Source organism: Rhinolophus sinicus, chromosome 4 (genome assembly GCF_057876585.1).
Source record: "Rhinolophus sinicus isolate RSI-liver-muscle chromosome 4, RSI-T2T, whole genome shotgun sequence".
Lineage (NCBI taxonomy): Eukaryota > Metazoa > Chordata > Mammalia > Chiroptera > Rhinolophidae > Rhinolophus > Rhinolophus sinicus.
Window position 1 is genome coordinate 75,119,200 of NC_142504.1, and position 72,089 is coordinate 75,191,288.

The 72,089-nt window shown below is 38.9% G+C and overlaps 1 protein-coding gene and 1 pseudogene across 3 annotated transcripts; one reads left to right on the forward strand and one right to left on the reverse strand.

Moving 5' to 3' along the window:
• Positions 1–9,915: 9,915 nt before the first annotated feature.
• Positions 9,916–26,625, forward strand: LOC148758406 (large ribosomal subunit protein uL6 pseudogene; annotated as a pseudogene).
• Positions 26,626–51,664: 25,039 nt separating this feature from the next.
• ADCYAP1 (adenylate cyclase activating polypeptide 1) lies at positions 51,665–58,881 on the reverse strand. Of its 3 annotated transcripts, none has more exons than XM_019710359.2 (5): positions 58,742–58,881; positions 58,240–58,350; positions 55,988–56,119; positions 55,430–55,528; positions 51,665–54,360 (listed from the first exon to the last, which is right to left on the reverse strand). In XM_019710359.2, exons 2-5 carry the CDS (start codon positions 58,347–58,349, stop codon positions 54,171–54,173), a joined length of 531 nt encoding a protein of 176 aa, XP_019565918.1. In that variant the 5' UTR covers position 58,350; positions 58,742–58,881; the 3' UTR covers positions 51,665–54,170. The 3 variants fall into 3 exon arrangements, with proteins under 3 accessions (XP_019565918.1, XP_019565919.1, XP_074196359.1); XM_019710360.2 differs by having other exon boundaries at positions 58,728–58,860; XM_074340258.2 differs by lacking the exon at positions 58,742–58,881 and having other exon boundaries at positions 58,240–58,481.
• Positions 58,882–72,089: the final 13,208 nt, after the last annotated feature.

Genomic DNA, 72,089 nt, shown 5'->3' on the forward strand with positions numbered 1-72,089 from the left:
AAATTGATTAACGGGGAGTGATTAATTATTTGGGCTCACTTACTTAAGGGTTGTAGAATGTAGACAAGGTCAGACAACCTTCAGGGCAAAAGTGGCTTATCCAGGCATCTGTAGGGAATCCAGCCCTTTTCCTTCTGGAGGAATGAGAGACAGTCCTCTCCTACAGCTGGGTATTCTGCCTGACAGCCTGGAATGAGAATTCTCAGTATTCTTTAGAAAGGATCCCCAAAGCTAGATGTAAGGATAAAAGGAACCCCAGGCTTATTTTTAAGAACCAATGCTTCTGTTCCTGTAAAGAGATGACTTTGACATTAGACAAATATGTTAGTGATTTAGCCACATGCCTATTATACTTCAGATGAAAGCTTCTGTCAAGATCTAACTTCATAAAGTCCTTCTGATGTGACACTATCAATAACACAGAAAACTTGATCAACTTCCAACTCCTGTGAAAAGTTCTTTCTGAGTGAACAATAATGGCCACCATTTATTGGGTTTCAGTAAAGTCATTTATGTATATTATCTTATTTAATTCTTACAATAATCCGGTGAAGTTGGTATTTATTATTGCCCCATTTAGTAGACATGGAGTAGAGCCAGAGAAACAGGGAACTTGTCCAAGGATACAAAGCAAGTAAGCAGGTGGGCCAGGGCTGAAACTGAGGTCAGCTGACCCCAGAGCCATACTCTTAGCCACCAGACTAGAAATTGCTCCAGTCACCTGGACCTTGAAGAGAGACTAAAAGAAAACACACACTATGCTTCAGCTATTTCTGTAAAGAACTCTGGGCTGCTTCTGAGGATAGACCAGATTTTCCTGGCATATAATCTACTTCCGGGAATAAAGTAGCCTGTCAGACAGAGGGTGTTAAGGCACCACTTGGTAGTAAATTGCTACTTTTAAATACAAAATAATCCTGAAAGGAATTTGCTAGCTTTTCAAACTGTGGAATTAACAATTTAAGTGCTAGAATGCAAAGAGAGACAAATACTTGTAAATGAGAGTTCATAGAAATGTAAGGAGAAACAGGAGTGATCCTGAAAAACTGAATTATAGTCTTCCCCATTACCTTAAGCAGCAGTTCACACTTTGAACCTTCTGGAATCCAATCATCTGAGGCCAAGGATGTCACTAATATGGCTGCTGGTAACAAAGCAGTTCTCAGAGAAAGGGGTTTCTTGTGGGTGGAGCAGATTTCAAAAAGGGGCCTGTGGCATGCAGAATTCTAAGCAGCCCCAAGATGCCTGCCCCCTACTCTGAAAATATCTTTTTCAACCATATTGGAAGCAGAGGAGCCAGACAGAGAACCAAAGTTGACCTAGGAGGGGGCCACACAATCATAACCACAACGCTAGGTGTTTGTGGAAGCAGCTGACTAAATTGTTTTATTTGCATGGTGATGTGCCGGCCTTATACACCTAACTGAAGGGGCTTTCTCCTGCGCAATGGCACCTGCAGAAACCCAGGAACTGGGCCCAGTGTTAACCTTTTTACTTATACCATCAGCACTTGGGAAGCAGAGAAAGGGGTGTCTGATTTGCTGCTCCCTGCTTAAAGCAACAAAATTTGTTTCTAGTTTTATCAAGTCTACTGTTTGTTTGCTAATTCCTAGGATAAGACCTAAAATCTGATCTTTATTCTTTCTGGCTTCCAGTGCATTCTTGTAGTAATTTTTTAAAACTGACGCTGAGCTTTACAAATTTTTCCACTCTAGGTTCATGGAGTACTCCACTTATTTTACCAATTTATGTTCACAATAACTCTATCCTTATCCCTGAATTATAGGTGGGGAACTAAAACCCAGGATTATAGTTAGAATTATCGAGAGCCAGAAAGTAAATTCCTGATTGGCTGGATTACCCCAAACGGTCTCTCCTCTAAGTGGTTACATAATTCTTTAGTATGTGTATAAGTGTATGTGTACACATGTTTTACTTGATGTTTCCTCATGGGTTATTTCTAGTCTGGGTTGCCATCTCAATAGCCTCTTATTCCAGCCCCAACTCAGTAGAGTTCAAGATGTATCCAGCACAGTTGGAGCTAATTACTAAAGGGGAGCATAAGGTGTTATTTGATGAGGTAGCAATTCATATATGGTAAAATAGATTTTTGAATTAAAAACAAGACGATGGAGAAGAATATATAAATATTAGATCTACCCTCAATTGCAGAAATCCACAGATGTATTTTAAAGACATCCACACATTTATGTGTTCAATATCAGCAATACAATCCTTATTGAAGCAAGCCTATGCTTGTAGTTTAAGCTCAGCAAATATTCGGTAACTGAGGGGTTTGTGCAGTTATAGGCTTGAAAGTAACACAAAGTTATCAAGCAGACTACCTAAATTCCAGAAGGTTAAAAGACTAATTATTACATATACAAGTAACACTCATCATCTATGCATAAAGGAAAATGTCACTTATTTGTTAATTTACTAGGAAAAAATGAAATTTAGGGAGCACCACCTATGTGCCTGGAACTACAGTAAGTGCTTTGCATAAATCATTCCACTTACTCTCAATAAGAACTCTTTGATGCAAATATTGCTACTGCCATTTTGCAAATGAGGAAACTGAGATTCAGAGGGGTTAAGTGCCTTGCCCAAGAGACACAGCTACTAAGTGCCTATTCAATAATATAAAGAAAGGAGGAACCCAACAAAAATCCCACTGGAAGGAGTATTTCCTTATAGTAAAATTGCATTTCATTATGCTGGCAGAAAGCACATTTCTAGCCTACTAGACCTGAAGATAAAACAGAACTGACACCCAATTTTACTTTAGTATATAATCAAGTTAATCAAATTATATATTCAGAGTCCTGCTTGGGCTAGTCCTTTCATCTGCCCCCATCTTTTGGTGATAGTTATATTTAGGTGAAAATTCTCCATGTGAAAGTATAATTTTTGGAGCATAAAGAGATGTAAGAATTACAGAGAATCTACTATTTGATGGAAAAATTGAAATAATTATGGTAGAAGTTGTAATAATCTAATAAATGCTATTATTTAGTACACTGTTTTCAGTACTTTATATATAATAACTTATTTAATCCTTCTAACAATCCTATGAGTAAACTATGACCATCCCATTTTACAGGTGAAGAAACTTAGGTACAAAGAATTAAATAACCTGCTCAAGCTCACACTGAGCAAATGAAAGAAAACACATTCAAACTCCAGAGTCTGGGCTTTTAATCACTAAGGTCCTCCTGGCTTTCCTTCTCACCCACACTCCTGCATAGCACAAGGGCTCTTAGCCCTTTTCTCTGTTAAGTGATGACAATGAGTACAGAAAGTAAATAGTCTAGTCTATTTTGTTACTTGGGGGAAACTGTCCTACCCCCATCCACACTGCACCTTCCAACCAGACATACCTTTCCCTTTTCCATCCCAATCAAACTGATCTGTCCTCTCTCTGAGTTATAGCAGCAAAGAATACTAATGACACAAAGCATGCCACTTAGAGCAATGCATGTGCATTTTTACAGGGACCTTCAAATACTGAAGGTCCCTACAGTTGAGCCCAATGGAACAACTGTAATTATAGAATTGCAGGCACTAAGACAGGTTTGGGGAGCAACATTTAAAAACGTAGGTCTCCAGAGGAATTCATCCAATTAGGGGCATCCTGAATGATACTGAGATGTGCATACTATGTAACATATGGTATTATAAATATGTAAATATCTGGTATTATAAAATAATACCAATGAACTTTTAGGTTCAAATGAAAGTACATGCAGATTCAGAGTTAGATGGGTAAATCCAATGCATGCTAATAAAAATTTGTAGAAATACAGGACCTCCTCTGGAAACTTTTAAAATTACGATAACGTTTTATCAATATGACAAGGTTTAGGTGTAGATGATTTTGACTCTTTATTCCTGGCTCTGACACTTTCAGATGTATACTTGATTCATGCCTTAAGAACATCCAGACACACAAAGATCTAGACATTCTCATGTAAAGGAGGTGCATAGGACAGGATCAGATCCGAAGATGACAGTAAAACCTTCAACTCTATGATTCAGACATACCCACATGTGCTGAGGATGGTTTTCTTGCCCCTCTTTTTTTTTGCACAATGGATTTGAACTGTGTAAGCTACTGCTGAAGATAACTTTAGGAAGGGGCCTTGAGCTGGATATGGGGACACTTGTAATCTAATTGCATCACTGCTATTAACTAACTTTGTACAGTTAGGCAAATCACTTAATCACCTCTGGCCCTCATTTCCTTTTCCTGGTAAATGAGAGGGGTAGATGAAAGAATTTCTATGATCACTACTGGTTTGAAAATTCAATGGTTCAAAACAGACTATTGCTACATGCAACAACATGGATTAAACACAAATACAGTGCTGAGCAAAGGCATATTTGGTCTGCCAACCAAAATATGACTTTTGTGATATTGACTATTTTAAGCTGGTTATTTTTTAGAGACAAAAAACTCAGGAAAAAGTATTTGATCTTTCCCCCTGTCTAAATGAATTTGGCTAGAAGACCTGCTCCAGGAATGGGGCTATCATCACAGATAGCTATAGTTTAATATGAAGTAGTATGGGCCACACAGGGAGGAACATAGCAAGCCCCATTGGGTCAAAGTCCTCTCTGTGTCCCATTGTTAAAGACAGCCCAGCAAAGATTTCTTTACCAAACATTTGCATTTCTATCTCCATGTGACCTGCCTTCCCACCCTTCGAACTCCCAAACCATAAACACACTCCAACAACCACCCCCACCTCCTTAGTTCCAGAATAGAATATAAGCCTCAAATGTCCAATGTGTCCTCAAGTATCATATTCTTATGGCACCCCACATGAACACATATATTAAATTTGGATGTTTTCTCCTGTTAATCTGTCTCATGTTAATTTGATTATTGGCCCAACCAGAACATAGAAAGATGGGAGGAAAATGATTTTCTGACCCTTACAGAAACCAGACATAAATGAGCTCACTCTATTGATCCTATTTATATTTAAAAGAAAAAGAAAAACAGACAAAGTAATCTATCTTGTTAAAAGTCAGACAGTGTTACCTTTGCAAGAAGGTAGTGTGTGAAGGCCTCTGGGTGCTAGTAATTTCTTCATCTTGGCACTGATTAAATGAGTGTGACATATAGTGACAATTCGATGAATTGTACACTTACAATTTGTATGTATGCTATGCCTCATTAAAAAGTTGTTTTTAGGTTGATAAGAAAACTGAGGCTCAGGGTCAAGATGGCACAGTAGGTAAATAATGTGCTTACCTTTTCTCACAACCACATCAAAATTACAACTAAACTACAAAACAGCCATCATTGAGAATCATGTGAAATCTTGCTGAAACAAAGCCCTACAAATAAAGACATACAGAAGAAGTCACCTCAAGAGTAATAGGAGGGGCAGAAACATGAAATTCGTGTGACCATTAATAATGAGGAGGGATATCTCCACTGTGGAGGCCCCCCCTAAAGGAGCAAGGAGTCCCAGTGCCACATCTGGCTCCCTAGCCCAGGGTTCCAGTGCCAGGGAGAGAAGTCCCCATAATTTCTGGTTGTGAAACCCAGCAGATATTGTGATTGAGTGAGACGGAGGGTGGCTGGAGTCCCAGGTGCTCCTCTAAAAAGGACCATGCACAGACTTACTGACTGATATAATCACTGGCTCTGAGCTCCAGCACTGGGACAGTGGCTGGAGAAGTGCCAGGGACATATGGGGAGGACCTGAGTTGTCTGGTTTCAAGACAAGGGCTGGAAAAGTAGCTTTCTCCCAGAAAGAGGAACTGGTGGAAACAATTGCTTTTTCCTTGAGCCCTCCCCCTTACTGGCATGCAGACACAGGCAGTTTCCATATCTCAGTTTCCCTCAAGCTGGCTGACACCATTCATTTGCCATGTCCTGGTGATTCTGAGACCCCACCCCACCCAACTTTTGGTCATATAAAAGCCGCTTCCAGTGGCTTTCTTGTACACACCACCTGCCTTGCTCATGATGAAGATTTTCCTAGGTTTGGGGAAACCAAACAAGCAGCATCTGGCTTGAACATGTCCCATACTTCTGGCTAAGCAGAAGCAGCCCTAAGCCTGGCATTAGTAGCAGCCGGCCTTGGTTTACAGCTTGACTTCTTGAGGCACTACCAAGCACAGTGTGGGTGGCAGCCATCTGTGGATTGCTTTGTGGCTCCTGCTGGGTCACTTGGGTGGGGCACTGGCTGCAACTGAACTTGACCAGCAGCAGGCCCCCTCCCAGGTGGCCCTGAGGCTGGTGCACCCAGTGGCCACTTTGAAACAACCTGGAGCATCACCCAGCCACCTCCAAGGATGACACACCCAAGGGGCAGATTGGACAGGCACCAATCTGAGGCAGATCCTGCTCTGTAGGGTCAGCCCCTGCACCACAGCTCCTCCATTGTAGTCATGGCCAGTCCTCACAACCAGTGAGCCTGAGGGTCAATCCCTCCCACTGACATACAAACAGGCTCAACTACAAGAGGAGGGCACACACAACCCACACAAGGGACACACCTGGAATGAACAGTTCAGATGACCAGGAAGACTATGCCACTGAGCCCCACAGCACACCTACTACATAAGGCCACTCTACTACAACTGGGAGGCATAGCAGCTCTACCTAATACATAGAAACAAACACAGGGAGGCAGCCAAAATGGGGAGACAAATAAGCATGTTCCAAATAAAAGAACAGAACAAAGCCCCAGAAAAAGAATTAAACAAAATGGAAACCAGTAAACTACCAGACACAGAGTTCCAAACACTGGTTATAAGGATGCTCACTGATCTCGGGGAGAACGTCAGCAAAGAGATAGGAAACATAAAAAAAAAAAACAATCAGAAATAAAGACTACAATAATGGAAATGAACAATACATTACAATGAATCAACAGTAGATTAGATGAAGCAGAGGATCAAATCAGCGATTTACAAGATAAGATACAAAAAAACCCCAATCAGAACAGGAAAAAAAAATTCCATAAAAAATGAGGAGAGTTTAAAGGGTCTCAGGGACAACATCAAGCATACCAACATTCGCAACATAGCGATACCAGAAGGAGAACAGAGACCAAGGAATTGAAAACCCATTTGAAGAAATAATGACTGAAAACTTCCCTAACCTAGTGAAGGTAATAGATATACAAGCCCAAGAAGCACAGAGAGTCCCAAATAAGATGAACCCAAGGAGGCCCACACCAAGACACAATATAATTAAAATGACAAAGGTTGAAAACAAAGAGAGAATCTTAAAAGCAGCAAGAGAAAGGCAGTTAGTTACCTATAAGGAAGCTCCCAAAAAACTATCAGCTGATTTCTCAACAGAAACTTTACAGGCCAGAAGGGATTGGCACGAAATATTGAAAGTGACTAAAAGCAAGGACCTACCCAGCAAAGCTATCATTTACAATCAAAGGACAGATAAAGAGCTTCCCAGGCAAAAAAAAAAAAAAAAAAAAAAAAAAAAAGCTGAAGGAGTTTCCCACCACCAAACCAGTATTACAAGGAATCTTAGAGGCAATTCTTTAAGACAAAAAAAAAAAAAGATAAGTAACATGAATAACAAAATGGCAATAACTACATGTCTATCAACAATTATTTTAAATGTCAATGGATTAAATGCTCCAATCAAAAGATAGAAGGGCTGAATAGACAAGAAAACAGACCCTTACATATGCTGCCTACAAGAGACTCATTTCAGATCAAAAGACACACACAGACTGAAAGTAAAGGGATGGAGATATTTCATGAAAATGGAAATGAGAAGAAAAGCTGGATTAGCAACCTTATACCAGACAAAATACACTTTAAAACAAAGACTATAACAAGAGACAAAGAAGGACCCAGTAATCCCACTTCTGGGTAATTATCCGAGGAAACCCAAAATGCTACTTCGAGGAGACTTGTGCATCCACATGTTCACTGCAGCATTGTTTACAATGGCCAAGATGTGGAGGCAGCCTGGGTGTCCACTGACGGATGAATGGTTAGTAGGTGGTACATATATACAATGGACTATGGCTTGGCCATGGATGTGAATGGGTTCTTGCCATCTGTGGCAGCATAGATGGTCCTGAAAAGTATTGTGCTGAGTGGAGTATTCAAACAAAGAAAGACAGATGTAATGTGATTTTTGCTTATATGTGAAATCTAAAGAACAAAATAAACAAACAAGCCAAACAAAACCAAACTCATAAATACACAGAACATTTTGATGGTTGCCAAATGGGAAGGGGGTTGAGAATGGGTGAAAAAAGAGAAGGGATTAAGAAGTACAAATTGGTTGTTACATAGTAATCATGGGGATGTAGGATATAGTGTAAGGAATATAGTCAAGGATATTGTAATAACTATGTATGGTGTCAGATGGGTTCTAGATATATTGAGGGGATAGATGGGAGGGTGTTGGGGGACAGGGTGAAAAAGGTGTAGGCATTAAGAAGTACAAATTGGTGGTTACAAAATAGTCACGGGGATATAAAGTTAAGTATAAGGAATATAGTCAATAATATGGTAATAACTATGCATAGTGTCAGGTGGGTACCAGACTAGTCAGGAGGATCACTTCCTAAATTATATAAATGCCTAACCACTATGCTCTACACCTGAAATTAATATAAAATATTGAATGTCAACTGTAATCGAAAAATTTAAAAGGGAGGACAAAGGTGAAGGAGAATAAGAGGTTCAAATTTCCAGGTATAAAACAAGTAATTCATGGAAATGTAATGTAAAGCATGAGGAATACAGTCAATAATATTGTGATAGCATAGTACATTGTCAGATGGTTGCTAGACTTATAGTGATCCCTTCTTTATGTATATAACTGTTGAATGACTATTGTGTACACCTGAAACTAATATAATATTGTATGTTAGCTATATTTAAATAAAAATACTAAAAATAAAATAAAATAAAAAAGCTGAACTCACGGAAACAAGAGTAGAATAGTAGTTGCCTGGGAGTGGAGGGTAGGGAAAATGGGGAAATACTGGTCAGAGAGTACAGGCTTTCAGCTATAAAATAAGTTCTGGAGATCTAATGTACAACATGGTGCTTATTGTAAAATGCATTATACATTTGAAAGTTGCTAAAAGAGTAGATTTTACCACAAAAATTGTTTTTACCACAAAAATTGAGGTAATTCTAAAAGAGTAGATCTTACCACAAAAATTGTTTTTACCACAAAAATTGAGGTAATTACACAAGAAGATGGATGTACTAACTAACACTATTATGGTAATCATTTCACAATATACACGTTTCAAATCATCAGGTTGTGCACCTTAAACTTACACAATGTTATATGGCAATTATATCTCAATAAAACTGGAAAATAAATAAATAAGACCACAGCAACTTATAGTCAGAAAAAGTTAAACACAAACTCTTGTCTCATTGCTTCAAACAACATATAACATTCTTCTATTTAATTCATATGCTTCCTCTACCAGGAAAAAAAAAAAGTGTTAAGGATTTAATCGCTTTAGATAACTCAGTTTGAGATAAAGTGAAAAATTTTAGTGCCCTCCTCCCACGCTTTCTCTACCGTCTCTCCCTTCATCTCCCTGATGTCATCCTGCTCTCTCCCAGAAGCCTACACTCAGGACCTTCCCAGGCCTGCTCTCCTACCACCTAAAGGGCCAGCATTCCTCACTTCCTCCCACCAAACTCTCAATGTGTCTGACTTCAGTGAGGTAATAGAAAGAAAGCAATAGAACCCAAAGTATTCATTCTCATATCAGTTTTTCAAGGTTAGTCATATTTTAAAAGTAGAGCTTATTTATCCATATAAATTCCTACTAGATGAAATATGGATTTCAGCCTGTGTGCCCAAGAAAATTAAAGAATTCCAGTACTATGGGAAAAGAGGGATATTATTGTCACTTCGTGAAGAAGGCTGTTATGCCCATAATGCAAGGAGATTTGCTGCTGGACTCCTCACAGCATCTAAAAGATGCTGTAAGGATGATGGGTGAGTCACACTCCTTGATCCCTGAGTGATTTGATCATCATGACTTGATTCCCTATTTCTAGATTGACAAGAGTGCAATAAATTATAGGTATATATCATGCAGATAATATTTCAAATGTCATACCAAAATGCTGCCTGGAAACTGATATTCAAATAAATGGTGAAACAATTCTAACTTAGCTAGAAATACAGCTGTGATCTCTAAATGAGAGTCTGTTACTCACAGTCTTCCTAGCTCTACATACTTATTCTTTTTAAGACCTCTTCTTGCTTTCCATTTCCACCGCTTCATATATACATATATAACCGCAAAGTGAAAACAAAGCAGGAACTATATTTATGATCATCAGTGGTCTGGTGCCTGTTAATAGAGGTCTAAACCTTGATGATCCAATCTCTGGCACAGTGTGGGACTACAATGTCCAACCAATTTTTATTAGGCTTCTATTAAGTGTCAGTCATTGAGATCCACTCAGAATTACTGCTGTATCTGTATCTCAGTTCTTTCATCCCAGGAGGGATATGCTGGCATTGACCTAAATGCTTTTGATCAGGCCCTTTGACCCCGGTATCATACAGCCTGGTCATAGAACAAATAGGAAAGTCAACACATGTCTATATGTTTAGAACATGAATCCAGAATATAAGATAAGTAAAGATGGGCAGGATTTAGTATTCACAAAGAAGAACCATTTTTAAGAGAAATGTTTCTAAATTCCATAATTCACATTTTTAAGCAAGTGGAAATCAAGTAGTGGTATTGGAAAAACAAGAGCATATTACGAATCAAGATGCCTGATCTCTGCACGGTAGACCTGAAGCTGAACAATAATGAATGCCAACTGCGATTTTATACATATATATATATATATATATATATATATATATATATATATATATATGTATATGTGTATATATATGTGTGTGTGTGTGTGTATGTGTATAAATATGTATGTATATGGTTACAGGAAGCGGAGTACAGCATTAGGAATAGAGACAGTGGAAATGTAATGGCTGTGTGCGATGTCAGAGGGATAGTGGATGACGGGAGGGGGGTTCACACAGTGTGAGGGATATAAATGATAAACGTCTAAGTATTGCTTTGTCTTGTGCACCTGAAACTAATAAATTTTTTTTTTTAAAAGAAAGAAAGAAATGTTTTCTAGCCAAATACTCACCCCCATTGTCTCCAGAAAACTCCCAGACTTTTCCCTCTGAACCTGGATCTCCAAATTACTGCCTTATGTCAATTGTTTACAAAATTCAGCTCCATTCATTCTTTATTTAATTATTAATAGTATCTAGAGTGCCCAGTACAATACCTGGCAAGTATCTATTGAGCAGGCACTCAATAAATATTTGTTGCATGAAGGAATGAACTGTTGAAATCTGTGACTCATACTTTAGTTAGCAAAAATGCAAATGGTGTTTTTAATTAATTCACAACATATGGTATTGATTCTAAATGTGTTTTATTAAACTATAAGCAAGCACTGAGATACTGAGGCTACAAAGGTAATTCTGCTACCAGAATATAATTATAGTAATGCTTTACTAAACTTGTTTGTTAAACACAGACTATCAAATATGCCATAATCAGCCCTTCATTAAGTTGTACAAGAATTTTTTAAATGTTTAAGCTACCAGATTTCTCTTTCCTCAGTAGCAGTGAGGAAGTACTTCCCTTGAACCCAGGCAAGAGGGGCCTTATCCTGGATCCCCTCTATAGCTGCATTCCCCACCCCATGCCCATGGGGGAGTCCTTAGGGCCAAAGGGACATGTACACCCGGAGCCTACACCCTTTCTCCTGGACCACATTCTGAGTATCTAGGATCCCAGGGTTCACAAGTCAAACAAGCCTACTTCCAGAACCTGTACAACATAGGCTTCCAGGGTCCCTCTGCCAGAAGCTGGGCCATATTTAGAGTGCTCACCCCTCAGCCTGGGGGTGGGTGTACACAGTAGGGAAGGAGGCCCACACAAGTGCACGAAGGATAAAGCCACAGATGGGGAGAGGGGGCTGATCTCAGGCCAAGGACCAGGGTTTGCTCTCCCTATGTTACCATTTTCCAGCACAGACCACTAAGGAGACCAAGAATTCTAATTCAAAACTGCCTTCCAAAATTACTGGAAAAACATGATCAAGATATTGGTTAAATTTGGAGGGTGAAATTGTGAGTGATGTTTTTCTATGCGTTTTTTTGTTTATGTGTTTGACTTCAGTTTTCATGTCTGTAAAATGGAGATGATAATAAGACATCGCTTATCAAATTGTTACAGATTAAATGAGATAATGCATGTAAATCTTTAAGCACAGTACCTGACATAGGATAAATGCTCAATAAAATAATTTTAACCACAATTATTATTACGCACATGTAATAATTTTGCAGCTAGAAACACAGGCAATAATAAATGATATTTCAAAATCCTGTTTAAAAAAAAAAAAAGCTGATTTTCAGGTTGCCATGAAGATGTGTGTCACGATGGAAAGTAACAGCAGTTAGAGTTTAGTAGCTTGATATACAACTTTTCAGAGTTTAGAGATATGGTTTGTGGACCTCTATTTATCCTTCTGCCCCTGGATTCGCAAATGTTCGAAGTGCTTTCTTCAAATTCTTTTCTTGAACTTCAAGTATCCAAATATACTGAATACACTTAATGAAATATCACAAGTGAGAATCAGTCATTTAAACCTCTGAGATTCCCTACGTTCTCAAACTTAACAACAGAAGTATTTAGTCCAGAAGAATAGGTTCTCTTGAGGCAGCCTATGAACACCAACGAAGTTCATCTCTGGCAGTAATAATATTCACAAATAATAATAAAGTTTATTGAGCATTTAGCGTATGCTGGGTACAGCACCAAGTAATTTACATACATTATTCCTTTCAATCTTCAAAACCTTCTAGAGTAGGTACTAATATTATTTTATTTTACAGATAGGGAAACTAAGATATAGAGAAGTTCAATGATGTGTCCAAGTTTCCACAGCCAGCAAGGACAACATTTTGGGGAGGCTGGCCTCAGCAGCCAGTGGAGTACCCGCTCTCTGCCATTTACTCCACTTCCTCCAGTATCACAATCCTCTCTTAGTCTCTGCCTGCCCTCCTCCTTACACCCTCTCATCCTCACCTTTGCCCACCCAGGCCTCAGGTTTCAGACCTCCAACCTCAGGTTTCTAGCTATAATTGCTTATTTTGTTGAACATTTTGGGGGACTGATGCCTTGCAACACATACACAGACAAGGAAAGATACTCTGAAGTGAGGGTGCCCTGGAATCAGGCAGGCTATGCCCTGTGAAGGCAGGAACTGGAACTGAGTCATGGAGGTTCCCAAAGGAGTGGTGGGAAGTTGTATGGAGCTCCCTGTGCCAGGAATGTGCCGTGAGTGAATCTCTCCTGCACCTTGAAAAGGAAGCAACAGAAAAGAACAGAACTGAGAAAGTGTACAGACACGAGCACCAAGGCTGAAGCAGAAGAAAAGGGCATCCAAACTGAAGGATGGTCTCGGGCAGGGGGCACAGTTTGGGTCTGACATAAAAATTAGTAAAATTTACTTTTCTTCACCAGATTCCAAACCAAATCCACTCTTGTTTGTGTGTTTCATTCAACTAAATTTATGTTTAAAACAATAGAACTTAACCTATGTGTTCTTGAAATACAGAAGTGTGGCGGGGGGGGGGTTATAAATTTCCCCAAAATTGTTGTGTTTTGATGACCATTCATGAGCCCAAGAAAGCGGCAAAATGTTCTCAGAAGCATGTCATTGGATGAAATCATTTGGCAAGGATCTCCCTTTTTCTCTTTTCTTTCCTCCTCAAATGCACTGACTGAATATGCTTACTTTGGGGCATTATATTGAGGAGTAATCACACATCTTCCCTCTATAGAGAAAAAGAGATGAAAATATTTCATTTTCAGTCCACATTTCAGTTCAACCTCACCCTTCTTCCTGTACAAAAGCATGTAGGGCACTCAAAAACTCTTAGTTGCTCTTGTTTCTGTTACCACGACAACAGACATCTGCTCTGAATGGACAGGAAGGATGGGGAAATAAGTATGTTTCAACCTACTTGAGAAATACTTCATTGTCGATAGCACTATGCTTCCAATGTTACTGGCTAGTAAGCATATGAAGTGGTTAATGGAAGTGCCTTCAGGAAACTGATTCTTTCCAGGATCTAAGCTATGTGGCTAAGAGACAGCACATTCAATCCAATTCTTCTACCAGATAGAAGGCAGCAGGTGGGGCTCTCAGGGAGCCCTCCATGAACTCTCAACAGAAGCCAGAACACACAAGGCCTGTAGTTGTGCATGGGCTTAGACATGTACATGGCCTACCTCAGGCACAGTCACTGTCAAGCCTTGTTGGAGACAAAGCCAAGAACCCCTTGTAGAGTCTGAATCCATGGTTATAGCTCAAAGAGAAAATAACAAAGCTCCTCTCCCAGCCATTCTCACAACAATTGTATTTTATACCGGATCCCATTCGATATTTTTTAGTCCTGTTATATGCTAGATCCTCCATATAATTATTAGATCTAGTCATCTTAACATCTTTTTGAAATAGGTGCAATTATCCCCACTTTTACCACAAAAGAACAATGCTCAAAGAAGTTAAATAACATGTCCAGGTTCACATAGCCATCAAGAAAAATCTAATTTTCAAATTCACTTAAGAAAAAGGAGGAGCCCAACTGTTGCCTGCTGCAACAGTGCAGAAAGCAGGGGAATGCTGAGCTCACTCACCACTCATTGAGTCACAACCCACTAATCATTAGTGAGCCAACAGCTTGGTCTTTGCTCCCATGTAGCCTGTATACTGCGGCATTCAGACCATAGACAAGTAAAAATATATATAATTACAAATCACAATAAGCGTTGTTAAGGAAATGATGCCCTAAAAAGAATTGTATCCTCATCCTTATGAAACAGTCTGCCCTCTGGAACCCTCTCCTTACAAAGCAAAGACAGAGCCTTCATCCACAGGCCTGAGATGAGGTGCTCAGTTTTGCACAGTGACTGAGAACATGAACTTGCTCTCTCTTCCCTGACAGGGGTTTTTCCAAATTGAACTTTGAGAGGAGCTGAGCCCTTGCAAAGTTGAAGGGGTGGAGTGCACACTGCATACTGTTAGGCTGCTAAGTCCAGGAACTTTGTTTCCAGCAGGCTCCATACATATCAGGTTGGGTGGTGATGGTGGTGGTGGCTTTTCCCTTTGTGTGCTGGGGGAATGGAGAATGGCTGATCTGAGAACAGACTCCTGAAAACCCCTTCCTCCCTCCTCCTTGCCATATTGTCTTCAACATCAGGAGGGCCACCTCTGCCTTGACAAATGCCAGAAACCTAGGTTCCCACCTTCTTGAAAGGGATCCATCCCCTTTGGCTAAGATCAATGTCACAACTTGGAAGGAAATGGGGATGGGGTGGGCCCAGCTCTGCTACAACCTAATTGTGTGACTTGGGACAAGCATCTTAAAATTCTACTGAATGGGACAAGATATTTGCCAATGATACATCTGATAAGGGGTTAATATCCAAAATTTATTTTTTAAAAAACTCATACAACTCAACACCAATAAAACAAACAACTCAATTAAAAAATGGGCAGAGGACATGAAGACATTTCTCTAAAGAGGATATACAGATGGCCAACAGACATATGAAAAGATGTTCAACGTCAATAATCATTAGAGAAATGCAAATAAAAACCACAATGAGATACCACTTCACGCCTGTCTGAATGGCTATCATTAATAAATCAACAAACAAGTGCTGGCGAGGATGTAGAGAAAAGGTAACACTCATGTACTGTTGATGGGATTGCAAATCAGTGCAGCCACTGTGGAAAATAGTATGGAGGTTCCTCAAAAAATTAAAAATAGAACAACCTTATGATCCAGCAATTCCACTCCTGGGTATTTATCCAAATATATCCAAAACACTAATTTAAAAAAATATATGTGCCCCTATGTTTATTACAGCAGTATTCACAATAGCCAAGATATGGAAACAACCAAAATGTCCATTGATAGATGATTGGATAAGGAAACTGGGGTGCATTTGTACAATGGAGTATTACTTGGCTGTAAAAAAAGAATGAAATCTTACCATTTGCAACAACATGGATGGACTTAGAGGGTATTATGCTAAGTGAAATAAGTTAGACTGAGAAAGACAAATACCATATGATCTCACTTATATGTGGAATCTAAAGAACAGAATAAATGAACAAACAAAACAGAAATATACTCCGAGATATACAGAAAAAAAACTGATGGCTGCTAGATGGGAGGGGGGTAGGGATAGGGGAGAAGGTGAACAGACTAAAAAGTACAAATTGGTAGTCACAATATAGTCATGGGGATATGAAATATAGTACGGAGAATATAATCAATAATGTTGTAAAGATTATGTAGGGTGTCAGATGGGTAGTGGATTTATCAGGGGGATCACTTCATAGACTATGTAGATGCCTGACCACTGTGCTATACACCTGAAGCTGAAGTAGAATAATATTGAATGTCAACACACACACACACACACACACACACAGTGCCAAAAAAAAGGAAAAACGTTTTAAGAAAGGAAAAATCTGTATTAAAATTGTAATACTCAATATATACCAATAACAAAAGATGAATACAAGTCACATTTGACTTCTGCAATGACAAGAGGTGCTCAAAGTGGTTACCATCAGCGTCCAGACACTTCTGATTATGGCGAACTAGTGCTTGAGCAACATTGACCAACATGTCCACTTGTATACATTGTTTTGGCACCCCAGTATATACATAGTCACAGGATATAAAGTACAGCATAGGGAATATAGTTAATGGTATTGTAACAGTTATATGTGATGTCAGAGGGGTAGTAGATGGGGGAGTATCATTTTGTGAGGGGTGTAAATGTCTATTATGTAGATTTGTACACCTGAAACTAATAAAAAAATTAAAACTCTATGGGCCTCACCAAATGCAGAAATATGCGTAAAGAATGTAGCTGAACCTGAGATATAACTTAAATTTGAGTTTTCTCATCTGTTATTATTGTCCTTATTTCTCTCCTACCCTCACCCACAAGTCCTCCCAGACATTGCCAGCAATGGCAATGGGAAATGGCGGCCTCTAGAGATTATGGTACTAAAGCATGGAGAGTCAGGTCGACTGGTTGAAAACGTCTTTCTCCTCTGCTTGGGTGAAACCAGCTCCTTTCCCTCACCTGTTTTCTAGGTGATGATGTAGCAAATGCTGTCAATGACTTGCTCCCATGTCCTCGAATCCCTTCACCATTTTCATGCTCACTGGCTCTCACTGCATGGTCACTCCCAACTGCAAGCACCTGTGTCTCTCTTCTGGTGGCCTGCCCTCCATCTGTTTGAACCCAAATTGATGTCCCCTGGGGACAGCTTTCACCCATCTAAAAGGCTAGAGTTAACTGGCCTGAGAAGTTGCTTAAAACCATAGTTAGAAATAAAATACTTGGGTGAGAAATGTTTCCGTCTTAGCAAGGCATGACACACAAGCTTTTGTATTCTCTGAGAATTTGAGAGAGAGTAGCGGCAAGCATTTTTCTCCTTCATTATGAAAGATGGATAACTATTAGAATTGAGAAGTGTGAACACAGTCATGCATTTTGGAACCAGATGCACCTTCTGGGCAGCCATCAGTCCTGAGTTAGAGTTATCAAACTTTCCATTGTTGCTGGTTGCCAAATGAAATGTTTCCTAAACAAAATTCAGAATGTGCCAGAACAAGCAATGCTTTCTTAGTTGCTCAAAATTACAAAGTAATTGTAACCTTTTAAATGAAATACAATTAAGTAGGAGTGAAACGTTCATCATTTGAATATTTAATGGAATTTATCTAAGAGAATCTCTTTATCTTTAGAGTTTAATTAGTTGTAGTAGATACAACTTGTAGATATGCAACAACTCTTTCAGGGTGGCTGTCAATTAGATTAAAATGTAGCTAGGTTTTTATTTGAGAATAAAAAATAAGGAGGTCTAATTAGAAATAATTTTCGATGTCAGCTTCCTTTATCATGACTTTTACTACATGGCCTTAGGTATAAAATTTCTGATATTATGGTCATAGCATTCAGAATTTAGAGGCCATCTAGTCTAATTTTTTCTTTCTAGTATTCTCCATTTCCTGTTTTTCCACACTGGATATATATATATAATACATATTTACATATATGTATACATGGTTATGCATATCTATATACACTTTGTATATAAATATATGTGAATGTATCTGTAAATATACAAAGAGAGAGAACCAGGTAATAATCTCAGTATAGACAGTCCAGGTTTCCAGAACCCCCTCAGAGAGAAGAGTGGGCTCTGAATTAAAGATATCTCCCCAAGGCTTCCACAGGACCGAGGTCAAACAAAGTTATTGCAGTTGGCGTGTTCTCCGGCTGGTAAAGACAGAACTAGTTTGTGCCTCCTCCTGAATATGCATAGATTCATTCTTTCTTTCAACAAATAGTTATTTAGCCCCTACTATGTGCCAAGCACTGTGTTATCCAGAGGATATGTCATTGAGAAAGATTAACACAGGCTATGCCCTAAAGAGGTTAATACCTAAACTGTGATAAGGAGAGACATTTACCAGTAGTCTAAGGAAGCTGCAACTTCAGACTGTGTTTCAAGCCTGCACCTATTTTTTTTCATATTTTTGTATTCTTCTCTTAAATGTTCTCCCCCCGCAAAAAAAGTACAAGCTTTGGGTTCCACAAAACCTGGCCGCACTTTTGTTGATGAGTTCTGTGAAGACCAGATGTCTATGATGACACCTGTCACACTTCATTACACACATTGATTTTCTTTTATTTTTTTAAATTAAAGTTTACAGGGGTCACAATGGTTTGTAAAGTTACATAGGTTTCAAGTGTACAATTCTGTAATACATCATCTATATATCACATTGTATGTTCACCATCCAGAATCAGTTATCTTTCCATCATCATATATTTGATCCCATTAACCCGCATCAACCACCCCCACCCCCTTACCCTCTGGTAACCATTAAACTATTGTCTATGTCTATGAGTTTTTGTTTCTTTGTTTATCTTTGTTCCTTTGTTGCTTTCAGTTTTATATTCCACATATCAGTGAAATCATATATTTCTTGACTTTTTCTGTCTGACTTATTTCACGTAGCATAATAATCTCAAGATCCATTCACAAATGGCACTATTTCATCTTTTCTTACAGCAGAATAGTATTCTACTGTGTATATATACCACATCTTCTTTATCCAATCTTCTATCAAAAGACACTTTGGTTGTTTCCATGTCTTGGCTACTGTAAATAAAGCTGCAATGAACATCAGAGCACATATATCTTTACAGATAAATGTTTTCAGATATTTTGGGTATATACCCAGGAGAGGGATTGCTGGGTCATATGGTAATTCTGTTCTTAATTTTTTGAGGAACCTCCACACTGCCATCCACAGTGGCTGCATTCCCACCAATAGTGTATGAGGGTTCCTTTTTCTCCACAGTCTCTCCAACACTTGATACTATTTGTCTTGTTGATGATAGCCATTCTGACTGGGGTGAGGTGATATCTCATTGTGGTTCTTATTTGCATTTCTCTGATGATTAGTGATGTTGAGCATCTTTTCATATGTCTATTGGCCATCTGTATATCCTCTTTGGAGAAATGTCTATTCACGTCCTCTGCCCATTTTTTAATTGGGTTGTTTGCTTTTAGTTGTTGAGATGTACGAGTTCTTTATATAGTTTGGATATTAGCCCCTTATCGGAGGTGTTGTTTGCAAAAATCTTCTCCCATTCGGTTGGTTGCCTCTTTATTTTGTCAGTGGTTTCTTTTGCTGTGCAGAAGCTTTTTAGTTTGATACAGTCCCATCCGTTTATTTTAGCTTTTCTTCCCTTGCCTTTGAGGTCAAATTCATAAAACGTTCTTTGAACCCAAGGTCCATAAGTTTAGTACCTATGTTTTCTTCTATGCAGTTTATTGTGTCAGGTCTAATTTTTAGGTCTTTGATCCATTTTGAGTTAATTTTGGTACATGGTGACAGATAGCAGTCTAGTTTCATTATGTCTTTCCCTAAAACCCTGAGCCACTTCACATTACAGAGATTTCTAGTTTATCTTTGCATCTCTGATATTCAATGCAAATGTGTTAACTTTAGTTAACTTTCAGTTATCTATATACTAAACAATCAATGGTTTTATGTTTTACAATACCATTTCTTCCTTGTTTTGGTTTCCCTCAGTAAAGGTCCTTTTGAAAATTCTAATCTGACCAAGCTGGAACAAGTGAGTTGTCCAGACCAGAAGGAAAAAAGAGCCTTTTTCATGGCCAGGTAGGGTAATGGTAGCAGCAGTCCCAAGAAGAAAATCAATGAAGTTTGGAGTTGCTGAGTCAATTAGGAAAGTGAACTTCCTGGAACAAATGGTCTTCTTTGATCAATGATTCTTAAATTTTACAATGCTCACCTAAGAGCTTATGAAACACAGATGGTTGGGCCTCATCTCCGAAAGTTCTGATTTTATAAGTCTCAGGTGGGAACGAGGATTTTGCATTCCTAACATGTTCCAGACGATGCTAATGCTGCTGGTCTGGGGACCACATTTTGCCCTAGGCTATTGATGCCAAATTTTGGCTGGGACATTGAAATCACCTGGAGAGCTTTAAAAATGCTGATGTCTGGGTTCTCCCCGACCCCAATATTCTGCTTAATTGGGTTAGATCACAGTCTGGGCATTACAATTTTTAGAAGTGCAGTCAAGATTGCAAACCACTGCCCTACACCATGGTGCACAAGGCATGTGAAAAAGTATGCAGATCACAAGTCTTGATCTACTCTTCAGCTTACTAGAAGCAAGAGTATCTGAATCCTCATCTTTGGAAAATCTTAAGAATCAGAGAGGAATTTTAAAGAATCTTAAAAGTTCATGAACTCCGGACACCCTCCCTCTGCAATATTCACCCAGCCTCCCTTGGAACAATCCCAGTTTAGAGACAATCTTTCTATATGTAAACAGCCCCAGCTACTAAAGTCCAAGAGACTCACTTAGGCCTGCTGCTCCACACACACCATGTTTCTAAGTCTTTGCAGGTGTTGCTATCTGGAACAGACACCCCTAGCCTGACCTACATAGGGCCCCATCTTCTCCCTCACACTTTCTAGATCTGGGTCTCCCAGCTCTTTAATTTCAGTCCCTCCTTCCAGTTCTTCACAGTAATGTTTGAAACTACACCTGTCTTATTTTGTCTCTTTCCCTGCATCACAATTACTTGTTTGCATTTCCATCTTCCTGACAGAATAATGGAGCTCCTTGAAGATAATTTCTCTCCCTTACAGCCCAAGTACCTGCTATTATTAAATGAAAGGTTTTTGAATGAATGTTGAACAACATATTATTCAGATCATTGACTTCTCTCTTTTAAGCAAAAGAATTTCTTATTCTTCCCAATTGTCTCTCCATTTCCATCTCCATCCCCACCTAATTGCTGGAGGCCTTTACCTTTATCATAATTTAAAGGTAAAAATCAACTTGGTAAAATCTCATACCATAAATTGCAAAACAACCAAACTGAGCTCAAATTATGTAAATGGTATCCCAAAATAGAACCTAAAACAGAGAGCTATATCAAGCAAGCTAATGGAATGAGGAAAATGGGAAGTTTGTTATTGCATTACAAATTCCTGATTTTACCTAAATGAATGATAAAAAAAAGAAAAGAAAAAAAAACAGTGTGAAACAGCAAAATGACTTCATGGTAAAACTCTAAGTTCCAGAAGATCCTAGCATCCCTTCTATTCTAAACTTAGCTCAGCCACTGGCCCACCATGTGAATGAGTCACTGCTCTTCCTTGACTTAAATCATCCCTCTTATAAAACTTGTTAAAGAAAGACGTCACTGTAAATTAGATATTGTAGCTAAGTTTAGCCATCCTTAGGACATAAATATTGTAACTTATGTGAGTTCAATTATTTTTGTTTCATGACTTATATTAGGGTATGTGCTTAAATATGTGTTGTTATACATACTGTAGCTAAAGACATACCTTCTGCATAGACACAGATTTTATAGCTAGATAGATATAGGTATATTATATTAATATAAATGCAAATATCCACAAAAAGTACCTTGCACAGAAACATCGTTGAGCTATTTTAAGAGGCAGTTTTACTGACAAATGTTCAGAATTTAGCTCTCCCACTTGCCCCTAGCCTGATCTCTATGAACTGACTGCTCTCCTCCCGGAGGCTGTGTATAAATGTGTAAATGTGCTTGTTGGGGGGGAAACAGGAAGTCCTGCCCTCCCCCATCCCTGGCTTCTCCTCAGGCAGTGCCATTCACACTTAGCCACATCGGCAAATGCCACATGGTATAAGCTGGGAACTTATGGGAGTCTCTACCAAAAATACTCCCCCACAGGCTTCTCACAGAACCCTGGGGTTCCAGTCATCACTAGCGTTACCTTCGTTTTTTGCAGGGCCTTCTCCAAGAGATCATGCATTTTACCTGGATCAGGATACTGTGTTATCTGGCAAAGGTTACCCATTTAAAATCTGAGTGACTGAAGAGATTAATTTATCTGATCAAACCACTACCCCCCATTTGAGATTGGGATCCTGACAGCATGAAGAAAAGGAAAGCTACATGCAGTGAGACCTGAGAAACCCTGAATCTTACTTGGGAGGAGGAAGTCAGAATCCTGGACAGCCCAGCAGCCCCACCAGGGTCTAGACACAGGGATCTAGTAGCAGAGGGCAGTAATAGGGACACCAAAAGCCAGGTAAGTATGAGCAAAAGGCTAACTCAGGCTAGTGACCAAGACTGCCTTCTGCATGGGAATTTACTGTTTACAGAGAACTTTGTCATTTAATATGAGTCTCATAAAATCCAATGAATTATGTATTGTTATTTTTTATCCTCAGCTTTTAGAAAAATAATGTGAGATTCAGAAAATCTGAGTGGCTTACCCAAGGTTACTCAACTAGTAAGTGGCAGAACTGGGCTGCAAACCATGGTCATCAAAATCCAGCAAGTCTTTTTACACCTTTCTGCCTAGGTGTGTAAGGCCAAGCAGTGGCTATGCCAAATGATTCTGTCCCTTCCAATACACACAGATGTGGTTATACTCCACTATTGGGTTTCTTATAGTGTGGCCAGAACTGACCCACGCTCTCTGGCAATAGTCAATAGGCTGCTCATGTCAGGCGAACCAGTATATATACCCTAAAACATTGGGTCAAATGGCTAAAGGAGAAACTTAAGAGGGAGGCAGATATTAAGATAAGTAAGGAAGGTATCCTCACCCGTCTAATCCAGGAGAGTACAAAATCCTGTGGGTGAAAGGAAGATCTGAGACCACAGACTATAGGTTCCAGGAGAGACCTTGAGGGTATAGGCCCAACTTCAACTATCCAACCCATGTGGTCATCTACCCTGTCCATAAATAGTGAAAAAACAAACAAACAAACAAAAAACATTCTTCAGTTTCCTTAAGAGACCCATTCTTATGTTCAGTCACCCTTCCTATAAAAAAGTGTTCTTTTGTATCTAAATTAAATGTTTCCCATTAGCTTTCTTAGGCCTGTTCAAGAAGAGATCATCAGTGCCATTTAAATAATATAGTTAATATTTTAAAGCCTACTACGCCTCTCTTCAATATTTCTTCTCCAGTAAAACAGCCGCATGTCCTTTGAGATCTCTTCATAAAGCAGAAGTCTTATTTTTCATGCCTTTAATCATTCCATTGCTCATCTGTGGTCCCTTTCCAATTTTATCACATGCACCTTAAGATGTGAAAACCAAAACACAGTGCACTGGAGGCAATACTCTAAGGAACAGACCAATAAAAGACTGGTTTCCTAGCTCCTGAAAAAAAGATCACACAATAAAAGCCAGGGTCATGTTCATGCCCAAATATCCCTAATAAATCACAGCACTGCCTTGCTGATTCGTCGGACAGGAGCTCCTTCACAGCCACTCCCCTGGTGCCCTGCCCTCCCTCCTCAGCTGTATCCTGCAGTCCCTGTTGAGTGTTCCTGCACATAACCCTATCCTGATGCAAACTGAGCAGCACTTCTAGAGAGGAGAAACCCACAGCAGCTCACACCTTAAAAATATGATAAGAGTAGCCACTTCTCATTATCACAGATGACTGGAGAGTCACAGATTTTTAAAACAAAAGGAATGTTCAGTCTAGCACCACAATAGGAAAAAAGGAATTCACAATACATGTAGATGCTCAATGAAGCCTCTACAGGTACAAATAGCCTAAGAACATTTGTAAGTGATTTATACATTTAGGTCTGTCTATATCAAAGGAAGCATTATCCTTATTCACCAGCTCACAGGTCTGATCAGCAAAGAGACTGAAACTGAGAAAGCCAGAAGTACCTGAAGCTTGTTAGAAAAATGTATCACAGCAAGGCCAGCAATCACTTAGCAGGTTTTCTCTCGTTTTCCCTTTTCATCTGCATATTAAACCAAGCTATTTGTGCCTCACAAAGGGAAACTGTTGCAACCTGAACTTTCCCATTTTTCTCCCTGAAGCAAAACAAGATATGTAAGTAAAAGCCCCAGAAATGTTCTAATCAAGCATGAGAACTAAATCCCCAACAACTAAGATTAAGGCAAACAAGATAATGGATTCCAGAATCAGCAGTCTGCTAATGTTGCTAGCTGCATTGCCAGCACACATAACTCAATCCTTTGCTCTTAATAGAGATGTCTTCATATCTGAATGCCCCAGGCCTCTCTGCCTGGAGGGGCAGAGGCCCTGCTGGCAAATATTTACTCAGTTTCAGAGCATCCTTTCCAGAGTGGTATTTTTCTTTACTGATGGAATACAGCCCTGTGGGGGCCAGTGAAGTAACACCATGTGCCACTGACCCTCCCAGAGCATCCAGCATGGACCCTAGGCCATCTCACATTCCCCTAGAATGAGTTTAGTTCTCTGGAATGCTAACTTGTTTCCTGCATTGCCATCTGGGTAACCTAAGATGGTCATTTCAATAGAGAGGATCCTGAAAAACCAGTAAAATTATCCTATTATATTTACTTAACAGTTGAACGGTGTCTATTCCAAAAGAACATATATGGTCATTTATTAGTAATATTTAGACTGATTAAAACACAATGAAGATAAGAGATATTTGCACTCCCTTGTTCAGTGCAGCATTTTTCAAAATAGCCAAGAGGTGGAAACAATCTAAATGTACACTGACAGATAAACAGATAAAGAAAGTGCAGTATATAGATACAATGGAATATTATTCAGCCATAAAAAAGGAAATGCTGTCAGATATTACAACATGGATGAAACGTGAGGATATTGTACTAAGTGAATAAGCCAGTCACAGAAGGAAAAATACCATATGATTCCACTTATATGAAGTATCTAAAGTAGTCAAACTCACCAAAGCAGAGAGTAGAAGGGTGGTTGCCAGGGGTTGGCAGCAGGGGCAAATGAGGAGTTACTATTCAATGAGTATAAAATTTCAGACATGCAAGGCGAAAAAGTTCTAGAGATCTGCTATACAACATTGTGCTTGCAGTAAGCTATGCTATACTGTACACTTAAAAATTTGAGGGTAGATCTCATATTATGTGCTTTTTAACACAATAAAAATTCTCCTCTATGTACTTGACTGCAAATGGCACACTGAATTGGCATTATAATTATGTTCATGTCAAAACATACACACCAAGGATAGAGCATTTAAGAACAAATAGAGTGGTGACAGAGACCTGGCTGCGTGAAAGGTACCCCTAGATCTCTCCCTTGAAGTTACAAGTTGAACAGTTATAATTCAATGTTGAAAAAGATTACCTATGCAACATACAAATATACCTGAGAGATCCGCACATCAAAACACCTGAAGGTAGGTGAATCGGGTGAACAGGAGAGGAGGGGAGGGAGAAGTGCAGACAGGGGGTGCAAAATGCAGCCCAGAGCTCACTGTGGTCCCAGGAGAGGGGAGGGTTAAGGCTGCAGGTGCACACCTTGCTGCATCTACTACGAGGATAAAGACCGTTCTCAACAATCAGACTGCGGACATTTCAGAAAATGTGGACATCACTCTGCAGGGACGCACAGTTACTGTGAAGGGCCCCAGAGGCACCCTGCGGAGGGACTTCAATCACAACAATGTAGAACTCAGTCTCCTTGGAAATAAAAAGAAGAGGCTCTGGGTTGACACATGGTGGGGAAATAGGAAAAAACTGGCTACTCTTCGACTGTAGTCATGTACAGAACATGATCAAGGGTGTTACATTGGCCTTCTATTACAAGATGAAGTCTGTGTACACTCACTTCCCCATCAATGTTGTGATTCAGGAGAGTGAATCTTTTTGAAATCTGAAATTTCTTGGGTGAAAAATACACCTGCAGGGTTTGGAGGTCAGGTGTTGTCGTTCAGTGTCGCAAGCCCAGAAAGATCAAGTTAATTCTTGAAGGAAATGATACTGAACTTGTATCAAATTCAGCTGTTTTGATTCAACAAGCCACAACAGTTAAAAACAAGGATATCAGAAAATTCTTGGATGGTATCTATGTTTCTGAAAAAGGAACAGTTCATCAGGCTGAAGAATAAGATGTAAGTTGTCCAGCTACAGAAACACCAAGATGTTGAGTGATTTCTCTGACTTATTTGTGATATTTTAAAGATGCAATAAAAGTCGAATTGATTTGGGGTGGGTGGGGGGTGGAGGAGACTGCACGTGCACTCCCTGTGGCCCCAGCAATTCAGCCTGAGGGATCAGCATATAATATGCCTGAAGCCAGTGATCCAGGCAGAGACCTCGGGGCAAAAACTGAATACAAAAGTGCAACAACTACAGTCTAACAGCCCTAACTGCCAGGCAGAAAACAAAGCCATGGAGCATGGCTGCCTGCCCCCACCCTCCCAGAGCTCACCTCCTCCACACACTCACAGTGTTAGCAGTGGAATCCAGAAAAAAAATGGTAGCAGTGTCATATTAAAGAGCAGAATATCTATAGCCCTGAGAACTGGAGAAACAGTTCCTGAGTGGCAGACACACACTGCAGCTAAGTCCAGCAACAAGGAAGAAGCTATAGGGGCAAGGCAGCTATGATCTGGCAGTTGCCATTAGTTGGAGGAGAACAATGCCATAAATACCAGCTGCCTCTCCCAGGCCACCCTGCCCCCACCTTTCACAGCTGATCCCAGTGGGGGTACCCAGGGCTGCTGAGACATACAGCTCTACATCTGACTACAGGGGCAGCACTGGAATTTCAGGGGCTCAGAACCCCATCATCCACGCTATCCACCCACAGGGTGGTGCCCTGAGACTGAGGTGACCTGGTCACAGAGGAGAAGCCCACCTCCCCAGAAAATGTCCCACCACACAAGAAGCCACAACAGGAAAAGAGAAAATGAAATGCTCCCCACCAGAAAGCAAAAGAAAGACTTCTTTATATCTACCTGCTGCAAAATTCACTCCTGTAGATGCCCAGAAAGAAAAATAATCCATTAATTTCCATGAATAGCCAAGGCAACAAGTAAACTCAGAAAGAAAATGAAAAATCTCCAGAAAATTATTTTAAAGACATGGAAATATGTGATGTAAATGACAGAGAACTCAAGATTGCAGTTCTGAAAAATATCAACAAGATGCAAGAAAACTGAGATAGGCAGTTTAATAAACTCAGAAATAAAATCAACAAACTAAATGAATACTTCACCAAAGAGATTGAAATTTTAAAAAGGAACTAACTTGCAATTCTGGAGCTGAAGAACTCAGTAAAAGAAATGAAGAATGAATAAGCGAGATTAGGAAATAGAGTTGACCAGATGGAGGAAAGAATTAGTGATATCGAGATAGAAATCTAGAAATGATGCAGATGGAAGAACAGAGAAAACTGAGAGTTAAAAGAAATGCAAGAAATCTATAAAAACTATCTGACTCCATCAGAAGAGCAATATAAGAATAATGGGCATACCAGAAGGAGAAGAAAGAGAGAAGGGAACAGAGAATATATTCAAACAAATCGTCGATGAGAACTTCCCAAACTTGTGGACAGAACTGGACCCTCGAATCCAAGAAGCAAATAGAACACCTAATTACCTCAATACCAACAGGTCTTCTCCAAGGCACGTTGTATTGAAGCTGTCTAAAATGGATGACAAAGAAAGAATCCTCAAGGAAGCCAGGGAAAAGAAGACGGTAACCTACAAAGGAAAGCTCCTTAGATTATCATCAGATTTTTCAGCAGAAACTCTAAAAGCCAGGAGAGAGTGGAACAAAATATTCAAACTATTGAAAGAGAAATTATGAGCCAAGAATAATATATCCAGCAAAGATATCCTTTAGATATGAAGGAGGAATAAAGACCTTTCCAGACATACAGAAACTGAGGGAATTTTCTAACACATGACCTGCACTACAAGAAATACTAAAGGAGGCTATTTGACCACCATCAACAGGGACAATTTGTGGCAACCAAAACATAAAAAGGGAGAGAGTAAGGCCTGAACTGGAATATGGGCATAGAGAAGGTAAGTGTGCTGAAGAAAATGGAATAATCTAAATATCAAACTTTCTTTTACATAAACTTAAGGGTAACCACTCAAAAAAAATCCAGAACTGAACTATATACTGTAATAAAAGAAGAAACAGAGGGAAACATCATACAATACCACCACACAGAACTAATAGACAACAACAAAAAGGGAAAGAAACAATGGAGACACAGCCTTACCAGAAAACTAAAGACAGAATGAAAAGAAATCCTCACATATCAATAATCACCCTAAACGCAAATGGACTGAACTCACCAATAAAAAAGAACAGAGTAGCAGATTGGATCAAAAAACTAAACCCAAACATATGCTGTCTCCCAGAGACAGATCTCAACTACAAGGACAAGCATAGATTCAAAGTGAAAGGGTGGAAAATGACTTTCCAAGCGCAAATGGTACCCAGAGAAAATCAGGAGTAGCCATAATGATATCAGATGAAACAGACTTCAGGGTGAAAAAGATAACAAGAGACAAAGACGGACACTTCATAATGGTAAAGGGGACTATACAACAAGAAGACATAACAGTCATCAATATTTATGCCCCCAATCAGGGAGCACCGAAATACACCAAGCAACTACTAAGAGAACTAAAGGGAGAAATTGACCAAAACACAATTATACTAGGGGACTTAAATAAATCATTGACAGCCATGGATAGATTATCCAAACAGAAAACAAATAATGAAATAGCAGCCCTGAATGACACATTAGATGAAATGGACATAATTGACATATATAGAGCACTTCATTCTAAAACATCAGACTATACATTCGTTTTTAGTATGTGGAAACTCAAGGATAGACCATATATTGGGACATAAAATCAGCCTCAGCAAATTTAAGAAGATTGAAATCATTCCAAGCATATTCTCTGATATCAAGGCTTTGAAATTGGATATCAACTGCAAAAGGAAAGCAGGAAAAACACAAATACATGAAGATTAAACAACAGATTTTTAAAGAACAACCAGGTCAAAGAAGAAATTAGAGGAGAGATCTAAAGATACATAGAAACAAATGACAATGAAAATATATCCTACCAAAATTTTGGGATGCAGCGAAAGCAGTTTTAAGAGGGAAATTTATATCATTACAGGCCTATCTCAAGAAACAAGAAAAATCCCAAATAAATAAACTCATGTTACACGTTAAAGAACTAGAAAAAGAAGAACGAGTGAAACCAAGGTCAGCAGAAGAAAGGAAATAACAGAAATCGGAGCAGAACTAAATGAAATACAGAACAAAAAGACAATAGAAAAAATTAATGAGACAAGAGCTGGTTCTTTGAAAAGATTAACAAAATTGACAAACCCTTGGCTAGACTCACTAAGATAAAAAGAGAGAAGACATTAATTACAAAACCAGAAATGAAAAAGGGGAAGTTATCACGGACACCACAAAAATACAAAGGATCGTCCAAGAATACTATCAAGGACTATACACCACCAAATTCAAAAACCTACAAGAAATGGACAAGTTCTTAGAAACATATAGCCTTCCAAGGCTGAACCATGAAGAACTGGAAAATCTAAACAGATTGATCACGAGTAAGGAAATTGAATCAGTCATCCAAAACCTTCCCAAAAGCAAAAGTCTGGGACCAGATGGCTTCACTAGTGAATTCTACCAAACCTTCAAAGAGGATCTAATACCAATCCTGCTCAAACTCTTCCAAAAAATTGAAGAAGAGACAGTACTCCCTAACGCATTTTATGAAGCCAACATTACCCTGATACCAAAACCTGGTAAGGATAACACAAAAAAAGAAAACTACAGACCAATATCTCTGATGAGTACAGATGCAAAAATCCTAAACAAAATTCTAGCAAATCGAATACAACAATGCATTAAAAAGATTATTCATCACGACCAAGTGGGGTTCATCCCCGGGGCACAAGGATGGTTCAACATCGGCAAATCCATCAATGTGATACACCACATAAACAAAATAAAGGACAAAAATCCTATGATTATATCCATTGATGCATAAAAAGCATTTGACAAGATACAACATCCATTTATGATAAAAACACTTAATAAAAAAGATATAGAAGGAAAACACCCTAGCATAATGAAGGCTGTATATGACAAGCCCTCAGCTAATCTCATAATTAATGGTGAAAAACTTAAGCCCTTTGCTCTACCTTCAGGAACACGACAAGGCTGTCCTCTATCACCTCTGCTTTTCAATAGTGTTGGAAGTCCTTGCCAGAGCAATCAGGCAAGAAAAAGAAATAAAAGGCATCCAAATTGGGAATGAAGACGTTAAATTATCACTCTTTGCAGATGACATGATGCTATATATATATAAAACCCTAAAGATTCCACCAAAAAGCTATTAGAAACAAACAACGAATACAGTAAAGTTGCTGGCTACAAAATCAACGTAAAAAAGTCCATTGCATTCCTATATACAACAATGAAATCTCAGAAAAAGAAATACAAAAAACAATTCCTTTTGCAATAGCAGCAAAAAGAATAAAATACCTAGAAATAAACTTAACCAAGGATGTGAAGGACTTATATGCTGAAATCTATAAGACAATTTTAAAAGAAATTGAAGAAGACACAAAGAAATGGAAAGATATTCCATGCTCATGGATTGGAAGAATCAACATAGTTAAAATGGCCATATTACCCAAAGCAATATACAGATTTAGTGCAATCCCCATCAAAATCCCAATGGCATTTTTTAAAGAAGTAGAACAAAACATCATCAGATTTGTTTGGAGCCACAAAAGACCCCTAATAGCAAAAGCAATCTTAAGAAAAAAGAACAATACTGGAGGTATCACACTCCCTGACTTTAGCTTGTACTACAGGGCTACAATAATCAAAACAGCATGGTATTGGCAGAAAAACAGACACATAGACCAATGGAATAGAATTGAGAACCCAGAAATAAAACCACATAAATATGGACAGATAACTTTTGACAAGAAGCAGAAAACATACCATGGAGAAAAGACAGCCTCTTCAATAAATGGTGCTGGGAGAATTGGATAGCCACATGCAAAAGAATGAAACTGGACTGCTATCTGTCACCATGTACCAAAATTAATTCAAAATGGATCAAAGAATTAAGCATAAGGCCTGACACAATAAACTGCATAGAAGAAAACATAGGTACTAAACTTATGGACCTTAGGTTCAAAGAGCATTTTATGAATTTGACTCCAAAGGCAATGGAAGTAAAAGCTAAAATAAACAAATGGGATCATGTGAAACTTAAAAGCTTCTGCACAGCAAAAGAAACCATCAACAAAATAAAGAGGCAACCAACTGAGTGGGAGAAAATTTTTGCAACCAGTGCCTCAGATAAGGGGCTAATATCCAAAATATACAAGGAACTCATGAAACTCAACAACAGAAAAACAAACAACCCAATTGAAAAATGGGCAGAGGCCCTGAAGAGACATTTCTCAAAAGAGGACATACAAATCGCAAATAGACATATGAAAAAATGCTCAACATCACTAATCATCAGAGAAATGCAAATAAAAACCACAATGAGATATCACCTTACACCAGTTAGAATGGCTGTCATCAACAAGACAAATAGCACAAGTGTTGGAGAGGCTGTGCAGAAAAAGGAACCCTCATATACTGTTGGTGGGAATGCAGACTGGTGCAGCCATTATGTAAGGCAGTGTGGAGGTTCCTCAAACAATTACGAATAGAATTACCATATGATCCAGCAATCCCTCTCTTGGGTATCTACCCAAAAAATCTGAAAACATTTATCCATAAAGACACGTGTGCTCCAATGTTCATTGCAGCTTTGTTTATGGTGGCCAAGACATGGAAACAACCAAAATCTCCTTCGATAGATGAATGGATAAAGAAGTTGTGGTATATATACACAATGGAATACTATTTGGCGGTAAGAAAAGATGATATAGGAACATTTGTGACAACATGGATGGATCTTGAGAGTATAACGCTAAGTGAAATAAGTCAGATAGAAAAAGCAGAGAACCATATGATTTCACTGATATGTGGTATATAAACCAAAAACAACAAAAGAACAAGACAAACAAATGAGAGACAAAACCTCATAGACACAGACAATAGTTTAGTGGTTACCAGAAGGTAAGGGGGGTGGGGGATGGGAGATGAGGGTGAGGGGGATCAAATATATAGTGATGGAAGGAGAACTGACTCTGGGTGGTGAACACACAATGGGATTTATAGATGATGTAATACAGAATTGTACACCTGAAATCTATGTAATTTTACTAACAATTGTCACCCCAATAAATTTAATAAAAAAATAAATAAAAATAAATAAATAAAAATAAAAAGAGGAAAAAACGGGGGGAAATCTAGAATACCAGCAAACAAATAACAGACAGAAACACAAAGGCAAGGAAACAAAGGAGACACCAAGTTACCAGAAAACAAAAGATAAAATGGCTATAGGAAATCCTCATATATCAATGATCACCCTAAATGTAAATGAACTAAACTGACCAATAAAAAGGTATAGTAGCAGATTGGATCAAACAACAAAACCCGATGATATGCTGCTTTCAAGAGAGATATCTCAGCTACAAGGACAAATATAGACTCAAAGTGAAAGGTTGGAAAACAATACTCCAAGTAAATGGCATCCAGAGAAAAGCAGGTATAGGCATACTTATATCTGATGAAACAGACTTCAGGATAAAAAATGTAACAAGCGACAAAGATAAATATTTCTTAATGATAAAAGGGACAATGCAAAAAAAGACAAAACACTTATCAACATATATGCCTCAATCAGATAGCATCAAAATATATAAAGCAACTACTAAAAAAACTAAAAAGAGAAAGTGACAAAAACACAATTATAGTAGGGGACCTAAATAAACAGTTATGGATAGATCATTCAAAAAGAAAATATCGGACTTGGATATTTTCCATAAAATGACACCTTAGACCAAATGGACATATAAGGTCTGACAATTACATACACAAACATGTTGCAATGATGTTGCTAAACTTTTTTGATATCAGAGGGATTATTCATTATGAATTTGTACCAACTGGACAATTAACCAAGTTTACTATTTGGAAGTGCTGAAAAGGTTGCATGAAAAAGTTAAACGACCTGAACTTTTTGCCAACAATTCATGGCTCTTGCATCATGACAATGCACCAGCTCACACGGCACTGTCTGTGAGGGAGTTTCTAGCCAGTCAATAAATAACTGTATTGGAATATCCTGCCTACTCACATGCTCTGATCCACAATGACTTCTTTCTTTACCGAAGATAAAGGAAATATTGAAAGGAAGACACTTTTCATGACATTCAGGACATCAATATGATGACAGCTCTGATGGCCATTCCAAAAAAAGAGTTCCAAGATTGCTTTGAATGGTGGACTAGGCACTTGCATTGGTGCATAGCTTCCCAATGAGAGTCCTTTGAATGTGACCACAGTGATATTGAGCAATGAGGTATGTAGCACTTTTTCTAGGGTGAGTTCATGAATTTCATTGTTATACTTCATAATTGACATTTACAGAGCCCTTTATCCTAGATCATCAGAGTATACATTATTTTCTAGTGCACATGGAACATTCTCAAGGATAGATCATATGTTGGGACATAAGACTAGCCTCAGCAAATTTAAGAAGATTGAAATAAATGAAGCTTATTCTCCAACCACAATGCTTTGATATTGGAGGTCAACTACAAAAAGAAAGCAGGAAAAAACACAAATACATGGAGATTAAACAACATGCCACTAAAAAACAATTAGATCAAAGAAGAAATAAAAAGAGAGATCAAAATATGCATAGAAACAAATGAGAATGAAAATACATCATATTAAAATAATTGTGATGCAATGAAAGCAGTATTAAGAGGGCAATTTATATCATTACAGGCCTATCTCAAGAAACAAGAAATATCCCAATAAAGAAATCTAACACTACATCTTAAAGAACTAGAAAAAGAAGAGCAAATGAAACCCAAAGTCAGCAGAAGGAAGGAAATCATAAAAATTAGAGCAGAATTAAATGAAATAGAGAATAAAAAGACAATAGAAAACATTATTGCAACAAAGAGCTGGTTCTTTGAAAATACTAATAAAATTGACAACCACCTGGCTAGACTCACTAAGGAAAAAAGAGAAAAAACACAAATAAACAAAATCAGAAATGAAAGACAAGTTACAATGGGTACCACAGGAATAAAAAGAATCACACAAAAACACTATGAAGTCAACTATAACAGGAAAAAAAAAAAAAAAAAACCTAGAAAAAATACCCTAGGAAAAAAAAATACCCTAGAAAAAGTGCTACATACCTCATTGCTCATATATATATATATATATATATATATATATATATATATATATATATATATATATATATGGTCACGGTAGGTGGAGTATAGCATAACGAAGATAGTCAATGGTATTATAACAGTTATATAAGATACCAGAGGGGTAGTAGCTTGGGGGAGGTTGATAATCACTTTGTGAGGGGTGTAAATATCTAACTATTATGTTGCTTTCCACACCTAAAACTAATTTTTAAGAAAACCACTATGAAGGACTATATGCCACTAAATTCAATAATGTAGAAGAAATTAACAAGTTCTTAGATGTATAACCTTCCTAGACTGAAACACGCAGAACTGGAAAATCTAAATAGACTGAATAACAGTAAGGAAATTGAAACAACGGCCCAAAATCTCTCCAAAGCAAAAATCTAGGACTAGATGGCTTCACTAGTGAATTCTACCAAACCTTCAAAGAGAATCTAATACCAATCCTGCTCAAACTCTTCCAAAAAATTGAAGAAGAGGTAATACTTCCTAACTCATTTTATGAGGTCAACATTACCCTGATACCAAAACCTGGTAAGGATAACACACACAAAAAGAAAACTATAGACCAACATCTCTGATGAATACAGAAGCAAAAAAATCATAAAATGCTATCAAATCAAACATAACAATACATTAAAAAGAATACATAATGATCAAGTGGGATTCATTCGAGGGGAACAAGGATGGTTCAACATACGCAAATCAATCAATGCAATAAACCACATTAACATACTAAAGGATAAAAATCATATGATTATATCAATAGATGTAGAAAAAGTATTTGATAAGATACAAGATCCATTTATGATTAAAACACTTAATAAAATTGGTATAGAAGGAAAGTACTTCAACATAATAAAGGCCATATATGACAAACCCTTAGCTAATATCATAACTAATGGTGAAAAACTGAAAGCTTTTCCTCTAAGATCAGGAACAAGACAAACATGTCCCCCCAGCACCCCCCACCCCTATCACCACTGTTATTCAACACAGTATGGAAGTCCTAAACAGAGCAATCAAGCAAGAGAAAGAAATAAAAGTCATCCAAATTGGGCATGAAGAAGTTCAATTGTCACTCTTTACAGATGACATGATTCTTTATATAAAAAAACCCTAAAGTCTCCACCAAAAACAATTAGAAACAATAAACAAATACAGTAAAGTTGCCAGCTACAAAACCAATGTACAAGATTCCATTGCATTCCTATACACTAACAATGAAATTTCAGAAAAAGAAATGGAAAAATAAATTCCTTCCTTTTGCAATTGCAAGTTAAAGAGTAAAATACCTAGTAATAAACTTAACAAAGGATGTGAAGGACCTATACACTGAGAACTATAAGACATTAAAAGAAACTGAAGAAGACACAAAGAAATGGAAAGATATTCCGTGTTCATGGATTGGAAGAATCAGTTAGTTAAAATGGCCATATTACCCAAAGCACTACACAGATTTAATGCAATCCCATCAAAATCCCAATAGCATTTTTTAAGAAAATAGAACAAAAAATCATCAGATTAGTATGGAATCACAAAAGACCCTGAATAGCCAAAGGAATTCCTAGAAAAAAGAACGAGGCTGGAGGTATCACACTCCCTGACTTCAATTTACACTACAAAGTGACAATGATTAAAACAGCATGGCATTGGCAGAAAAATAGACACACAGACCAATAGAACAGAATTGAGAACCCAGATATAAACCCGTGTATATATATATGGGCAGATACTATGTGACAAAGGAACCAAAAACATATAATTGAGAAGAGAGCCTCTTCAATAAATGATGCTGGGAAAACTGGAAAGCCATATATGTGCAAAAGAATGAAACTAGGCTGCTATCTGTCTCCTTATACCAAAATTAACTCAAGATGGATCAAAGACCTAAACATAAAACCTGAAACAATAAACTACAGAAAGAAAACATGGATACTAAACTCATGGACCTTGGGTTTAAAGAGGATTTTATGAATTTGACCTACCTCAAAAGCAAGAGAAGTAAAAGCAAAAAGAAATGAATGGGACTATATCAAACTACACAGCTTCTGTACAGCAAAAGAAAACATCAACAAAACAAAGAGGGAGCCAACCAAATGGGAAAAGATATTTGCAAACAACACCTCTGATAAAGAACTAATATCCAAAAAATGTAAATAACTTATACAACTCAACAACAAAAAAATAAACAGTCCAATTTAAAAATGTGCAGAGGACCTATACAGACACTTCTCCCAAGAAGACATACAAATAACCAACAGATATATGAAAAGATGCTCAACTTCACTAGCTATCAGGGAAATGCAAATCAAAACCACAATGAGATACCACCTCACACCTGTTAGAATGGCTATTATCAACATGACAAGTAATAACAAGTGTTGTAGAGGCTGCTGGTGGGAATGTAAATTGGTACACTATAGAAAACAGTATGGAGGTTCCTCAAAAAATTAAGAATAGAATTACTATACGACCCAGCAGCCTCTCCTGGGTATCTACTTAAAAATCTGAAAGCATTTATCCGTAAAGACATATGTACCCCTGTTTATTGAAGCATTATTCACCGTGGCCAAGACATGGAAACAACCAAAGTGTTCTTCGATAGATGATTGGATAAAGATATGGTACTTATATACAATGGAATACTATTCAGCCATAAGAAAAGATGAAATACTGCTATTTGTGACAACATGGATTAATCTTAAGATTATCATGCTAAGCAAAATAAACCAGACAGAAAAAGTTGAGAACTATATGACTTCACTCATATGTGGCATATAAAACTGAAAGCAGCAATTGAACAAGACAAACAAGTAAAGAAACAAAAACTCATAGATACAGACAACAGTTTAGTGGTTACTAGAGGGTAAGGAGCGTGGCAGAAAAGGTTAAAGGGGGTCAAATATATGGTGATGGAAGGAGAACTGATTCTGGATGGTGAACACACAATGCAATATGTAGATGATGTATTATAGAAATGTATACTTGAAACCTATATAATTTTACTAAACAATGTCACCTCAATAAATTTAATAAAAATTAATTTTAAAAAAGAACAAAGATAAGGTCTCGGGTAGGCTCTGGCCAAGCTTGCTATACTCAGCACTCTTAGCTCTAGAACCAGGGCCAGCTTCACGGTTATACAACCTGTATAATCAAATCAAACCCCAAGCTCAGAACAGGCCTGCACTTGGTTTAATACTTCACTGCTATTGTCTAGAAATTCTTAATAATTTTTTAAAAGGCCTTCAATTTTCAATTTGCACTAGGCTCCACAAATTATGTAACTAGTCCTCTTTGTGTCTAGTCACAGACTGGTCATCCTTACATAGTTCATTCTTTCTGACTGCAAAGTGGTGGTGTCCAATTCTTATATAATCTGTGCACAATTGGGCAAAAGTTGTAAAATAAGAAAATATATCAGCATGTTAGACACAGATAGCCTTCTAACGGCACTTATTGTAACCATGTGAAGTAGATAGGTTGGCAGTTGGGGCATTTTAGTTTGAAATAAAAGAGATTTGGAAGTTTCTTAATTTAGTCTTCCCTCTACCCAATAGGACCTACCACTGGGCAGGCAAATTACCATTGCTATCCTCCCAAGTGAATCTACCCCCAGGAACTGGGGAAACCTGGAAAGCCATGATCATCAAACCTCCGTAAGCCTGATATCTTCTGATATAGTTTGCTAAAAAAAATCGTTTGTGCTTATGACAATAATGGAAACTTCTAGAATATGTAGACGTTTCCTTAAACCTGATATCTTCTGATATACTTTGCTAAAAAACATCGTTTGTGTTTATAACAATAATGGAAACTTCTACAATATGTACTTGTCCAAGAGCTCATTTTCCCCAACCCTCCAGCTCGGTTCTCTAAAGGATTTCTTGATGGTCATCTAAAGGAACCAAAAATAAATAAATTAATTAAATTAAATTAAAATTATATATACTCACACACACACACATATACATACATATATATATATGTAACTTTCAGAGACTTGAGTTGAGTATCCTTTCAGCAGCGACAAGATGATCAACTTGCCTATAGTTTTTAGATAACATAAATAAAAAATGAAATTAAGCCTAATGTCTGAATGACTTTAGTCTACCTAGAGATAATTTATTAAAAATAACTAAAAATTAGTTATTTCAAGATTTAATCAGACAAACACTCCATAAATTTTGTTGATTTTTTTTTCCCTCCTGTGGTACAATGCCTTTCATAATAATGTCAGGGACATAAGCTACTCATTAAGATAAACTAATTGTTAACTTTAAACTGTTAAAAAAACAAACAGAAGTTCTCCCATACTACATCTCAAACCAATATCCAAATAAGAACAGACAGGATATTCTCTCTATTACTGATAATAATAGAGGGAAGCATGCACTGATTAGATTTATGGGAAATCCAGAGGCCTTGCTTTGGCAGTTTCAATATCCTTTTTCACCAGCCTTTCCACCAGCATGCCTAGCAATCAGCAAATTGAACTGGTTCATATTTTTGTTCCTTCTCTTTCCCTCTTTCTTTGAAGCACAATAAATAATTTTGTGATCAGAAGACAGAATCTGCAAATGGGATCATCAGCTCCTTACATAATTACAAAAGTTATGTTAGCAAGATGTGCCCCCTGTAACATCAGAATCCCAAGATAGCTTCCATCTAATTAATACTAAGATCATCATTTATTTTCACAGTTCACTGTCAAACTGAGCATCTGGTTTCCATGGGTAAAAGAGTATATGACAGTAAGAAGTCAGACTTCCTTTCTCTGATGATCCCCATTTAAGCTCAAAGTGAAATAACCAGAAGAGATCGTAGCAGGGAATCATCCAAGAACACCTGCATCTACAAGTGAGACTGAAAATTCTGAACGACTCAAGAAAGTCTTGTGTCCATTGTTCAAATGCCGTACTTTTTTTCATTTCTCATCAAAGTTTTAAAAACACACAAGTCAATGCACAAGTTCAAATATACCTGGGGCCTTTGAGCAACTCCAAGGAATTTGTGCTCTAAATTGGTGGTCTATGTTTACTTAGAAAACAAATTCAAGAGATGTCATCAATATGGCAGCGTGAGGTGAGCCTCTATAAATTTCCCATGGAATTTACAACTAATCGAACAACTACAACTCCACAAAGGACTCCCTGTACAGCACACAGGCAAGACGAAGAGGTCCACTACTGAATTCACCTAAAGGTGGGCGAATCGGAGAGTGGAGCAGGAGGGAAAGGAGAAGTCCGTAGACAGAGCCGCGCGAATGCAGGATGCAGACCTAGCTCAGTGCTCCGAGCTCGCTGGATCCTGGAACTACCACAGCTGCAGGAGAGGGAAAAACTCGGACTGGTGGGCCTCTGTTTATGGCCCACAGGACTGAGGGGGCAGCATATAACACGGCTGAACCCAACGCTCACGGCAGAGACCTCAGAGAAAAGACTGAGGGAAAAAGGCTGAAAACGGTAGTTTAAGCCCTCACTGCCGAGCAGAGAACAGAAGCCTTAGGCACTGAGATTAGCCGCCGCCTCTGTACCCTCCCAGAGCTCGCCCCGCCCCCACCTGCCCGGTGCTAGAAGCGAAACAGTAGAAGTGTCAGATCAAAAGAACAGAATATTTGCTGTTCTGAGAACTGTGGACCTCAGACACAGATTCGCAGCCCAACTAGTTCCGGCAAAGGGGAGGGAGCTGTGGAAGCAGGAGCAGCTGTGGTGGTGGTCGCCAGCATTGCTCTGGGCCACCTCTCACAACTCACCCGGCCCCTGGCCCCACCTATGTGGATGGGTCCCTGCAATAGTAAACAGAACTGCTGAAACAAACGGGCTCTGAATCTGGTGGAGGGAGAACTTTGGAACTTCAAAAGCTCTCCAAATACCCACATGGACACTGCGCCCCGTGACCCAGGTGAACTATTAACTGAGGAAAAGCCCGTCTCCCAGGGAATCCCCCCATTGGGTGAGAAGCTGGAATAGTGCAGAGAAAACATGGCACTACCGTGTGAGAAAAACAGGCTGCAGTCGGGGATAAAATAAAACATTCTACCAACAAGTACTGGAAAATGAAAGACTTCTTCCTATCAACCTGTTGCAGAAGCCACTCTTGCAGATGTCTAGGAAGAGAAATAATAAATCAGTAATTGCGATCAATAACCAAGGCAACAAGGCAGCTCAGGAAGAAAGTGAAAAGTCTCCAGAAAAGGAACTTAAAGACATGAAAATATGTGACTTAAATGACAGAGAATTCAAGATTGCAGTTCTGAAAAAACTCAACCAGATGCAAGAAAACAGAGAAAGGCAGTTTAATGAACTCAGAAACACAATGAAAGAACAACATGAGCATTTTACGAAAGAGATTGAAATTTTAAAAAAGAACCAAATAGAATTTCTGGAGATGAAGAACTCAATAGAAGAAATTAAGAATGAAATAACCAGCTTAGGTTGTAGAGTGGGCTGGATGGAGGAAAGAATCAGTGACATCGAAGATAGAAACCTGGAAATGACACAGACAGAAGAACAAAGAGACTTGAGACATAAAAGAAATGAAAGAACTCTACAAGAACTTTCTGACTCCATCAGAAAGAGAAATATAAGAATAATGGGCATGCTAGAAGGAGAAGAAAGAGAGAAGGGAACACAGAATATATTCAAACATATTATTGATGAGAACTTCCCAACTTGTGGAAGAACTGGATCCTCGAAACCAAGAAGCAAATAGAACACCTAATCACCTCAATCCCAACAGGCCTCCTTGAAGGCACATTGTATTGAAGCTGTCTAAAATCAAAGAAAAAAAAAAGAATCCTCAAGACAGCCAGGAAAAAGGGGATGGTAACCTACAAAGGAAAATCCATTAGATTATCATCAGATTTTTCAGCAGAAACTCTACAAGCCAGGAGTGAGTGGAACCAAATATTCAAACTATTGAAAGAGAGAAACTATGAGCCAAGAATAATATATCCAGCAAAGATATCCTTAGATATGAAGGAGGAATAAAGACCTTTCCAGACACACAGAAGCTGAGGGAATTTTCTAATACACGACCTGCACTACAAGAAATACTAAAGGAGGCTATTCGACCAACATCAACAGGGACAATTTGTGGCAACCAAAACATACAAAGGGGCAGAGTAAAGGCCTGAACCGGAATACGGGAATGGAGAAAGTAAGCATACTGAAGAAAATGGAATACTCTAAATATCAAAATATATCTTTTACATAAATTAAGGGTAACCACTCAAAAAAAATCCAGAACTGAACTATATACTATAATAAAAGAAGAAACAGAGGGAAACATCATAGAATACCACCACACAGAACTAATAGACAACAACAAAAAGGGAAAGAAACAATGGAGACACAGCCTTACCAGAAAACTAAAGATAGAATGACAGGAAATCCTCACATATCAATAATCACCCTAAATGTAAATGGACTGAACTCACCAATAAAAAGGCACAGAGTAGCAGATTGAATCAAAAAACTAAACCCAACCATATGCTTTCTCCAAGAGACACATCTCAGCTACAAGGACAAGCATAGACTCAAAGTGAAAGGGTGGAAATTGACACTCCAAGCAAATGGTACCCAGAGAAAATCGGGTGTAGCCATAATGATATCAGATGAAACAGACTTCAGGGTGAAAAAGATAACAAGAGACAAAGATGGACATTTCATAATAGTAAAGGGGACTATACAACAAGAAGACATAACAGTCATCAATATTTATGCCCCCAAATAGAGAGCACCGAAATATACCAAACCACTACTAACAGAACTAAAGGGAGAAATTGACCAAAACACAATTATACTAGGGGACTTAAACACATCATTGACAGCTATGGATAGATCATCCAAACAGAAAATAAATAATGAGATAGCAACCCTAAATGACACATTAAATGAAAAGGACATAATTGACATATATCAAGCACTTCATACTAAAACATCAGACTATACATTTTTTTGTAGAGTACATGGAACATTCTCAAGGATACACCACATATTGGGACACAAAATCAGCCTCAGCAAATTTAAGAAGATTGAAATCATACCAAGCATATTCTCTGATATCAAGGCTTTGAAATTGGATATCAACTACAAAAAAAAAAAAGCAGGAAAAAACACAAATACATGAAGATTAAACAACAGACTTTTAAAGAACGACCAAGTCAAAGAAGAAATTAGAGGAGAGATCAAAAGATACATAGAAACAAATGACAATGAAAATACATCTTACCAAAATTTTGGGATGCAGCGAAAGCAGTTTTAAGAGGGAAATTTATATCATTACAGGCCTATCTCAAGAAACAAGAAAAATCCCAAATAAATAACCTCATGTTACACATTAAAGAACTAGAAAAAGAAGAACGAGTGAAACCCAAGGTCAGCAGAAGAAAGAAAATAATCAAAATCAGAGCAGAACTAAATGAAATAGAGAACAAAAAGACAATAGAAAAATTAATGTGACAAAAAGCTGGTTCTTTGAAAAGATTAACAAAATTGACAAACCCTTGGCTAGACTCACTAAGATAAAAAGAGAGAAGACACTAATTAACAAAACCAGAAATGAAAAAGGGGAAGTTATCACGGACACCACAGAAATACAAAGGATCATCCAAGAATACTATGAAGGACTATACACCACCAAATTTAATAACGGAGAAGAAATGGACAAGTTCTTAGAAACATATAGCCTTCCAAGCCTGAACCATGAAGAACTGGAAAATCTAAACAGACCGATCACCAGTAACGAAATTGAATCAGTCATCCAAAACCTTCCCAAAAGCAAAAGTCCAGGACCAGATGGCTTCACTAGTGCATTCTACCAAACTTTCAAAGAGGATCTAATACCAATCCTGTTCAAACTCTTCCAAAAAATTGAAGAAGACAGAGTACTCCCTAACTCATTTTATGAGGCCATCATTACTCTGATACCAAAACCTGGTAAGGATAACGCAAAAAAAGAAAACTACAGACCAATATCTCTGATGAGTACAGATGCAAAAATCCTAAACAAAATTCTAGCAAATCGAATACAATGCGTTAAAAAGATTATTCATCACGACCAAGTGGGGTTCATCCCCGGGGCACAAGGATGGTACAACATCTGCAAATACATCAATGTGATACACCACATAAACAAAATAGAGGACAAAAATCATGTGATTATATCAATTGATGCAGAAAAAGCATTTGAAAAGATACAACATCCATTTATGACTAACACACTTAATAAAAAAGATATAGAAGGAAAATACCTTAACATAATAAAGGCCATATATGATAAACCCCCAGTTAATCTCATAATTAATGGTGAAACACTGAAGCCCTTTGCTCTATGTTCAGGAACACGACAGGGCTGTCCCTTATCACCTCTGCTTTTCAGTATAGTGTTGGAAGTCCTTGCCAGAGCAATCAGGCAAGAGAAAGAAATAAAAGGCATCCAAATTGGGAATGAAGACGTTAAATTGTCACTTTTGCAGATGGCATGATGCTATACATAGAAAACCCTAAAGACTCAACCAAAAAGCTATTAGAAACAATCAACGAATACAGTAAACTTGCCGGCTACAAAATCAACGTACAAAAGTCCATTGCATTCCTATATACTAACAATGAAATCTCAGAAAAAGAAATACAAAAAACAATTCCTTTTGCAATAGCAGCAAAAAGAATAAAATACCTAGAAATAAACTTAACCAAGGATGTGAAGGACCTATATGCTGAAATCTATAAGACAATTTTAAAAGAAATTGAAGAAGACACAAAGAAATGGAAAGATATTCCATGCTCATGGATTGGAAGAATCAACATAGTTAAAATGGCCATATTACCCAAAGCAATATACAGATTTAGTGCAATCCCCATCAAAATCCCAATGGCATTTTTTAAAGAAGTAGAACAAAACATCATCAGATTTGTTTGGAGCCACAAAAGACCCCTAATAGCAAAAGCAATCTTAAGAAAAAAGAACAATACTGGAGGTATCACACTCCCTGACTTTAGCTTGTACTACAGGGCTACAATAATCAAAACAGCATGGTATTGGCAGAAAAACAGACACATAGACCAATGGAATAGAATTGAGAACCCAGAAATAAAACCACATAAATATGGACAGATAACTTTTGACAAGAAGCAGAAAACATACCATGAAGAAAAGACAGCCTCTTCAATAAATGGTGCTGGGAGAATTGGATAGCCACGTGCAAAAGAATGAAACTGGACTGCTATCTGTCACCATGTACCAAAATTAATTCAAAATGGATCAAAGAATTAAGCATAAGACCTGACACAATAAACTGCATAGAAGAAAACATAGGTACTAAACTTACGGACCTTGGGTTCAAAGAGCATTTTATGAATTTGACTCCAAAGGCAATGGAAGTAAAAGCTGAAATAAATGAATTGGACTATAAGAAACTTAAAAGCTTCTGCACAGCAAAAGAAACCATCGACAAAATAAAGAGGCAACTAACTGAATGGGAGAAAATCTTTGCAAACAACACCTCTGATAAGGGGCTAATATCCAAATATATAGGGAACTCATACAACTCAACAACAACAACAAAATCCAATTGAAAAATGGGCAGAGGACCTGAATAGACATTTCTCCAAAGAGGGCATACAAATGGCCAACAGACATATGAAAAAATGCTCAACATTACTAATTATCAGAGAAATGCAAATAAAAACCACAATGAGATATCACCTCACCCCAGTTAGAATAGCTATCATCAACAAGACAAACAGTATCAAATGTTGGAGAGGCTGTGGAGAAAAAGGAACTCTCATACACTGTTGGTGGGAATGCAGATTGGTGTAGCCACTATGGAAGGCCGTGTGGAGTTTCCTCAAAAAATTAAGCATAGAATTACCATATGACCCAACAATCCCTCTCCTGGGTATCTACCCAAAAAATCTAAAAACATTTATCCATAAAGACATATGTGCTCCAATGTTCATTGCAGCTTTATTTACAATGGCCAAGAGATGGAAACAACCAAAATGTCCTTTGATAGATGAATGGATAAATAAGTTGTGGTATATATACACAATGGAATAGTATTCGGCGGTGAGGAAAGATGATATAGGAACATTTGTGACAACATGGATGGATCTTGAGATTATAATGCTAAGCGAAATTAAGTCAGACAGAAAAAGTCAAGAACCATATCATTTCATTGACATGTCGTATATAAAACTGAAAACAACAAAAGAACAAGACCAACAAATAAACAAAAACTCACAGATATAGATAATAGTTTAGTGGTTACCAGAGGGGAAGGGGGAAGAGGGGTTCTAGAAGAGGGTAAATGCGGTCAAATATATGGTGATGGAAGGAGAACTGACTCTGAGTGGTGAACACATAATGTGAGATATAGATGATGTATTACAGAATTGTACACCTGAAATATATGTAGCTTTACTAACAATTGTCACCCCAATAATCTTTAATTTAAAAAAAAATCAAATCCAAGATTTTTCCAATAGTCCTCAGTAACCAGGAGAAAACACATAGTTGGTTTGATACAAGTTTGAGAAGTGTTCAGGTGAGTTTGGCAAAAATAGTCAGGGAATTAAAGCATTTGGGGGCCTGGAGAACACCATTAAACTGAGCCAACATGGGTTAGAAAATAGTGAAGGAAGAAAGTGGCAAGTAGACTGGGAAAATGGAGGACAGGGAATCAGAAGACTGGTATGAGTCTTCATTGAGTTTTATCTTTTTTTAAGACTTTCTTTTTTAGACCAGTTTTAGGTTTACAACACAATTGAGAGAAAGGTACAGAGATTTCCCATATCCCTCCTACCCCACACATTCATAGCCTCCCCCATTATCAACATCATTCACCAGAATGGTACAAGGATGAACCTACATTGACACATCATAATCTCCCAAAGTCCATAGTTTACCTTAGGGTTCAGTCTTGGGTACAAGGACACAAGTTGACCCTTGAACACCATGGTGTGGTGGAGGAAGTGGGGGGCAGAGGGAGTGGTGTTAGTGGCATCAGCCAAAAAATCTGAATATAATTTTTGACTCTACAGTCAAACCTTGGCATCTGCAGATTCACCAACCGCAAATCGAAAACAGTACTTTCCATCCTCAGATGGGAATCCACAGTTGTGAAACTGCAGTGGGGAATGCAAAAATATTGTTTGCAGTCCAGGTTGGTTGACTCTGCAAATGCAATTCCTGCCTATGTGAAGGACCAACTGTATTGAAAAAAAAATCCACATATAAGTGGACCCATGCAGTTCAAATCTGTGTTATTCAAGGGTCAACTGTAGATGGGCTTGGACAAAAGTATATTATTATAAAATACAGAGTATTTTCACTGTCCTAAAAATCCCATGCTCTGCTTATTCAGCTCTCTCCTTCTCTCTCTTCCCTTTCTACCCGACAACCACTGATCTTTTCACTATGTCCATAGTTTTGCTTTTTCCACTATATCATATAATTATAATAATATAGTATATAGTGTTTTCAGATTGGCTCCCTTCACTTAGTAATATGCATTTAAGTGTTCTCCATGTCTTTTCGTGGCTTAATAACTCATTTCCTTTTAATGCTAAATAACATTCCATTGTCTGATGTCTCAGTTTATTTACCCATTCACCTATTGAAGGACATCTTGTTTGCTCCCAAGTTTTGGCAGTTGTGAATAAAGCTGCTCTAAATATCGGTGTGCAGGATTTTTGTGTGAACATATGTTTTCAACTCCTTTGGATAAATTCCAAGGAGCCTGATTGCTGGATCGTATGGTAAGAGTATGTTTAGTTGTATAAGCAACCACCAAACTGTCTTCCAGAGTGGCTCTCTATTGAGTTTTACCACAAGTTCCATAGGGGTAGAGAAGGGCAAAATTTCAACAACAACAAAAAATTTCAGAGCAGAGCAGTTCCAGCCACTAGTGGTTCAAACAATAGCATAGTTGATGGCAAAAGATGGTCAGGGCTCCTCAAAGGCTATTTCTTACTACAGTTGAAAGCAGTTACAAGGGTTCACTTCTAGATGTTTTGTAATATTTAAATATTAAAACGTTAAAGTAAAATTTTAGTAGGAAATGTGAAGTCTTTGTAACACTGGGGCACTGGAACTTGTAACACTCCCTGTTCACTGGAACCTCTGCAGATCAGTCTTAATACTGTCTTCTGTGTTCTAAAGAAAAGATACCTACCCTGTTTCCCCAAAAATAAGACCTAGCTGGACAATCAGCTCTAATGCATCTTTTGGAGCAAAAAGGTAATATAAGACCCAATATTATATTATATTATATAAGACCCAGTCTTATATTATAGTAAAATAAGACCGGGTCTTATATTAATTTTTGCTCCAAAACATGCATTACAGCTGATTGTCCGGCTAGGTCTTATTTATGGGGAAACACGGTAACCAGTTTGAATTAGGTTTTCCATTACTCACAACACAGGTCTTAACCAATATTACAAACAACAAACACAAAAACTGGCTTAAGCAATGAAGGGAATTTATTGACTTATTTAACAAAAAATTCCAAAAGTTCAGGCTTCAGGATTCCTTTGATTCAGGGTTCAATGATATTCTTAAGGACATGTTTCTTCCTGTTGATCCTGTCTGCCTTTTATAATATCAGTTCCACCGTGAGGCTGGCTTTTTATATAGTGTGTTACATTATACATCGCCATTCAGAAGGAAAGAAAGAACTTCTTCCCTTCTGACACTTCCAGAAAAAGAAAAAAAATCTTCTCTAATCCCGCTATCTTAAAATGGACCACATGTCAAGCCTAAACTGTGGTCAGGCAGTGCAATTATTATTCTGATTATTATCTAGAAGTGGAGTTAACATCCTATAAAAGCCATGTCCTGCATGAGGGACATGTTGTCAAGAGAGCAAAACTCAGGATATTTAACAAGGGGAAAATGCACAAATTAACATCATACTATTTTCTTTTTGGTTTATAGATAATATCCCTCCTTGAATTAGGTTTCTATAATACATAGCAAAGATACAGCTAAGAAGAAAATAAACTTAGACCAGATGACATCACCTACTATAATGTTCCACTGTTGTTAAAAAATATTTTCATTCTGTCCTTTTTCCTGTCTTATGAACTCGTGTTTCAAATTACATTTCTGTTGATGGGAGAAGTTTCTTTGGCAGCTGCAGATAACTGCTCTGTAAATGATCACTTTGAGGGCAATCCAGCTCCCAGTCTACATATCAAGAAATCCTTTTTCCTTTATTCTAGAAAAAGGTATTAGTGTCTTGAGGCATAAGGTGAATTCTCTTTAGTTTGAAAATACAATCCTTTACCAGAATGAAAAACTAAAGGCCTAGTGGCTTGAATCTGTTGCAGCCTTTTGCCTACATGTGAATTTAAAGTTCATTTTATCTTATGGCAGAAACCCACCTAATTAATTTGGCATTCTTTTCTATGTAGCTTTTCCTGGAGGAAGATCTAGTTTGATTTATGATGCACACCTAATTAATAAGTTAATTTCACTTCCTATATATGCTTTGTAGCTGTCCTGTAAGGGAGAAATGTCATAGTGAATTCTGCAAGTCCTCTGGTTATTTCAATCATTCAAGAGAGATATTCATTATGTTCCCAGAAGTGTGTTGGGCATTAAAGTGCAATGTATCAGCTATGCCCTTCACAAGGTCATATAGCTGGGGAGACAGGCCCTGCACTTTCAAAACAGTTAAGGACAGGGCAGAGCAGAGTGAAATTAAAGATCACACGACACAGTGCTACAGAGAGTAAGGGTCACAGCAAAGGAGTACGAGGACGGTGGTGGGGGAATGAAGATGTGGTTACTCTGAGAGACTGAGGAAAGTGAGCTTGACTTGGACTTTATAGAATATTTCAATTAGGTAGGTAGAGAAAGGATATTCTGGGCATGGAGGGATTGGTGAGAGTCAAAAGATGAAAAGAAGCATTTGAGTTTGAAAGACTGATAAGTACCTCACCTAAAGAAGGAGGATCCATGTTGGGTAACATTTGGCAGGAAAGACTAGCTACAAAAAGAGTCCAAAGTATGAAGAACTTTGAACCCTGTGACAGTTGAGGCTACCCTGGAACATCTGCTAAGAGGGATATCATAAGGAATTAAAACTACCTGGTTGAAGGAAGAGTGACCAATAGCAGGCTGACCAGTTACACACCAATGTAGGAAGCCAGTGGTGAGGCCAAGGACAACAGCAAGAGGCATCTCCCTTCTTCAAAGAAGGGTTACAGTGAAATGGAAGGACTCAGACTTAACCTTGTTTCCCAATCTTGTAACAGTGTCAACAGTAGGGTCGAGTTTGAAGTCATAGCAGGGCACCAAGAGAAATCATCTTGTAAAAAGTTGGGGGACACGCTCAATCCAAATTTTAATTGGAAGTGGACTTCTGGATCTGCAGAATTACTGCCAACTGTATATTTTATATATATATATATATATATATATATATATATATATATATATATATATATACACACACACACACACACACACACACATATATATATGTATATATGTGTGTGTGTGTGTGTGTATATATATATATATATATATGGTGTGTGGTAAATGGAAAAATTCAAGATAAATTTTTTTGGTTGGGCTAATGACTTATCCAGAAAGTAGAGATAAGCCCCAGACTAGGCTGACTTTACGTGAAATTCATGTATATAGCAACATGCTGTTCTGTTATGAAGGATAACTCAAAAGAGTGCGTGTGTGTGCGTGCGTGCGTGTGTGTGTCCATGGAGATGGTGTTTAAAGATGAAGAAGAAAACTTCATATCTAATAAGATCCAATGTAAATATGAATTATACTGTATTTTTTTTAATTTACTACAAATGGGATCTCTAGATCCAAAGCTCCTCCCTATACAATTCTGGGCCTTAAATACTGAGCTCAGTTCTGAAGTTTTTTACTCTTTGCTAATGTTTTTATCTTTGCTGGTCCTTTAGTACTATTGTGACATATTTATTGATTTATTAATTGACTGCAGTAATTTTAAGATGAAAATCTGGTGATTTAAATTAAATGGTATGTGATTTATTATAAGTGACTTTCAATACATTTTTTTAACCCAGAAATCATCAAGGGTTTCAAAAATAAACACCACTGAAAATTTTATGGAAGTTTCACATGAAGGCTTTGCTTTAAAGTTTGTTAATATGAATTAATAAAACAAATAATTCATAAATAACTTCCCACATTTTGTCTTAGGCTTCAAAGTACATGTTCTTTTAAAGGTATTTAATTAACTCTGTGCTCACTCATGTTCTTTTTTCTTTTACCCAAAGCACTTTAATCAGAAATAGTTGTCTGTTTACCTCTAAACATATTTTAAAACCTCCAAAACTGATTATTTAAATCATTTTTATACAGAATTTTATCAAGACCAGTTTAGTCTGCAGAGTTTCTTGTAAAAAGAAAACAATGTTAGATTGATATTTTAGAAATGTAACTAATACCCAGCTACTGTGTCCCACCTCTGGATAGTAATTCTGAATACTGAGCAATGTATATACACAGTAGGGGATAGAGATTCATCTAAATTGTGCATCCTATAAATGTTCAAACATCAGTGCCTATTTTATGAGCTGAATATCTTCTTAGGCATCTCCGTCTGAGTAGCTACTTTAAATTTTAGTTGACTCCAGTATCCCATCAAGCAGATATTAAAGTACATTTATAAAAATACAAGGATGCTTAGATAGATATATATTCCAGACATAAAAATTATTATGGTTGCTAAAGAAAATATAATAGTTTAAGAGATTTTAAGGTAGTTATTTCCTCATGTCTTTTTTTCTCCAAACATTAGACGAAGGTGCATTGTTTACAAAAATTTATTCATACAAATTTTACACACTTTAATAACAGTTATCAAAGTCCTAGTTATAGATATCATGTGTGTAATAATACTTGGTTAAGATGTTTTTATAATCAGTTGCACACAAAATAAGAGCTTCAAGACTATCATCTACCTAAATTATCACTACATCATAAATCTGCTCCAGGTTAGTAAGGCTCTTGGCATTTCTAAAAAGTATACAAAAGATTAAACTGGGTGATCACTGTAAATGCTTGCAACTAGCCACGGGAACACTAAATTAGACTTCATAAATAAAGGTTAACTAGAGCCCTATTTCACCACTAACAGCTGACACAAATACAGAAAACTCTGCCCATTATCCAAGAAACAAATAATTAAGACTAAAATGCAAGCCGATGTGTTGCAGCATTGTAGGGCCACTAAATAGCCATCTGTGATTCGTGGCGATTTAAAAGGCGAAGAAAGGCACTAAAGCTGCAAACTGTGTCCCATGTCACATTGCCTGAGGAGACTGCAGAATTAAAGAAAGATTGATCCCGTACACAGGACTCAGGCATAGATCGAATGCCTCTGTGCTTTCACTGTTTGCAATGTGATCTCCTGGCAGCATCCATCCCGCCTGGGAATGCAAATCCAATTCTGTTTTCTTTGATTTATGACTTCATACCGATCAAATCCGTAAAGGAAAAGGAAAGGTCGTTTAAACTTACAAGCCAATGTTTAATCTTTTCTTGTTCTTGATCTTCTTCTTCTTCTTCTTCTTTTTTTTTTCAAAATAATTTGTGCCTGAAATTTGGGAGTTTGGCTGGTTTGCCTGTTGTTGCTTGATCTGATTGCTGGGTGAAGGTTCTTTTGTTTATAGAGATTACTCAATATATTCAAGGAATTAATAGGAAACAGACATGCTTTCTGTAGCCAAGAAAGGATACAAAGGGAGGTTCTCAGTGTCGGTTGGAGCTTGCTTACCTTATTCTTGACCACAAATATAAGAATAGTACTCATACATATGAAGACGAGGTTTAAACGATTTATCAGTTAGTAAAACTGAGCAACATGTGAACACTACACATTCTAATATGACAAAGGTTGGTTTTATGAAATAAATTTTACTAAGCAATAAGCCATAATGTAGAAAAATACATTTTACCTACAAACTCAATAAACAAGAAACAAAAGGTTCATATTTACTGCAGAATTACTTAGTGGTAACTACACAGGGTTCCTAAACTTTACAATAAGTGCTTGCATCAAACAACAACAACAAAAGGTAACCGCATTCACAAGTTTAAGAGAGTGAATGAAAAATGGTAAACAGTACTTAAACAGTGCAAGAGGGTTGAAAGGAGGGGTTTTCAGAAAAACCACAAAAGAAAAGGGTGGCTCCTACAGAGCAGGGTTCAAAGGGAAGGATCCTGGCCATTTCACAAAATAAGAAGCATGGACAGCACTGGAGAAAAACACATTGTACTTTGCATCTATTTCCAATACCCAGCGCCCAAAGTCAGTCAGGCTGGGGACCTAAGGTGGGGACTCGGCTTACCCTCAGTGTTCCAGACCTAGGGCAGCCCCAAATTAGTCCCTCTCTAGGGTCCTCCTCCTACTGCCCTATGCTCTGCCTCTTCCAATAAACCTACACTTCTTTCACTTTGTTCCAATAGCCCTAAACCTTGAGATATTGGGTTTCCTGAAAGTACAGAAAAGGGAGCTTCCTAACCTTCCAAACCTCCCTTCTCTGACAATCCCCCAATTCTTCCCCAGGGAGTGGTGTGAATTCTGGGGAGAAGCACAATTTAAATCGAGCTGTTGTTTTATCAGGAGAATGTCCTTCTGGGCTGAGAGTCTGAAGAGACACCAATACACATAAAAGTAGGATTAAAGAAAGCAGAAGTATTAGAATTGTCACCCAGCAAGGGGGACAGTGCCTAGTTGAGTTGGGCTGGGATTGAAGCAGCCTGCCCTAGAGACTCACTGGAAAAGAATGCCATACAGCAATTATCCCAAATCATTACCTCAAAATCTCCCTGGAGCAGGGCATCATTGTTTATGTACAGTAGCAAATGGTCGGTATTAATATCTTCAGGTCTGTCGTGGATAAAAATACTATCCTTTTAATTCTGGTTTACAAAAATAGGAGTAATATTCAAAACAATGATTGTCTATTTTTCTATTTATTTTATATAAAAACATAAACAGCTCAGGCAAATTTTCAATCCTTGTGCACATTTTATATGAACTGCTCTCTATTATACTTATATATATATTCCTAAATATATATATTTATAATATATATCAATAATTGGTCCACAAAGTATATCTGTGCATTCTCTAGTGCTTTGTAAAAAGAAAAACTATTATTATCAAAATATTCATTTAATGGCTTTACTTCATACATAAATACATGTTTGAATGGAACACATGAGCGATGACTGTTCAGTTAGTTGGGAAAATGACTGACTTTTCATTGTGTCAGGGTTGTATACACAGGGTAGCCGGTAACTCATCGCTACAAATACGCTATTCGACGTCCTTTGTTTTTAACCCTTTGTTTATACCTTTTCCCTAGGACGGCCGCCAAGTATTTCTTGACAGCCATTTGTTTCCGATAGCGGCTGTAGCTGTCCGTGAAGATTCCGTCCGAGTGGCGCTTGGAGAGCGGCTCTGAGTCATCCTCCCCGCCGTCGCCTAGGTTCCCACTGCAAGGAAAGGGGTCGGGAAGAGGGTTGCAGGGCGGGAGACACAGATTCAATAGCTGCGGGGAGCAGGCGGGCCCCACCCCACTCGGGAGCCTGCAGAGAGCGCAGGGGCTCTCACTGCGTACCGCGCCGCCTTCCTCTGTGGGTAAGAGCCGGAGGGAGGGCTGCGACGGAAACTCCTCACCCCTCTCCCCACCGAGGATTTCTTGGTCCTTACAGAGGGACCCAGGATGAGGTCCGGGCCAAGGGCACACGATTTAAGCCTAACCTGGCCCCATGGGACATGACCATCCCTTCTGCGCGTTTGCCCTGAATTGTCCTAACTGTTCTTCTCCCCCTCACGTACAGAGAAAATAACTAAAGAGCCCTAAACGCCACTCTGGCTGCTGCTGTGGAGTTTACAACGACCCCGTAATTCCTAGTCAGACGCGAGCACTCCTCTCCTTCCGCACGCTAAGTTGAAAAACGTGATAATAATACAAGTCGACAGGCTGTAGGCAATATTTTTCATCGCATGAATAATTCATGGCAAAAAAATGTAATCTGTTTTCCCGTGGGCTTTATTAAAATGTTGCCTTCTGCTGAGAGATTTTCCACACAAGCTCTGTGCTCTGGGTTCGTCTGGCACGAGCAAAACCTGTTTCCCTAAGAGTCCAAATTTGAGGATTTGTTGGTTTCAATTAGTAAAAGAAACGTTGAAAAAAGATCAAACTTGGAGGAAATTATAGCAAATCGTCATGCGAAGTTTGAAGGTTTAGAATGACTGAGAGATTTGTTTGGTTTCTCTTTTTTCTTATTCAAAACGGATCAAACTCCCCAGTTTTCCTGCGCTCTCCTTTCTGTCCCCGGATCTCCAGCTCTCTTCGCCAAACTGCAGGGGCCGCCTGGGAATCTTCACGCGAGGCCGGGGGCTGGCCTCGCAAACCCCGCAGCGCAGCCGCACCCTCGGCCCCACGTGCACGCAAGGACGTAGAAGCCGCACCACCCGCCCCGCGCGCGCTCCGCAATGACATCCACCCCAGCGGGCGGGCGCCGTCACGCACCAGTTAACTCTTTCGCAAACTCTTACCCCACGCCCTTGGCCACGAGCGTTTGCAGGTATTTCCTGGCGGACAGCTGGTCGAGCACTTTGCGGTAGGCCTTGTTAAGGATCCCGTGGGCGACATCTCTAACGGGGAAGCAAAGCGCACCTAGTGTCACTGACTCTGTCCCCAAGGAGCCACCACAGCCCCCACCCCACCCCACGCTGGGCACTCAGAGAGGCTGATAGGAAAGACCCAGAAGCCCAGGACTCGGGGATAACTCTCTTGAGATGTTCCCGTGAGTGACTGCCAGGAACGGAAGTTCCTCCTGCAACTCTGGTGGTAGGTGTGGAGTCTGGGCGCTCCATCGGCGCGGCGCGCGCCCACTAGTACCACTCCTTGACCGCTGACCTTTAGGTCACCACGCGGCCCTCCTGTCCACACAGACATACCCGCTACTAACTTTCTGTCGCTGTCGTGGGAACCAGCCAAAGGAGAAAATAGCCTTGAGGGCGTTTATGAAAAAGAACCTGCTGGGCGGGCCACTATCCTGCCCCTCCCACCACCTCAGTCCCGGGGCCGCGCAGAAACCGCGCGGTTTGTACCTCGTCTCCGTGGGGTAATATAGCGCGTAGGCGTCGCGCAGCGCGGAGGCGGGGCTCCCTACGCCTGGCGGGTCAGAGTCGTACAAGTCCTGCAGCGGGTTTCCGTCCTCGTCGTAAACTTCGTCCTCTGGCCTGCAATGGTAGCCGGGACAGAAGGAGTGGTCAGTACAAGTCCCTCCCTAGCTCTGCCAGGACCCAAAGAAATGGGCTCGCACTGATTTTCCTCCTTTCTAAAGGTCCCCTACGGAGACCTGCCTCTTCTTCCCGGACAGGGGTAGGGATAGAGGTAACGAGGAGGAAACTACATCCAAATGAAATCCTACCCCGCGAGGCGGCTCTCCCAGCCCTCCTCTCGCGGGTGACCCAGCAGGGCCGCGGCCTCAACAAGTACTGGGAAGCCGAAGTGTCCCCGCCGAACACACACACCTGGCCACCAAAAAGGCCCGCCCCGCTCCCGGCTTGACGCCCGAGTCTCCCCGCGCAAGAAGCAACGGGCGGGGACGAGAAAGACTGAGTCGAGGCGCTGGCCGACACGAAGACCTGGTGGGGGAGACCAGGAGCGAAACAGAGATGGTGGATGGATGGGGTGTGCGGCGGCCAACTTAGGCAGCCAATCCCCCCACCCCCGCACGGAGCCTCTGAGCCCAGGGGAGCCCTTCCCAGCACAGATGTAGGTCACGGAGAACCACCGGCTTCTATTTTGGGCGGGAGAGGATCTGGCAGGAACATGAATAATAGATGCCCCTAAACTTAGTGGGTTTGGCAGCGGTTCATTCTGTGGCGTGTCCGCGCACTCCGTTGCCTCTCGCCTGGGGAAAAGGCCAGGCACACGGGACTTTAAAAAATAGCTAGGGATGAAATAGGTTTTTTAAGTCTGCTACATAACTCCCGCTAATCTGTTAGCGATGGCGAGGCTAGGAGACTGCATCTCAACCCCGGGGATCAGGAAAAGAGTCAGCGGAGCCAGCAGGAGCGCAGCGGCCTCGCAGTCGCCCTAGCCTACTGCCTCTGTCCTAGATATAAGACGGGGAGAGGAGGGTTAAAACACAAAAACTCCTCGCTTTAGCCCGCCGGAGAGACTCGGAAAGTGGCCAGGACAAGTCGCGCTCTCCAGGAGGGATTAGCGAGACATTTCGTTACTCCGCTCGCCTTTTCTCCATCCCTGGAGAGAGTTAAAGACTAGCACATCCTTTCGCCGGCCCCAAAGGCAGCCTTTCCCAGGCGACGCGCCTCTGCCCGGCTGACCGGCGTCCCCGGGTCTCTCTGGCCACTTCCACACCTGCCCTGTACCCAGATGCTGGCGTCCTAATGCTGAAGCTAGAACCCGTCTCTCGAGCCATATCAATGGTCAGCGGCCCCTAAGGCGCGTTCTTGGGTGCGGCTCGGAGAAGCAGCTTTGCAGGCGGAACTCCCGCTCCTCGTTGTCTGGAGCCGGGTGCGCTGCGGTTGAGGGGGCAGTGCTGCAAAGCTAGCTCCCACTCTGCGTCTGACCCGCCAGGGACTCAGGCTGAGGCAAGAAACCCGACCGATTAGAAACTAGATTAAGAAAAATCCCAGGGTAACTCCGCCTGGGGCGGACAGGGCTGTCCTGGTCCTTCCTGCCTGCTTGCTTTCTCTTTCTCCTTCCTTTCATCCATTTCTCCTCCTCCCTGTCAGACTCATTCTTGTTTTTCTTCTGTCAGATAGCTTTTCCTCAACCGTACCCAACCTACACTCCTCCCCAGGACAGCCTGAGACTCAAAATACAGTTGGAAAACATCACTGGAGAGAAAGGTCTTCCAGGGAAAAGAATTTGAATTGAGGTGAGGGAGACCCCTCCGCGACAATCCAGAACAAGCTGTAACAAAGCAAAGTCCCTGGGAGCATAACGCTCAACCCCCCAACCTGGCTCTGGGAGCCAAAGTTCTAACTCCTGCTGAGAACAGGGAAAAGAAGTCAAGCTCCAGGCCCTGCCCTGCCCCCCTCCTGCGGGCGGGGCTGGAGGAGGGTAGGTTTCTCCAGCCCGCTGAAGCGCACTCGCTCCACCCGGGCCCCTAGGCAGCCGCTGGCTCAGAGAACGACACCGAGGCGAAGTGGAGCCTGCCCGGCCCTCGGACTGAGCCGGGGCCAGGGTCCCGCGGCCCGACCCAAGCTGGTGGCGGCGCTCTGGGGAGCATGGGGAGATTGTCGTAGTCGGAACTGAGGAACTGCAAGAGGACGACCTGGGGAAGGGAAGCCCCAGCCTCAGTTCAGCCCGCGTGGCCAACACCTACCTGATCCCAGGGAACCGGAGCCCAGCCGCGGCAGGTGAGCAGTAGACGCTGCTGTGCATTATTATCCCGTAGACCAACAGGGCTAGCCTTGCTCCGCTACACATGGTCATTCTGCGCAGGACGGGAAAGAGGGCACACAGCCGTCAGAACGCCCCTGGCCTTCCGCGCGCCAACCCCAAGAAACTCCCGGAGCTGGGGGAGGGACAGAACAAAGCTCCTGCTCCCCGTGTTGAATACCGTTTAGTGACAGACCTCGCACACCCAGCCACGTCCCTCTCGCTATACGTAGTTAGAATATATATATATATATATATATATATATATATATATATATATATATATATATATATATATATATATATATATATACCGAGTGCCCAATAACTCGCCAGACCTGGTACGAAGGAAAGCTAACTCGTACCCTCATGCTGGCGAAAGAATCAGCAGTCAGGTGAGCCGTTTGCTTTGGTAAGAATTTTCCCCCTTACCATTCAACTCTTACCGCCGCTAGGAGAGGATTTGTTGCCAAGTAGGACGGCGGGCAAAGGGCTCCTCCAAGTTTCTGCGCTGGAGTCAAAACGCAAAAGGCATCACCGTCTGGTATTAGTGCCTGAGGAGAAGCCGCAGGAACGAGCAGGAGCAGCAGGAGGAGCTGGAGGACTTGTTTGCTGAGGCCAGTATTCTGTTCAAAAGTTTGTAGACGCACAGACTAGGAGAGAGCGTGACACCCGAGAGAAGGGGGCGAAGAGAGAGATGTAGAAGGAAGAAAGAGTAGGCAATGTGCTAAAGTGGGGGGTGGAGGACAAAGTGTCCTAAGTCCACCGGGAGAAAGTAGTAAGTGATTAAGGAAAAGAGGAAAAGTCAAAGCAGGAGAGGAAGGAAGGAGAGAGGGCCGAGGTTCAGCTGGCGTCTGTGGGAACCGCCCGGTCAGACAGCTGTGCAAGTCGGCAGCGCCTTCTCTGTGCTGAGGTCCTTCTGGCTGCGTCTGAAGCTTCGGCTTCTTCTGCTGCTGCCTATGGGTACAGAGGTGACCGGCCCTCTGCTCCTATTTATATGTGCAGTTAGCAGAAACCTATCCGAACATGGTTTTAAAAGAGCCTTCTTTGTCAACATCTGTCTGCCTATGGCCTTTAAGTACAGAATATTTTGTTGCACTGTTGCGCTCCGATTTTTATTCATGAAATGACTTCCTTTTTTTTTTTTTTTCCTCAGTCACGTAATGATCGGGTATCAGAAAAAGACGTCAGCATCCTAGTCCCTCAAGGAACATATTAACTATTCTGTGCTGTCCTCTTGGATGATAAGATCCGGAGTCATCCACTTCTCATAAACACCTTTCACTCATACAATCCAATTTGTAAGAAGTCCAATTATTTTGATGGTTTTCAATTTTACCCATTTCTCAAAGACCGGTAAAGAAGTCAGAGAATTTTGAGCATGGTAAAAGTCATGTTTTTAACTATATCCGTATTATTTCTCTTTACTTTTCACCAACCCCAGCAATGAGAGCTCTAGTCTCTGGAATTACACACCATCAAGCTCTCCTATTAATAAATTTCATTTAGATCACCTAATTTCTTACGTATGTTCTTTCAGATAGACAATTAAATGTGGAAGTCATTTTGTTTTTAAAGGGAAGTCTTGGAGGATTATCAATAAATTGCTAATGAGTCTGGCTGCCATTGACAGTCTGGCTATGAGTAGATTGATTTAGAGTTAAAACATAAGTCCAGAGCATGGCCTGTGGAGCTCTCCAGACTCTGAGTGCTGAACCTGTTTGGTCGCAGATGCTACAAACATTGAAAATTGCCCGATTCAATTTTTCACCAGAGCCTCTAAATCTCAGGATTTGGCAGTGGTGCCATTAATGGGGCAATTTATTGCACAAGTCACCCCACTGTTCAGATATGTTCCCCCTTGCAGTATTCATGAATGCTCTTAAAGCTGAAAAGCGTCCAGCCCATCTAGATTTCAATAAAGAGCATTCTATGTCTCCTATTAGTCCTGGATTTTGGAACTCTAGATGACCTATTTGGACACCTTCACACTTTCTGTGGATTTTACTGATTTGAAAAATTGAAACAAATTGTGCTTTCCACAAAAATTTAAATTTTAAGAACTTTGGAGTGAGAAATGTGTTTCCCCCTTTATTTCCAATTTGAGCTTTACTTAGGAAAATACAGACAGACTGGGAAAGCATGAGGATTCCCAGTACAAGTTCACTTGCTGAGGGTTTCTAACAGGAATCCCTCTATTGGGAACAGTTAATTTTTTTTTAACTGAAAATGATGTGGGAAGAGGAAAGCTATAAGGGAAGACCACATCCACCCAGAGGCTTCCAAGTCCCCGGGGGAATTTAAGATTTGTAAATCTCTACTCCGGTAAAAGAACTCACTTGGGTCTATTTCTTTCAAAAAGGAAATAGAGTCATCGATAACCATTAGTGTGTGCATGTTAATTATTTGGATTAGACCTTAAACAAAAATTAGAGGAAATGACAATTTAGTGGGAGTGCTTCCTGTTACTATGATTTGGATCTAACATTTAAGTAAGCTATATTGGTTCTGCATGCTTTTTCTAAGATAAAATTATAATGCTTCTCATTTCAATGCCTTTCCCACGCTCCTATTTGAGATTTAATACGTCCTCCAAGAAGACCAAGTTTCACTTATTCCTGGCCATGAATAGCCAGAAACTCTTTCTCTGATCTTATTCCTGGGGATGCTCCAGGTAGCTTGCCTGCAATAAAGCTTCAGATCACATCTACATGGGGATGTACCTCTTTGTCTCCACTGCATATGTTCGCTGCTTTATATTGGAGTGTTTACATGCGTGTGTTCATGTTCAGCTCTGCCTCTAGAGTAAGCTCGCACACAAAGAGCCCGGGGTGAACACGACCAGATAATCAAGCAGAGACGTCTTTCTAAAGCGCCCAAAGCTATTACCGACTCAGGTTTTCCTGTCTTCCGCCATGCTTCACGTCAAAGGTGAACCCGATTAAAATCCTTACTCTTTCCTCCCACGAGTATTTTGAAATGAGTTCAATCTGTAGAAATACTTGAAAATTTCCACGACTCGTGTACGAATTCCCTATTCAACTTTAGTAAAGGGAGCCACCATGTGGGGAGTTTGTTGACTTCATGGCCTATTAAAGGGGGAAAACCACAAACACCATTAACTTCGTGGGGAAGATGATGGAACCGCTGGCTCTACAGGCCTGCAAGACTGAACTGTGCCTCTGGTTAGTAAGGGTCTTCCACTTCCCCTCTACTCCGCGAAAGCACTTTCAACGCGGAACTCAGGAGCCCGCCCTCCAAAATTATCAGCCTCGAGGCGTGAACCCCTTCAGAGAAGTGAAAGACTAAGCAGATAATTTATTTCGAGATTCTTGGTCACTGAACTCCAGAAAATCTACCTTTGGAGAACCATTCATTGCTCCGCACAATCTAAAGACCGGTCCCGCCCCAGCACACAGCTACTTGGGGGAATCTAACCACTGACAGGATCTTCCTGCAGATCTTTAGTGCCATTGACTGTCTCCGATTAGGCGAGTTCGGTGTCCAGTGGGCAAGGAAGCTTTCCTATTCTCGAAAGTTATAGCCCTGGGCCCTGGGCCCCGGGCTGGGGGGAGTCGGGAACTGCAGGCATCAGGGGCCGCACCCCTGCCTCGCCAAATCTTCAGGCTTGAGCGCAGGCCCTTTCTGCTTTCTATTCAGTGGAGGGGAATATGGGGCAATCGAAGTCTCAGAAACCAAAACGACCCCCAAGTGCCCCTTGAAAGTAAGAATTTGCTTCTACTCTCCCTGAGCGTTCTAACTCGAACATTAACGCTGTTTTCAGTGGGACTTTCATATGGGAGCGGCGGGGAAGAGGATGCATCCGGCCGAAATGCCAGGCTGAAGAGGCCCGGCATGCACTGAAGAGGTGTCCAGAGGCAGGGCCGGTATGCACTTGTTCATTACAAATGCAGGCGCCAACCTGGCTTAATGTGAGGGATGGGGCCTGGGCCTCGGACCCCAAGGACCTCAACTAATGCACCCTTTGTGGGAGGAGAAGGGAGAAGCAGAGGAAGAGTGAGAGGATAATTGGGAGGGGCAGGACAAGGGGGAAGAACTTTCCAGTTCTATCCTGTTCTTAGCCGGCTTCTTTCCCAAAGGGATGTTTACATCTTCCTAAAGTGACCGAGGTTAAGAGTGAGAAAGAAACCTTCATATCTCCTATATATGATTGAAAATGACGTGGGGGAAAGAGGGAGGAGGTAAAGGGGCCAAAGAGAAAATGCAAAAGAATTTCGAGCTCTCTATCCAACAATCCCTCTTACCCTTTCCCCCTACGTTCACCAGATGAAGTAGAAGAATTCTCCAAGCTGAAAGGTTTCTTTCCAGGCTATGGAAGTGTAGAATGGCATGTAACTGGAATCATGTTCAGTTAGAAAAGTTAGTGGAACCATGGAAATCTTCAGAATGGATGGTCTCACCCATGTCCTCTGTAAGGCAAAGGGACAGATGGAAGACATCAATCTCAAGCTAAGGAGTAGCCTACCCAAACGAGGCTGTTTGGAAATACTTGTTGGAAATGATAAAGACCCTGAATTTCAAGCCCCTACTGCAGTAACTCCTTTTTAACCTCTTGGTCCTGAAGATATGAAAACAGAACTTTTGGTTATGAAATAGTGAATGTTAGCTTAAACTCTGGCATTGTTTTGTTTTATCTGGTCACGGATACATTTGTCTTCCCTGAAGTTTCAAACGTTGAACTTTCAATCAACATTCGATTTTAAAAACTCTTCAGCCCTTGAAAAAGTGGATTTTTGAATTCAAACAAGAAGAACGTGTCTAGTATATTCACTGAGAGTTTAAATTTATGAATGCCTTCCCAGCATTAACAAATAACTGGCATAAACAAGACTCAGCTCCCTAGGGTAAGGAGATTTCCTTCTCACCTTGCTACCCAGCCTACACATAGTTTCCATGTGTTCACTTTTCCTTGTTTGGCTATGTAGCTCTCCCCATTGCCTGTAGCACCACCACTCCAATCACCTACCACCATCAGTTTTTTGTTTTGTTTTTCACCATATGAAAGAACATCCTGTATGAATATGCACTCACATACTCATACATTCCTAGTACAAATAATACTAAATCAGATTGGGAAAGTCTTATATTCTCATTCTATTCATTTCTAGTCAGTGTGTAGCATAAGACCCAGGCTATAGTAAGCTTTTTCAAGCTTGATGCAAAACATCATCCTCTCATATGAGTGACAAAAGTAAATTACAACACTGTTTTCAATTTCACTCTAAACTTTTTCTCTTCTGACTCTTCCAGAAAATGTGATGACTAATGACTCACTTCATACAGATTGCACCTGTAGGGAAACCCAAATGTTCTGCAGCAGAACATCATGACCATCACTTACTGGACTGCATCACACCCTTCTAACTCACTATGAAGTAAGGAGCTGATGAGCTTACACATAATGTGTCATGACTTACTTCTCTGACCTTCAGAATGTAGTGTTTCACACACTCTAAAAACAACCTGCAAAGAAAGCCTTTCTAAACCACATGAGCCAAAGCATCTCTCTAATTCAAGCACAGAATTGTATGTTCACAGGGCCAAGAGATTTTGTCCATTATTTTAAGACAAAGCAGATAACCAAGAAGCAAAAACTAGGATCTAATATTTACTGCAGGTTTGGGTGATTCAAACTATCTTACCTATATGACTCTTCCAAGGCTATGTTTTCTGAAATATTTGGGGTATCAAAAATATATACCCCAGACTTCACTCCACAGCATCTGTAAAATTCTCCTGAGATTTCCAGAACATGTTCTCTGAAAAGCCAAGGAGAAGAAAGTCCTCTCTCTAATTCAGTCTAAATCCTCCGCTCATATAAGGGCTTAAATGCAGGAAGAAAAGTTTGGAGAGGATTCAGGAAATCCAATATACTAAATGAGTTTTTGTGAAGGCTTCTGAAAATATTGGGAGGAAGATCTCTGTGCACAATAAAACAAGGTTTCAATGTGTAAGTCAAAAAAGAATATTGCTCTACATAACATTCCAAACCTCTGTCCTCTGGGTTCAGACCCAGCCTTATTATCTGTGAATATAGGTCTATTAGTAATAATTTTGGAGACTTACCACTTTGTTATACTTATTGCTAGCACTTTTTGGAAATAACAACTCTGCAAATACTTTATAACCTTTCTCTGCACCCAAATATACACAGGTATTATATACATATACATAAAAAAGCTATCGTCTACTTGGAATACAATTATATTTGGCATGAGTTTACTATTTGAAAACTTCAATTATTATTTATTTAAATTCTCTTAAGTACTTCTTTCCAATGGGGCTGCATGACTTTGCTACTCTCTAGTTAATAACACCAACATCAGTAATAACTAGGAATAATATTAATTAGTGAACATTTACTGTGTTAAATACTTGACTAGAGTCATTTCCTTTACCCTCAGACAATCTTCTTTCTAGACACTGTTATTATTCCATTTTCCAGATGAGAAGTTGAGACTCAAAGTCATTAGGCATCTTACCCAAAGTAATATAGCTATTATTAATACATTGTAATGTAGAGATTCAAATTCAAGTCCCAATGACTCCAGGCAGTCTTAACGACCGTAGTATATTATACTGCTTTACAAATTTATTTTCTCTAGAGTTGTTATAAATACAAATTACTAATTTAATATACGCTTTAATCTGTGACTTGACTCAACTGAGAAGAAAATAGGTTTCTTTTTTATTAATTTTCAAATTAAAAATTATGTTTAATAGGAATCAAATGCTATTACTACTGTAAAAATTGGTTAAGTTAGACTACAAACATATCACATATTATGGACTTTGTTTTATAGACTAGATATGCTTCTAAAAATATGTGATTGATAGTGCACATATTCTTATTTACATATATCAAATTGTTGAAAAGGTAAAAAATATTGCCATCCTGTCTTTTTTAAAAAATGATTTTATACCTGAGAATGTAGCAAAAGTTTCAGTGATGTGTTTAGGAAAAAAAGCATTATTTTCTAAGATCACTATTTAATAGCCATTATGTCATCATCATATCTTATTAAATCATCATGTAATTCAATACCACAGAAACCATATGATTGCCAGTGAGTCAAGACTTTTGTGAGTCAAAGAGATGATGTATATAAAAATGTTTTATAAGCAATAGATTCTAGAACAGTGTAAGGAAAGGGAAATTAACATTTACTGAGCTCCTTTTTTAATAGCAGTGACATACTCTGTGTTAGCAAAAAATGTCTCATTTAATCCTCTTATTCTGGAAGGTAGATATGGTACTATTATTCCTATTTTTACTGATGGATAAACTGAGACTCTTAAAAGTGAATTAACTTGCCCAAGACACACAGCTAACAAATGATAAAGTCAGGTTTCAAACCCAGGACTGGATGTTTCCAAAGTTACTGCGCTTTCTCCTACCATTTGGCCTCCTTGTTATTTCTGTATAATGGCAATTATTAAAGGGAAAAGAAAGATGAGCTTTCATAAAAGCTGATTATTTAACAAAACAGTTTTATTGAGACATAGTTGACATATAGCACTATATAAGTTTAAGGTGTACAACATAATGATCTGACTTACATATATTATCAAATGATTACCACAAGTTTAGTTAATACCCATCATCTCAAACATTAAATATATATATGTATATATATATGAATATATATATATATATGTGTGTGTGTGTGTGTATATATATATATATATATATATATATATATATATATGTATATATATATATATATTCCCTAGTGATGAGCACTCTTAGGATCTACTCTCTTAACAACTTTCATATATACCATACGGTAGTGTTACTAGTCATCATGTTCTACATTCCATCTCTAGTACTTACTTATCTTATAACTGGAAGTTTGTACCTTTTGACCACCTTCATCCAGTTTCCCCTGTCCCCACCTCACCTCGGGTAACCACAAACCGGATCTATTTTTCTATGAGTTTGAAAACATAAGTTCAAGGCAATAGTATGAACAATTCTTCTTGCTTTTCCTTGACATTTTAAAATAAGTGAGGAGGTTGTGTGTAAGTATCATTTTTAAGAATATTTTAAAAGAGGTAAGTAATAAATGAGGTTGCACTTGCAGATTAAAAACATGATAAAGTTGCAGCAATTAAAACAATGTGGTGGTAGTGAAATAATAAATCAGAGGAATAAATATTAAGTATATAAATATAAAGAAATAAACACTATTATGTAACTTCCAATGAAAAGAGTAGAATAATGCAACAACTGACTATCCATTTGGAAAGAAAAAAATTAGATCACTACTTCATATCCTAGACCAACATCAAACATATTCAAGTGGGTTAAAAATTTTAATGTAAAAGAAAATCACAAAAATACTGAAAAATATATATAAATAATTTGAAGGTTGTAAAGGAAAATTTAAGACTCATGATTTTTAAAAAACACAAAAAGAGATTGATAAATTCACTAAAACATTTTTTAAATTTCTCTGTATTAGAAAATCCATAAAGTTAAATGGCATACGAAAACTTGGGGGAAATGTTGACATTGTTAATGAAAAATAAAGAAGTCACATCTACAAAATACAAACACTTACAAATCCATAAAGAACAATCACACCTAAATTCAAAGTTGGTAAAGGACATAAACAGGCAATTCACAAAATTAGAAACATGAATGGCCAATAAATTTGCACAAAACTTTTTTCCCAAATGGATAGTCAGTTGTCCCAGTATCCAATTCTTTCCACTGGAAATTACATAATAGTTTTCATTACCTTATGTTTATGTTTCTTATATTCATTTCTTTGATCTATACTATATAGCATAAATAATCATACAAATGCAAATTAAAATGTTGTAGTTTTTAATTTACCAAATTGGAATTATTTTTATATTCTATGTTGTACTGTCAAGCATGACAGGAAATGTGTACTCTCAAGCACTGCTGGCATGAGTGTAAATTGATCCAACTTTTTGAGAGATCAGTGTGTGTCAATTATGGATTAATTTCACCCACTGATTTTACTTCTATGAATTTATGCTAAGGAAATAAATATGGCTCTATCCAAAGATTAACTACAACCCGTATTCATAGTACCACTGATTATTATAAAGAACATTTGAAAATCAGTATGGGACTAGAGAAATGGCTAAATTTCTTTTAGTGCATCCCTCCAATGAAACATCATTTCTAGTGTAGAATGATGAAATGAAATGATGCTGTAAAAAAATCTTTAATGACACAAAAGATGTGTACAATATGTTGCTAAAAAGTAGAGAACAGATTATAAACACTCGTGTACAATACAATACCAATTTTGTAAAAATAAAACATTTATACATGTGCATCTGGAAAAACATACCAAAACATTGGCAATGTTCATAGCCAGTGTTGGCATTATGGAGGCTATCATAGATTCTATTTAGTGTCTTTTTATGCTTAGCCATTTTACCTTAAAGTTTTTTTTTAATGACTATATATTTTTTATAATAAGAAAAATAAGTATGAGATTTATTTTTAAATATAATGCATGGCTTTTCTTTATCACATTTCCAATAAATATGTACTTATTCTTTGTTAAAATTTATTTTGTCTTATACTGAGCTAAGCATCTATTTGATTTTTTTCATCATTCTAATCCATGACCTTCACTTGGAAGGAAAGCTAAAGACAAACTGGGACAGAAGAAAGAATAGAACCAAGGCAACACATCCAGGAAGCAAGTTTAGCAAAGGCAGGTGTGAGAATAAACACAGCAGAAGGGAGAGCCAAGCAGTGCAGCCATCAAGAGTGGTCATTTCCTATGTATATGTTGAATCCTCTTGTGTATAAATCATTACTGATAAGATTAATTGAATGTTAAATCAAATCTGTGCTGAATGAGGTTGAGCTATATCTTGGAAGTATACATTATCCTACATTATTCAGGGTGGATCATCTAGCTGTAGTTTATGTAGAATTTTGCTCCTTTATGATCCAAGTCTGTTGTCACATTTTGTGGGACTAAGGAGGTCCAGACATCTGATTAGTCTCCTGACCCCCACCTCTCCTCCATGAAGTATATATTCTTTTCATGCCAGGCTTCAGGGCTAGTAGTTGTTATCAGGGCCAAACAACATCTAGCAAGCAGTCTTGGTTAGATGCCATGTTTGAGGCCATTAGATAGAATTTGCAAGAGGTGGTGTTATGGATTGAATTGTGTCCTCCAAAATACATATGTTAAAGTCTTAACCCCCCAGTAGCTCAGAATGTGACCTTTTTGAAAATAGGGTCTTTACAGGTATAGTCAAGTTAACATGAAGTAATTAGGGTGGACCCTAATCTAGTATAAGTGGTGTCCTTGTAAACTGAGGAAACTGGGGCACAAATATGCATAAAGGAAAGATTATGTGAAGAGACATAGGGAGAATGCCATGTAAAGATTAGAATGATACTGTCACAAGCCAAGAAATGTCTGTGGCTTCCAGAAGCTGGAAGAGGCAAGCAAGGCTCCTTCCCCTACAAGTTTCAGTGAGAAGATGGCCCTGCCAACACCTTGACTTGACCTCCTAACCTCTAGAACTGAGGCAATAAATTTCTGTTTATCTGAGTTACCCAGCTTGTCATATTTTCTTACAGCAGCCCTAGGAAACTCATACAGGTGGTATAATCACCCCCTCCCCCCCCAAAAAAAAAAGTGAAGGTAATTCACAAGGGATGCTTCGAAATACTGAAGAGCCTTCTAATGCACTGCTGTAAAGCTAGTTATAAAGAATTGAGGATCTGCTTCTGCCTGCATGTCCAGGCAAAACCTTTGCCTCTTTTATACATACGTACACCCTTACCCTCAACTTTCATTTTGCCATCATTTTTCGTCTTTAAACAGGGATCAAAATCTTGTCTCCCTCACAGGATTATTGCACAGAATTAATACTTAAAGCATATTGGGAAACATTTTGAAAAGGAAGGGAATACATAAATAAAACAGAAACAGGTAAAGCAACAACCACAATAAACATGCTGAACAGAAGGGGCGTCAGGGCCTAATAGATTAAGGCAATTGTTAACTTCATCTAGTGCTTTTTAAATGGCTTGCAATCTTATGACGCTTCACTGCTCTGTTAAAATAACAAGCTACTGTACCAGCTCATGGCATGGTGTGCAGACAAAGTGATCTGTATAGAGCTGTCTGTATGTTTTACACACACTAGGGCAGCAATGTGTGACAGCCCTAGCGGTTCACACAACAGACACCTTGTAAATAAGGCTGTCCCAGGAAGGCAAATTTTTGCTAAATAAATAAAATCTCTTTAGGAAAATTGCATTATTCAGAGGAATAGGCAGAGAACAAAAGAAGGAAGCCATGGGACCTTTCAAATGGAGCACCAGAGTACCTTGAGATGCATAGGCTCTGGATTCAGTGAAAGACAGTACTCTCTATAAAGTCAGCCTCACTCTTTCATCCCAAATGCCTCTGCTATATGGATAAACACATTTTTAGAGTGGGAAATGTTTTCACCTGTTCTCTTTTACTGTAGACTAAAGCTGAGAAATCTTTACATTTAGGAGTAAGCTTCCCACCCCAAAATATAAAGCAAACATCCCAACTCTTCAGCTAAAGAAACTCAGATATATAAAAATCTAAACACAGTAATACTACATATTGCTGCACATAAAGCAACAGGAGATTTGAAGTCACAGTTTTGCACTATATGACTGATACAGATTTTGGTACCAAGAGTGGTTCTACACCTGAAACTAATATTAAAAAATTTAATTTAATTTTTAAAAAAGAGCAAAATATTTTTTTTTAAAAAAAGAGTGGTTCTAGAGGTTCTAATATATATATTATATATTTTAGGTTGGTGCAAAAGTAATTGCAGTTTTTGCAATTATTTTTAACCTTTTAAACTGCAATTACTTTTGCACCAACCTAATAATATCTATTATAATATATATTATATGTAATAATATAACATGATATATTATTACATATAATATATATTATAAAATATTATATAGAATATAAACTATTATATTATTATGTAATATAATATATTATTGTATAATGTATATGACAGAGAGACAGGAAGACAGAAATTTCAAGGAATGGGTTTACAGCACTGTGGGGGCTGGCAATCTGTAGGGAGGCTGGTAGGCTGGAAACTCTCAGGCAGGAACTGATGCTACAGTCTTGAGACAATTTCTTTTTTTCAGGGAAACCTGCTTTATTCTTAAGGCCCACCAACTAATTGAATGAAACCCACCTACATTACCAGCATAATCTCCTTTAAAGTCAACTAATTATAAATGTTAACCACATTTACAAAATGCCTTCACAGCAAGACTTAGTGTTTGATTGAATAACTAGGTAGCATAGCCTAGCCAAGTTGATACATAAAACTGACCATCACAATCTCTAATAGTGATTTCTGCTTGCATTATAATTAACACATAACATAATCCCTTTGGTCATCCGATCACAACAAAACATAACAAGCTTTGTCTAAATTATGTTCTTTGTTCCAAGTCCTTCCAAAATCATAAAGAAATTATCATTTAAATTTAACTTACATTAGTAGTATTTATTCATGGTTAAACACTACTTACAGAGTCAATAATTTTATATATAACAGCCCTACCACTAGGAAAAAAACCCTTCATGTTTTGTGGATTATGTTTTGAAACTACTTAGCCAAGAATTGCCAGAAATAACAGCCAAATTAATAATTAAATAGAAAGCTTTTATTGCAAAATGAACAAAGCTAAAATAAATACAAACTATCTGAAATTTTTCAATATACAAATTCATACAGTTTTTATTTAACTGAACAGTTATTACAATAATAACTAACAACCTGACGTCTTCCAAGTCCCCTGGAGCTCCTGTCCTCTAAATCTGAAAAAGCTGACAGGGATAGCCTAGCAATTCAGCCTATGTGGGAGGAAATAGGAGAGAAATCAATGGAAAAACATGGGGGCAGATGGGAAATATTCTGATTTGTTTTGTATTATTACATAAAGGGGAATGGATTTTTAGTCATAAACTCAAATATGCAAAATTGTATTTTATTTTTCTGTAACTGAATTTAATTTCTGCCCTAAGTTTCCATTACTGCATAACAGCAGAAAGTGTAACCTAATAATTTCTAGCTAAACTCAGTCGAATCAATGATTGCTCAATCACTCCATGTTTTTAGTCCATTCAAGAACTTTTTTTACCAGTAAAACCCAGGGACCCCCGTTCCATTTTTACCCAGGGACATAAGTGACAGAGAACTTATGGAAATGCCTGTGCTGGAGTAGGTGAGGTGTCTAGTTCTTGATGGTTCTCTGTCTTCCATGGGTAATCCACAAAGATAAAACTCATCTCGCTGGGTCTTTAGTGGTGGGCATCTTTTCCCATCTCTTCAGATAGTCCATGTAGCATCTGCTGATTGTTTCCCTTCATCATGACTTCCCTTCATTCATGACTGGAGGCCATTTATAACCCATCAGACTTCTCTCAGCCAATCCTACCCCTCTTGTCAGAGCATAGAAACTTTCTAATGCCCTCTGCACTCCTCTGGGTCCACAGGTGACTCATAGGCAGCCTCAGCTATCACTGAAAAACTTATTTTCCCACTAGCTCATCCTCTTGGATGGGGGAGTAGTATGTGCACAGCCCTTTGCTTCCGTACTCAGACTTTTCTTGCCTGAGTGAATCTATTTTCACTGTAACAGAAACCCCAAGGATATTTTTTATAAAGATTATTTTTATTTTGGCTATGCCACCCTTTGCCAAAAGTAACAAAATTCCACTGATATGAAAGATTTGAGAATCT

What these genes read in the sequence shown, in the direction of transcription:
- ADCYAP1 (XM_019710359.2), bottom strand. Translation starts at nt 58,349, where the DNA reads ATGACCATGTGTAGCGGAGCAAGGCTAGCCCTGTTGGTCTACGGGATA. An exon ending in CTCCGGTTCCCTGGGATCAG is followed by an intron (nt 56,120 to 58,239) that starts GTAGGTGTTGGC and finishes CTACCATTGCAG; the next exon opens with GCCAGAGGACGAAGTTTACG. An exon ending in CTCGTGGCCAAGGGCGTGGG is followed by an intron (nt 54,361 to 55,429) that starts GTAAGAGTTTGC and finishes CTTTCCTTGCAG; the next exon opens with TGGGAACCTAGGCGACGGCG.